At 45.8% G+C, this 72089-nt stretch overlaps 2 protein-coding genes across 2 annotated transcripts in view; both read right to left on the bottom strand.

Annotated features, from left to right (window-relative positions):
- The window catches only part of DDIT4 (DNA damage inducible transcript 4), a 3901-nt gene extending 934 nt beyond the window's left edge, over positions 1 to 2967 (bottom strand). The window contains exons 1-3 of the mRNA XM_086922275.1: positions 2781 to 2967; positions 1445 to 1706; positions 1 to 577 (exon numbers count right to left, since the gene is read on the bottom strand). The exon at positions 1 to 577 is cut by the window's left edge and continues 934 nt beyond it. Coding sequence (XP_086778401.1) covers positions 66 to 577; positions 1445 to 1685 — 753 coding nt within the window. The 5' untranslated portion in view covers positions 1686 to 1706; positions 2781 to 2967 and the 3' untranslated portion in view covers positions 1 to 65. The remainder of the gene's footprint in view (positions 578 to 1444; positions 1707 to 2780) is intronic.
- Positions 2968 to 27760: 24793 nt separating this feature from the next.
- On the bottom strand, positions 27761 to 66052 carry LOC147711608 (ubiA prenyltransferase domain-containing protein 1-like). Its single transcript, XM_086919513.1, has 3 exons — positions 65847 to 66052; positions 46696 to 47378; positions 27761 to 27801 (listed from the first exon to the last, which is right to left on the bottom strand). The coding sequence occupies exons 1-3, from the start codon at positions 66050 to 66052 to the stop codon at positions 27761 to 27763; spliced, it is 930 nt and encodes a 309-aa protein (XP_086775639.1).
- Between the last annotated feature and the right edge of the window lie 6037 nt (positions 66053 to 72089).

Below are 72089 nucleotides of genomic sequence, written 5' to 3'. Positions count from 1 at the left end.
CGCTCGCGGCAGGCAGGCTCAGCAGTATACTTGAAACAGTCCCCTGGGGGTGGCCCTGCCTTCTCTCAGCAGTCCTCTTCATCCAGAAGCTCGTCGGAGCTGTACAGTTTCTTTTTCAAGACCCGGAAACCAGAGCCGAGTTTGAGGGCTTGGCCAAAGCCTGGAGTGATGGCAGGGGAAGCAGTGAACAGGCTCTGTATGCGGGGCCAAAGTCCGGGTTCAAGGGTCAGGATCAGGGTCAGCTGGAAGGTGGGCACCACCGAGGGGTCTATTGTCAGTTGGCCAACACTGTAGACTGCCTTGCCATGTTCCACGTACAAGTCAATGAGGGCTCCCTTCAGGCCACAGGGCTCCGAATTGGACAAGTGCAGGAGCTCGCGGCCCACACGTGCCAGGAGCCGGTCTGAAGCCACCAGCTTAGAGCATCTCAGTGCGTTGATCTGGGTCTCGTTCAGGAAGAGCTCGATGAGGGCCAGCAGGTCGCAGCAGAGCAGTTCTTCGCCGCGGTCGTACAGCAGCTCCGGCTCGCCCATAAGTGCAGGATCGGGCAGTGAGAGATTGTCAAGGCTTTCAGCATCTGAAAGAAGCGAGAAAAACATCAGGTCCACTGAACGAGTTGGACTTAAACCACACACTGACTTACATTAAGCATACTTTATACAAGGCGGACTACTGACAACATTCGGCCTTAACCACTTCCATACCAATTCTCCACAGGCTCTATTCTATGCCCAAAAAGTCTAGCTCTGATGAGCCTTATAAGAAATGAAATTATTTCATTCACTCAAGGGCAAAATACGCTGAACTCGACTGTGTACAGCCATCGTCAACATATTATAAGTGTATATATACTGCAAATATTACTCAAAAGGGTTTGAAAGGTTTTAAAACAGTAGGTCAGGATTGCCAAGATCAGGCGCAACAAGGATGGATCTGTAAGGAATATGAAGGAAGATTGGGCACTTCGATAGATGTTGGTACATTCCGGATCTAGGTTAAGTACCAGAGGCCTGCCCGAATAAAAAAATCCTATTCCTGCAAGCAGGCTACTACTGTACTTAACAGAAGATGAATAAAGTAGCAAGTTGGCAGATGGAAATCAAATTAACTGGCAGTCCACAGAATTGGGATATTGGACGACCCTGAAATGGGGGTGGGGGCGATTAATGAAAAGGTAAGTTTACGTATTTGAAGGCAAGTGTTTCCCATAGTGTTCTAGAGGAACGAGCTTAAAGAGTGCCGTCTACCTTGACAAAAAGTTTCATACAGTGCAGATGAGAAGGACTGAAAGATGTTGGTAAACTCCACTGGCTAGCAGGTACATCTTAAAGGCATGATCGGCCTCGCCTCCAGTGCGTTTGATTGGGAGAGGCAAGTTTAGTGTAGGTGCGATTTGGCTATTAGGACAAACATTCGTCAAGTCAGAGACTTGGAGAACACTCACCATAATCTTTGGTATTTGTCAACTCGCAGTCAGTACTGTCCAAACTTCCGCAGTAGCCAGACGTCTCCAGGATGCTCTCTGGACCACTTTCCAAGCTGCTCTCCAAGCTCGCCATACTGCATCTGAGGCGAGAATCACATTGCTTCAGGCTTGGAGCCTTCGAGTGTGCTTGTGGTGACCCCCGCTTCGCCCGCGAGGACATCCAATACAGTCCAGTGAGGGTTCCCCAGTGCGCAGGCATTGCAGATCTTTAAGTCAGGCTCTGAAAGCAAAAAGAGGAGGTTATTGTAATAGACTACCAATGATTACGTTGCATTAACCAAATATATATGCCGTAAGTGAAACCGACAACTGCATCCAAGTACATGACAGATTATGTAATATAGGAAACATTTTGTTAAGGGCAAAGATGTCAATATGCTCACACACTTTACACTGCCAAAGCACAATAGATACCAAATGTACTGGTATAGAAATCATGCACCAGTAGAAAGGATGAGCTGTAAATGTGCTAGCAAAGCACAGAAGGACCCAAATCAACCCCTCAAAAACGTGCTACATACGCCCACTAATAGTGGAAACCTAATTAAAAGACTAGGCAGAGTCATTTACAACATAAAAGAGGCAAGATACGAAATGCGCAAAATACACCAAGTGCACAAAGACTCGGATTACATCATCAGCAGATCCTGCTGCAATAAAAAAAAACTGGAGGTAGCACCTTAAGAGGGCGCTACGACTGAACAGGAGCATAAAAAAAGCTTGATTGTTTACACGCCGAAGGGGAAAACAAATGTAAAGGAAAGAGGATTGACACCTGCAGAGCACATCAATATGACGTCACATTCAAAGACGGTCGGTGCCAAGCATTATTCCTGTAGCCAGATCACCCATTTTAAACAATTTTAAGTGGTTCTATTGTAACCGCAGCGCCACTGGTAAAGGAAAATGACGACTTCAGTATTTTTTAGAAGTGTCAATAAGCGCAGCAGAGTCCAAGCAACGAAGTACTTTTCAGAAGTTGCGTCTTAAATAATAGCTCCCACTGCAATGTAAATCATAGTTTATAACGTAACCGGACTCAAAAAAAGTGAGCGGATTATTTTACAGTCTAACGTTCAATTTTAAACATAGTTAACAGCTTTAGATATCGCAGAGAACTAAACCAAAGCTAGAATTCGGTTTATGTAATTAGCGTAGGATATTAAATCGAGACCCGTTAGAGAATTAAACATAAACTTCAGCAGAAATCACGCAACTTACAAAAACGAATACAAATGACAGAAATACGCAAGCTACAGAACAACCGGGTTTAATAAAAAAAGTTCACACTTACAGTGATGCCTGAGGTAGTCCGGTGACGGACGCGAGCCTGTTCCACTGGCCTGGAACTGTCAATGCGCTGCAGAGACACCCTGTCACCCCAGAAGTATACCACCTCCTCTCCTTTATAAGTGCTCACCACATCCCTCCCTAGAGCAGAGACAGGTCGAGAACTCTCGAGCAATGCTGCTTATAAAGACGAACAGGCCACGCCCACCAAACGTGTGGCGTCACTGACGCCGCCGTAGACACACCGCTAATCAGTTTATGGAAGTGGCCAATGAGAGAGCTGCTCACGCTCTGAACGTTCTGTCCTGCCTGGTTACAGGAGGCGCCCCGCCTCCTCCGCCTGGGGGCTGAGATGGACGTGATTGAAGAGCTTGTTTACCACAGAGGAGGATGGTCGGGCATCCTGGAACAAAGCCAGCCAGGACTCCGGTGTATCTGAACACACAATAGCTTTCTTTTTCTACATGCTTGTGCTTTAATTGTTTGTGTGTTAGGATCTTATTCCCGAAAGGTGAGGGGGGAGGGGCTCATCCCCGGAGCACAGGTCTGGTAGATTTACTCTCTGTTCGTAGTGTCCGGGCAGCTCAAGATTATGTACTTTCTCATTTCAGTAATACACAATTTATTTTTATTTATTTGAAGAGTTTTGTATAGCGCCTGGCTAGACCCGGAGGTATCAGAGCGCTTTACATGAGGATAAGCTGTTGTGATTACATTAGCATGTTACATAAATTACATCAGTTACTGAAGCATAGCATGACATCTTTAAATGTTCTGCATATACATTTTTCCATTCTAGATTTAACAACGCGACTCGCCAGAATCGCTGTTTGTTTTCTGTTTGGGTTTTACACAGAGAGATGTAAATGAAATACATTCTAGGTGCTTTCTAAGGGGATGTGATAAAACGATCCGGGGATGTATGTTCCAAAACGAGGAACATGTTTTTTTTTCTGTCCTGTGGATTTTTTTAGTTAAATGCATTACTGCCAGTTGTAATGCCGCATATGTGTGTGTCCGTCTCTGCTTCAGGTGTGCCAGGCAAGTAGTAAAAGTAATGTGACTAGGCTTGCCACCTAGACAGTTTTCTACCGGCATCACCCGTATTTCAATGACCCGGCCGTACAAAAACAAGCAAAATCCTTTAAAGCCGTTATTTTTCGACCCTAAGTGTACAGGCCTCTAACAGGAACTATAAATAGAAATCATTTTTTTTTCTAAATCATTTTTATTAACTTAAATCACTTTTAAATGTGTTCTAGAACTGCATTAATGGTCTATGACTAACAAAGGCAGAAAAGTCATGTTACAAATGTATACGATTTTTGCTTCGAGTGTGTTTAGTGTCATGTCTGGGGCTTTGCAGACTCTTAAATCAACAATGAATGGCAGGTCGTTTTTTAGGTCTCGCCTGTCGATGCGCATGCGCATCGAGCAAGCGAGACTATAGGGGCTCATCGACTCTTTATCTAACTTGCAAGGAATCGTGGCGATTCCTTGCAGTGCCCGTGACTTTTAAGGTCAATGCGCATGCGCATTGAGCTTATGCGCATGCGCATTGACCTTAAAAGCGCGTGCACGTCCGTCTTTGTTTACCCGCTCCGCCCCCTCCCCTTCCCGCCGTCTCGCATTTCGCAATGCCCTCCTAACAACACACACACCCTCTCCCCCGCTCCGCCCCCTCCCCGCCATGTCTGCCCCCTTCCCGCCGTCTCCATTTCGCAATGCCCTCCTAACAACACACACACACCCTCTCCCCCGCTCCGCCCCCTCCCCGCCATGTCTGCCCCCTTCCCGCCGTCTCCATTTCGCAATGCCCTCCTAACACACACACCCTCTCCCCCGCTCCGCCCCCTCCCCTGTGCGATGAGGCATTACAACCCTCAAGTTGTTTCTAGGCGTGACAACAACGTATGCTCCTATAACCCAATTTAATGGTAAAGGCTAATAAATGAGCCTTCCTTTCCTGAAGCTTCCTCGTTCAAGTCGGGCACAGCACATGGCTTCTCTTAAGGTCCAGTCGGGCCCGTCACACACCCTCCTCACACGTGGAGCTTCCACAACGTATGCTCCTATAACCCAATTTAATGGTAAAGGCTAATAAATGAGCCTTCCTTTCCTGAAGCTTCCTCGTTCAAGTCGGGCACAGCACATGGCTTCTCTTAAGGTCCAGTCGGGCCCGTCACACACCCTCCTCACACGTGGAGCTTCCGCGTGACTTGAAACCAGCGGCGGGCGGCATATTGCAAGTATCGCTGGCCGCAGGGCGTCGCTCTTGTGAGGCCCCGGCCGGAATGCAGAAGGCGGGTCCGGTGTCTCAGGCCATGCTGTTCCTTTCCACTGATCCCGCGCGTGCTCTCCCAGTGCGCCCGAGGTCTTCCCTCGTGCTTCAGATGACGCAACCTTCCGTCCTCCCCTCATACTGTCTCGCAGGAGAGTGGAAGAACGTACAGTTCCCAGGGAAGCCTGTCCCCTTGTCAGGGTGTTGTCTGCCACTCTGTAATAACCGGTAGATCAAGTATCCAGCTGTGAAAGGCCTTAGTGCAGCTGTCCGTGTTCACATTTTATGTCGTTTGTAGACTCCTGTCACATAGCAACTCTCTTTTCTTGTGGGCGTGTCTCCTCTCTCGGAATGCAAGCCGGTTGTGACACCTTAGAAGGTGACCTTGCGGGGTCCAGTCTGTCTTGTTTGCCAGTGAGTTATGGCTAGTATAGGGCTATGTAACTATCGCGAATAATCTTTACGTCAGCGGGTAAAAGCAAACAATACACGTAGTTCACCTCACCCGAGGCTTTAAATGTGGAACAAAGGAAAGGTCACCTTCAGCCCTGGGTGGGTGTCCTCTCGGTCAGACAAGAGCAGCATTTTGTGGACGGCCATATTACAATGGTGTACATGTAACCTGGTATATCCCTCTTTGATGCTCTGCTGACAAAGCAACAAAGTGCTGACCTTTAAGGGAACACGAATTCTGCGCTTGATTCGCTGTGTACTAGTCACTGTGACTATGCTGACCCATGAGTCATTCCAGTGAGCAAAGAGGGCTATTCAAACGTTAACGCTGCCCAAACATTTTTTTATTTGTCGAGTGCCCCTGCTGCTCGCCGCCAGAACCGCTTTGATGATTCACCAAACGACGAACGTTTGCTATTTTATAATAGCCATAGTAGCCATGAACCGGCCCACTATGGCATTGTTGAACACCTGATTGCGCTTGTACAAGAGAACATGGCATGCCGGTATCTCACTCACGTTTTCACAGGTCACAGGTCACACGTAATTTTAATATGAGACATCCCACACCGTAGCCACCCTCACTCACCCTCACCCACCCTCAACCCCTCACCCTCAACCCCTCACCCTCACTCACCCTCCCTCACCCTCACTCACCCTCACTCACCCTCCCTCACCCTCACTCACCCTCACTCACCCTCCCTCACCCTCACCCACCCTCACCCTCACTCACCCTCACTCACCCTCACCCTCACTCACCCTCACTCACTCACCCTCACCCTCACTCACCCTCACTCACCCTCACTCACTCACCCTCACTCACCCTCACTCACCCTCACTCACCCTCACTCACACTCACTCACCCTCAACCCCTCACCCTCACTCACCCTCAACCCCTCACCCTCACTCACCCTCAACCCCTCACCCTCACTCACCCTCAATCCTTCACCCTCACTCACTCACCCTCACTCACCCTCACTCACCCTCACTCACTCACCCTCACTCACCCTCAACCCCTCACCCTCACTCACCCTCAACCCCTCACCCTCAATCCCTCACCCTCACTCACCCTCAATCCCTCACCCTCACTCACCCTCAATCCCTCACCCTCACTCACCCTCAATCCCTCACCCTCACTCACCCTCAATCCCTCACTCACCCTCACCCTCAATCCCTCACCCTCACTCACCCTCAATCCCTCACCCTCACTCACCCTCACTCACCCTCACTCACCCTCAACCCCTCACCCTCAACCCCTCACCCTCACTCACCCTCAATCCCTCACCCTCACTCACCCTCACTCACCCTCGCTCACCCTCACTCACCCTCACTCACCCTCACTCACCCTCAATCCCTCACCCTCACTCACCCTCACCCTCAATCCCTCACCCTCACTCACCCTCACTCACCCTCAACCCCTCACTCACCCTCAACCCCTCACCCTCACTCACCCTCACTCACCCTCACTCACCCTCAACCCCTCACTCACCCTCAACCCCTCACTCACCCTCACTCACCCTCAATCCCTCACCCTCACTCACCCTCACTCACCCTCACTCACCCTCAACCCCTCAACCCCTCACCCTCACTCACCCTCACTCACCCTCACTCACCCTCAACCACTCACCCTCACTCACCCTCACTCACCCTCACTCACCCTCAACCACTCACCCTCAACCACTCACCCTCAACCACTCACCCTCAACCACTCACCCTCAACCCCTCACCCTCACTCACCCTCAACCCCTCACCCTCACTCACCCTCAATCCCTCACCCTCACTCACCCTCAATCCCTCACCCTCACTCACCCTCAATCCCTCACTCACCCTCACCCTCAATCCCTCACCCTCACTCACCCTCAATCCCTCACCCTCACTCACCCTCAACCCCTCACCCTCAACCCCTCACCCTCACTCACCCTCAATCCCTCACCCTCACTCACCCTCACTCACCCTCACTCACCCTCACTCACCCTCAATCCCTCACCCTCACTCACCCTCACCCTCAATCCCTCACCCTCACTCACCCTCACCCTCAATCCCTCACCCTCACTCACCCTCACTCACCCTCAACCCCTCACCCTCACTCACCCTCACTCACCCTCAACCCCTCACTCACCCTCAACCCCTCACTCACCCTCACTCACCCTCAATCCCTCACCCTCACTCACCCTCAACCCCTCAACCCCTCACCCTCACTCACCCTCACTCACCCTCACTCACCCTCACTCACCCTCAACCACTCACCCTCACTCACCCTCAACCACTCACCCTCAACCACTCACCCTCAACCACTCACCCTCAACCACTCACCCTCAACCCCTCACCCTCACTCACCCTCAACCCCTCACCCTCACTCACCCTCACTCACCCTCACTCACCCTCAATCCCTCACCCTCAATCCCTCACCCTCAATCCCTCACCCTCACTCACCCTCAATCCCTCACCCTCAACCCCTCACCCTCACTCACCCTCAACCCCTCACCCTCACTCACCCTCAACCCCTCACCCTCACTCGCCCTCAACCCCTCACCCTCACTCACCCTCAACCCCTCACCCTCACTCACCCTCAACCCCTCACCCTCACTCGCCCTCAACCCCTCACCCTCACTCACCCTCAACCCCTCACCCTCACTCACCCTCACTCACCCACCCTCACCCTCACTCACCCTCAACCCCTCACTCACCCTCACCCACCCTCACCCACCCTCACCCTCACTCACCCTCACTCACCCTCAACCCCTCACCCTCACACAGTGCAATAGGTCTCGGAGCATTTGAGTTAGAGCTTTTAGAAATGTTTATGGCTTTTTTTTTTTTATTCTTTAGCATTGGCTACAGGAAACAAAAATGCTAAAGATTTACAAAAAAACCCATAAACAATTCTAAAAGCACTAACTCTAATGCTGCGAGACCTATTGCATTTCCAATGCTTGTTTTTTCTCTAGGGAAGGTATAACCCAAATGTGACATAGATATCGAGGTGATGATTGCATTTATTATAACATAGGTAAACTCCTATTCAACGTAATATGGAATATTCTTGTAACGCCACATACAATGAAACGTGTCTAGTGTGCCAGAAAGGACTAGTTAACAAACGTATATCTTATTTGGTTAAAGCTCTATTTAGTCCCATCACTAATTTTCACTTTTTGGGAGATTTTGTAGGTCCCTCTGGTATAGCTGCTATATTGAAAGCCCACAATTGTATCAATGTGGTGTGATTAACAAATTAATTCCAGATATTCTGCTGAGAAGCTGTGTTTATTTTAAAAATGTCTAACGTAGACCTTGATTTCAAAATGGTTGTCATGGTTCTTTGCTACCTTTCCCTTGCATATAGTCAACTTTCTGTCCTTTCCACACTATGCATTTAGCATAAAATAGGTATTTTGTAAGCAATGTTTTGAACATGATGCCATTCTCTCATGTACATGGTGCTTCAGTCTCAACCTCTGTTTTTATGTTGTGTTAGCATATTAAATGTTTCCCGCAGGTTTTCCCCCAGGTCTCACCTCTGGAGACCACAATGTGATTCTCATGAGAGCAGTGTTGAAATAACCGCAGGCTGTCAGGAAAACCAGGGATGAGATCTAAATAATATGAATCTGTGGAATAGTGCTGACGTGATTTTACAGTGTATCGTTTGTTCCATCTTTAACATGATTAAGTTGGATTTACAGACCTTTGCACATTCACACCAAATGAAACAAGCAATGGCCTAGCCAATAGGTCTAGCTTTTGGGACCTTATAAGTATTTAGTTATGCAGCACAATATCCTTGGTGCAAAAACGGTTGCATTTTTCATAAAAAGATGGAAGGTGCACTCGTAGAAAGTAGACGCGCAAACAGTAAGTCCAGAAAAGTGCTTCTTTTTGTTTAGTCAATCTTAAAAACCGGCACACAGCCAACGCGTTTCGTTCCCAATTGTGCCAAAAGGGAACTTCGTCAGGCTCTTGGATAATTGACCAATGGGCGTTGAAAGATATTGACGGGACAACCAGGGGGAGTCCCGAGGGGCACAGTGCGCGAGGTCAACTAGTGATGAAAATCTCCTGAATAATTAAGTCATTCAATGCGAGAAATGTAGCGTAGTGAAACGAGTGACGTCCTATAAGATCAATATGAAAGGGGGCCTGATGAGGAGGAGGAGTAGGACGACCGGACATTACTAGTTGCATGAAGTTCATGAAAGCGAACAGGCTGTTGTCGTCCACAGTGACCCGAAAAAGCCCTCCACTTCCGCCGCGCATGTAGGTATGTCCGCTAAATTTCTGTTGGCTGATTTTTGCATTTTCTAAGCAAGCCCATATATGTATTGTATCATATTATTGTCACATAGCTGGTGTTACCAACTTTGTAGCTGTGGTGGAGTTTTTCGATTGAAAGGGCTTTTTTGCTTTCCTAATAGTAACTTCAATTTGTCAAGTTTTCGTATGTCAGCATTTGTGCAGATTCATCATGGATAGCATATAGTAAGCTTGGGGGGGGGGTGAGTAAAAAGAGAAGCAGCTACCTTTTTACCTAACGCAGGAATTTGTGTTCTCCGCTACAGTAAAGAACTACTGAAATTAATGATATCAGACTTGGTATGGAACTAGAACTTTATTCAAAATGGACCCTTTTTAGGTCAAGCCTAGAGCAGCGCATGAGCTGTGCTCTGGCGAGACTTTAATAGGGTGTTCAGAAAATGTTACCACTGTGGCCTAGAGCTTGCGTCCATGTGGGCGGGCGCCTGAACACCCTATTAAAGTCCTACACCCTGCACACTTCTGGAAAAGCCCGACGGATCCTCGGGACGGTCTCCTTATGATACTGCGAGTTCTTAGAAAACCAGAAAGAAAAGCGCTGAAAGACATGCGCGACCCACGACTGAGAAAGTGAAAGTACATCTACAGAGATACCTTACGGGAGCGGGTGCGATAATTGCTTACAGATGGCGCCGCTGCTCGCTCCCGCAAGGCAAACGCTGCACATGCATGAGTGCCCATTGGAAACAATGTAGAACATGCACGAGTTTCCACAAAATTCCAGATCGATTTCAAGAGGCCCCTCCTAAGCAGCACTTACGCGCTGCGTAGGCGGGCCCTGAAAATCTTATGTTTCACCATATAAATTAACCTTACTTAGATTTTGTACGGCTCACTCTTCCCTCTGATCATTAGAAGGTGACACAATGCTGGCTTGATCTCTGATTTCTGACTTATTTACTGAGCTGACCAGTTCTTGTATTTCGTTATTTGCATTTTATTTCTGAGCTTCATGCTGTTATATGACAAATGACTAACTGACTAACACTATGCCATTGATTGTGCTTTCTGTAATGCCCTTAAACATTCAATAAACCTTCATGGCTTTCAGTTTTCATCATAATACTGGTCTGTCTTTATTGCGAAGCCTACTGTGATTTACATTTAATTCTGAAATTTTTATTTAAATGTTGACCAAGTCAGGTTGTGGAGTAACAAAATCCATAGCCGATTAACACCACTCCTGATTTATCAGTAGCTCTTAAGATTGAAAAAAGAGTTACAGTGCTACGTCACATCCATAGTACTTGTGAGACGTTACTGAGTACCTCAGAGTAATCATTGGTTCTTCGAGAGAGGAGGAAAATGAAGGAAGGGATCATAATGGTATGGGAAGGGAAGCCCATAACGTCATAACATATTTTGTATTTTTAGTTGTGTATTTCTCTTGGGCGCTTTAAAGGAACTAACATTCTCTTCCAAGACTTTTAGGTGGCCTCGGTTTTACTAAAATACAATGGAAGATTCGAAACATATTGCTGGTGAATATTGTTGTTGAATATCTTTATTCGGTAAAAATTGTTCACCATAAAAGAGTACATATACACAATAAAAGTACATTTCCCCCTCTAGAACAATGATAAAATATAGCAGTATAATGGTGAATATATGGAGAGTAGATGAGTGGACAGATTGACGGGAATTGGAACGTGGAGGTGATCAGGAACACAACTTTGGGAACATCAGGATGAATGTTTAGATGTTGAAACTCACTGCTGACACAGGATCATATTCTGGACTGCAGATTAGTGTAAGTGCACCTGCAAACAAGCACAACCAAAATCCTATGAATCAGCATAGATGCCGTTCTTATTCTGGAACTACAAATAGATGCTGTAATGAAACCCTCAACAAATTTGTTCAGAATCTTAAAATTGTTTTCTTTTCCCTACCGAGGCCCTCCCCACATACCATAGACCTGCTTGCACTGTCCCCCCTGGATTGCATAAATAAACTATAACTAAGAATCCAAAAATCACTCCTTAATAAATTGTAATGGGATCGAAACTTAGCACCCAGTCTGCTCCTCCACGTGAACCCTAGAAACCGCATCATGCCTGCCCTTTTGACCTTGCATTGGCTTTTAGTGTCTCTCTGAATTGTGTTCATAGCCCTTTGTGAGACACATCGAGCACTGTAGAGATAAAGACCAATATTAGTGCGACTCAAATTGGCAACTTAACCACCCTAACTAAAAATACTTTTAAAGCTGAAAGTGCCACATTTCAACCAGACCTTCCTATGAGGCCATTCCTTCTCAGTTCAAGCTTGAAGGGTTTGGACCCCCTCACCTATGCCTGTGCATTAGTTTGGAGATAACACAGAGTTTGAATTAAACTACATTCCACCATCATACCCACCGCACTTGTGATTGGTAACTAATCGGCCCTGCCCTTAAATACGAGTTGGCCAAGATGGACGCACTCTTGCCAAGCTCACCATTCTTTGGTGACATGTAGCAGACCATCAGGAATGTGGGTGCATAGTTATGTAATTTTTTTTTTCTCTTAGCGGGACAGGGTACCTCGCTGCCCGCTTGGGTTAAATGCTGCCTTCCGCCTTTGTCAGGCTCACGTCCCATCGCTTGGAGCCATACTGAGAAAAGCTGTCACCACCTACTCCTCTTCATCAGCTCACGCTATACTGAGTGGAGCCATTGTTGTCACACATTTGAAGTATGAAGGCCGCAATGGGTATCATGGTAGCTTAAACAGAACCGGGGTCTTTAGCGGGACAGCATACTGTGCTGCTCGCTTCAAACACTCCCTTTCTGAATATATCGCTAGCCCTTAAAGATTCAACTAGAACTGCTCCAAATGCAGGAATAGTGACATGGGTAGGATAGTGCTACACTCAGACACCATTGAACATAATGCACTAAGACTTACATATAAGACCTGATAAAGTACACGATGTTATCATTTGACACTGTCACCCTTCTAATCAAATGTATATAAATCTTTTTTTTAAATGCAGCCCTATGTGATAGGCAGCCTTTGAGCCTTGAGAGTGTATAAATGTGATATAGATTTTGGGTAAGAAATACACTGATCCCTTGTTTAAACACTAGTGTGGATTGTTGTGGTGTAGGTTCACTGTTTTGCTCACCGAATAACCCTTTTTGACAGCCTGTTGTTTGAATGCTTATTATTAAAGAAATATGCTTTCAGTTTTATCACTCCTTAAAGCAGTGGACCCCGTGATCGAAATACTATAGGCCATTTTTCTCCATCCTCTGACTTATTATGATGAGGCCAATATATATTTCTTGCACAGAACCTTTTGCAGGGTGACTTATAGTTGTCTTTGCTCCTGAAGAATGCCCCTGATTCTCGTTTGTGGTCCCTGAAGGGCAGAAACATGTCGACCCTAATACTATAGGGAGTATTTTTTCAAACTCTTGGTAATTCTGCTTTTTGATCCTGTCCACTTGAGACACCAGAATAAAATTGAGTTTTGCCTACCAGGAGACCGTTTTATCCCAATCACTCCCTTCCTATCTTTGCTATGAACAAGATGGCTCTCAGCATCTCACTTGAACACCCCTTTTGAGTGTTGTAGCCCATACCAGATGTGGTGCAGAAGTGAGGAGGGAACTCTATGATGAAGCATGTTACCAACAGGTGAGCGAGGGTTCTCGTCCTAAGAAAAGCATTCTCCCACAGACTTTTGGTTTTTTTACAAATGATTTCTCTTTTTTCTTTAACATATGCCAGATGTACGTCCGTGTGTTTCTATTTTCTAAGGAAATTATAAAAAATCTCACTTTTTGCGGGGCTTGCCTCTTACTTTTGAGCTGTAAGTTATACCCAAGCAACCTCCATTTAAACACATTAACTATGAAACTAATGAACCACAGAGCAAAATAGGTATGAGCTCAATAACTGTCCAATAAAATAAAGCTGCATGGAGCATAATCTAGCTCTGTAACAAACTCTTTAAACACTAGCAGTGCCATGTTTGGTATGACATCTGTACCATGTGTCAGAACTTCATGCGCCTCACCCATATCCTCCCACCAAGGTCCTCCTAATGCTTTTCTTTCCAGGCCTGTCTATGAACAGTCTTGACAGTTACAGTGCCACAAAGCACAATAATGGCAATGAATCTAAAATACAAACGTATGCCGTGGTGGACATTTCAGATTCTACTGGGACCTATTAAAATATTTTATTTTTTTCCATTAGACTTTATGACTAATAGAAATAATGTTTAGGAAACTGTAATGGTTAAATAGATTTGAGAGCACTTTTAACTTAGCATAACACATTTGTAACTGGTCAACTGGAACGTTCACCATAGAGAATGAAAACGTGGACAAGTTGAATGGTAATGTTTAGAGGTGGGCGTAATTCTTGTAATTCAGTGTATGTAATGCCGAAGAATTACCTAAGGATTCTTCAAGATTACTCTTGAATTGTGTGAGAAGAGCATTTCTGTGCTTAGCGTTATTTCATAGTTCTAAAAATGCCCACTCCCATCCAAAATGGACACGTAGATGCATTTTGCGCTAAGAAATAGCGTTAAATACAACATAACATGAATAGTGGGAGCTGCTCTCTCACTAGATGTGCTCTCAAGTTAGGATTTTTTCCCAATTTATTGCTGGCAATTAGCGTTACTGTTTTAGCGCAAATGCACCCTTGCATCCAAAACTGAGACAAGGATGTATTTTGCGGTAAGAAACAGTGCTAGATGCAGCAGAACATGAATACAGAGCGTGAGCTGCCACTCTCGCTCGCTAAATGTACTCTCGTAGGATTTCCACCTCAAATGACTCTTAATTACTTGAGGAGAAATCTCATAATTAGCAGTACTTCTTGTCAAACAGTAATGCCCCGGTTACTTACCGGTAATCTCCATTACTCCGAGTCCTTGTCTTCCTCGCCACAGTATATACATATGAGCCTCCGACTCCACACAGAATTCCAAGCATAAAAAACAGCGCTCTAGTCTCCCTCTCCCAAGATGGCCCCCAGTGGCTCCAGCCAATCCCATAAAGGGATACAGAGAAACCAACTCGACCTGAAAAACCAAGCCGCAGACATGAAGACACCACCAGGGCCGGGAGGGAAGGGAAACTATACTGTTGCGAGGAAAACAAGGACTCGGAGTAATGAAGATTACCGGTAAGTAACCGGGGCATTACCTCCTCGTCCGTCTTCCTCGCCACAGTATATACATATGAGCCAATACCAAAGCAATCGGCTTCATGTAAGGAAAACAGACCACACCATCAGTGCATCGAAAAACATAATTTAATATTCAGAGGCCCAACAACCAAAAAGGACAACCTCTCAAGCAACCCCCGCAGACAGAACAGAAGAGGCACGTGAAACGGAACCCCCACCCCCAATCTGAAGGCGGTAATGGGACATGAATGTATGAGGGGATGACCAAGTAGCAGCCCTGCAAACATCCTCCATGGACACCCCTTTGAAAGCAGCCCACGACACAGCAACAGACCGGGTGGACCGACCCTGAACAGGAAGGGAGGGGACCTCAGAAACAGAAGCATAAGCTAATAGAATGGCCTCTTTGATCCAACGACTGACCGTGGACAGCGAGGGTTTAAGGCCCTGACGCAAAAGACCAAAATTAACAAATAAATTGTCCACCTTACAAAAGGAAGACATGCGTGACAAATAAATCAATAAGGCACGACGAACATCCAAGAGGTACAAAAGGCAATCCTCATCCGAGGAATTATCAGGGCAAAGAACCGGAAGAATCACCTCCGCAGACCTGTGAAAATAAGAGTCCACCTTAGGCACAAATGTAGGATGAGGGCGCAAGACCACACGATCCGACAGAATGACCAAAAACGGGGCAGACCGCAGGAATGCCCCTAACTCCCCAATACGCCTGGCAGAAGCAATAGCCACAAGAAACGCGACCTTGAGCGTCAAAAACTTCAAGTCCACCGACTCCAATGGTTGGAAAGGAGTCAACTGCGAGGAACGCAGCACCAACGGAAGGTCCCAAGGAGGAGGACACAGGATAGGACAGGGACGTTGGAAAGAAAGAGACTTAAAAAGCTGTGTAACCAAGGGTGAGATCGAAACCAAAGGAAGAACATGGAACGCCCGAATGGTTGCCCATTGAGCCCGAAGAATGGCCAAGCCTAACACAAATCCATCATTCAGAAAATCCAGAATGCGAGTCGGATCCAAAGAATCCAATGACAGCTCACGACCAACACACCAAGAAGCAAAATTATCCCAATGCTTGGCGTAGGATTTAAGCGTAGAAGGCCTCCGGGACCGTTGAATGACCCCAGCCACAGTCACAGAACAACCCTCATGTATCAGAGAATCCCTCTCAAGAGCCAGGCCCGCACACCCAGGGAACGGAACACAGGCAGAGGAAGAAGAGGACCCAACAGAGGATCAGGCACGAACGGCAAGGTTCGCCCCGGAGACACAGCCAACTCCAACAGCAGGGGATACCAAGGGCGACGTTTCCAACCCGGAGCAATCAGAAGCACAAAGGATCCCTCCCTCTTGATTTTTAGCAAGACCGCCGGAATCAGCGGAACAGGGGGAAAGGCATATAACAGACCCTCCGGCCAAAGGAATGGCAGAGCGTCCACCCTCCAGGCATCCCGGCAAGGCATAATCGTGCAAAATTAGGGGATCTTGGTATCGCTCGAAGAAGCAAAGAGGTCCACAATCGAGGAGCCAAACATCCTCCGCAACCTCCTGAACATCAAATTCGTGATGGACAAAGACCCCATGGAAGGAAACACCCGGCTCAGACAATCCGCCACAGTGTTCTCCGGACCCGGCAGGTAAATGGCAGACAGGGACGCCAGGTGCACCTCCGCCCAACAACAAATCCGACGGCCGAGGCAACTGAGGGAACGAACCCTGCAACCCCCTTGATGGTTCACATAAGACATCACCACCTGATTGTCCATCCAGACTTGCACATGGTGACCCTGAAGGAGATCCGAGAAATCCAAAAGACCCAGAAGGACGGCCTTCAGCTCCTTGTAGTTGGAAGAACAAGGCAAAACCGACTGAGGCCAAACACCCTGAGTCGTCGAATCCCCCAGAGTAGCACCCCACCCCAGCAGGCTGGCATCGGTAGTGACCACCCGGGTGGAAACAACCAGAAAGGGGCGGCCCCTGGACAGATGACCCGCATCCAACCGCCAACCCAGGACCACCTGAACATCCTCCGACATCGGAATCAAAACATTCATATAGAGGGAACAGGGGTCCCAATGCGACAAAATGTGGGACACCACTGGGTACATGTGGAGGCGAGCCCACGGCACCGTCAACAAGGATGCCGACATCAGACCCTAAACCCTCAACCATAGGCTCACAGGATGAGAAGGCCCCAACAACAGGGCACGAACTGCAGACATCAGGGACAGAATCCGGGGAGGGGGTAGGAACACCATCCCCAACTGAGTCTTGAAAAGAGCCCCAATGAAAGTCAATTCATGCGCAGGAACCAGGGAGGGCTTTGGCACATTCACGAGGAACCCGTGATGCTCCAGGACATGGCACACTCTCTGGACATGCAACTCCGCCTTAGAAAGAGAAGAAGCAGAAATTAAAATGTCGTCCAGATAAGGAAAAACACTAATGCCCTCCCCATGCAAATGTCCAATAAGAGGAGCCAGAGCCTTAGTAAAGATCCTGGGAGAAGAGCAGAGTCCAAAAGGCAATACCTGGAACTGGTAATCGCGACTCAGGACGCAAAACCGGAGAAACTGCTGAGAGTCGGGATGAACAGGCACATGCAGATAAGCATCTCTCAAGTCCAAGAACGCCAGGAAATCGCCCTGAGACACCAGAGGAAGGATCAACTGTAGTGAAACCATTTTGAATTTCTGGCGAGGGATGAAAGTATTGACCCGCTTCAGGTCCATCACAGGTCGAAGATCCCCGGTGCGTTTGGACACTAGAAATAGGATGGAATACATGCCTAACCCCAACTGATCGCTGGGCACAGGAATCACTGCATTTTTGGTCACTAGGGAATCAATGCCTTCCAAAAGTGCAAACCGCCTTAGAGGGTCTCTGGGACAAGGCGTGGATCTGAAACAGTCTGGGGGAGTCCGGGTAAACCCAAGAAGTACACCCTCTGAAACCACTTGAAGAACCCATTGGTCTGACAGTCTCTCGCCAAGAGTCCATGAAGCAAGTGAGGCGACCCCCAACCGGACCTACACCAGGAGCGATCCAGTCATGACTTGGAAGCGAGAGTGGAGGAGGTAGAACCACCAGAGAACCGGGACTTATAAAAGAAAGGAGCACCCCAGCCACGCCCCCTACCACGAAAGGGCTGACCAGCACGGCCCCTCCGAGAATGACCAAAAGCTCGCTGCGAACCAAAGGCACGGAAGCGACCAGTACGTTCAGGAGCAAGGAGCTTACGGTCCTCCGCCGTTTTCTTCACCATGTCATCCAAAGGAGGACCAAAACACTTAACACCCGAAAAAGGGATCTTCATCAGGAGATTTTTCTGTGCAGCATCCGCTTTCCACGATCAAAGCGACAACTGACGCCTCGCAGCCACAGACGACCCAGCCGCTGAAGCCGCCGCCCCCAACGAATCAAAGGAAACATCAGATAGCAGGCGCACCTGTTGTTCCATCATCGCCAGAGTAGAAGAAATATCTTCCCCTTGATCCAACAATTCAGCGACAGATTGAAAATCTTTCAGTAAAGATTGGATCGCGTAAGATGAATATGCGGCAGCCCGGATAGAAAAATTTGCAGCCGCAAAAGTGCGCCTCACCGCACTATCCACCTTACGGTCAACCGGGTCAGCAGGAGAAGAATCCTCCGAAAAAACAACCCCATGAGAAGACATGCTGGCCATCAAAGAATCCACCTTCACCGAGGAAGGGTACTTCACAGCAAAATCCTGCAGTGGGTACCTTTTACTCAAAAAACACGGAAAGGAACCCTTGTCCACTTCCTTCCATTCATTATCCAAGACTTTCAAAACAGAAGAATGTAAAGGCAATGTATCAGGCTCAGGACGCTGATATTGCGAAAACAAATCGTCTTCCAGAGGCACCACAGAGGCAGGAAACACCAAGTTCTCGCGAATGTGACCCAGCACCTCCTTCAGGTCGGCACCTTGCACAAAGCGGCCCCGGACATCAATGTCCTCTTCAGCGTCAGAATCAGCAGCATCAGCACCATCAACTTTCGCCCTTTTATCAGGAGGAACAGGCACCTGACCCTGTAAAGCAGGAGCCACAGCAGAATTAATCATCTGCTGCAAAAATTCCAAAGAAGGAATTCCACCCCAGAACCAGAAGCCCCTTCCAAGGAACCAGGAGCAGGAACATTCAGAGAATCGCGCTCCATCACAGCCACACACGAGGGATGAGTGGAACAAACACAGGCAATGAAAGAGACATCACGCCCGGTATAAAAAGGACCCAAGGTTGCTAGGCAACCAAAAAACCAGCCATTGGCATTTTCAAAATACCATAAATGCCGTATGTAGAGCCGCGTGCACGCGCAATGCAGCCACAGACCGTCGCGGGAGCAGAAGCAACGGAGACCCGAAGGCGCTCCCTCGACATCGAGTGAAAAAATGCACAGAGACGGCAGCGGTCAAGAACGCCATAGGGAGCCTCCGGTCCCCACAACAAGCACATCCGGCCCTGGAAACAGGTAGGCAAGAGACCGGGAGCCTCCGGCCCCCACAGCAAGGGCACCCGGCCGTGCTACGTCCGCTGAGCATGACGCGCGGCCAGGAAGGAAAACACACTTCCCAAACAACCGGCAAAGCAGGACTCCAGGCGTCCTGTACGTCATAAAACAATGACCAAAACCGAAAAGAACAAAACGCCACGAAAGTCCGCTAAGCAGGACTAGAGACGTGGAGGCAGAAGAAGGGGGAAAAGAAACATCAAAATATAACACCCCTTTAAACTACTTCCCCCAAACTTAATACCCAGGGCATAAGGGGACCCCAGCCCCACTCACCTGACCAGCAGGAAACACATCACTTGGAGAAGTGCAGAAAAAAAGAACAGGTCGAGTTGGTTTCTCGGTATCCCTTTATGGCAGTGGTTCCCAAACTTTTTTGACCCGTGGCTCCCTTGATCTAATTGGCAGTTGGCCGTGGCTCCCCCCCATTTTTTTACCGGTGGACGGGTGGGTGGGGATGTAAGCCCGACCTCGGGAGTACTTCCTGTTGTTTTGCCTGCTTCCGTTGTGCCCTCAGACTACCCTTCTGTCCGTGCCTGCCCCCATATCCCTGACTACCCCTTCTGTCCATACCTGCCCCCGTGCACTCTGACTGCCCCCTCTGTCCATGCCAGCCCCCGCGCCCTCAGACTGCCCCTTCTGTGCATGCCTCCTTTCTTCGTGCACTCAGTCTGCTCCTTGTATCCATGACTGCTCCATTTGTACCCCTGATTGACCCGTCTGGCAATGCCTGCTCCCACTGTGCTTTCAGACTTCCCCTTCTGTCCATCCCAGCCCCCTTCATGCTCTCAGACTACCTCGTATGTCCATGCCTTTCCTCCATGCCTTCTCCCTTTGTGCGTTGAGACTGCCCCTTTCCTCCATGCCTGCTCCCTTCGTGCCCTAAGACTGCCCCTTTCCTCCATGTCTACTCCCTTCGTGCCCTCAGACTGCCCCTTTCCTCCATGCCTGCTCCCTTTGTGCCCTTAGACTGCCCCTTTCCTCCATGCCTGCTCCCTTCGTGCCCTGAGACTGCCCCTTTCCTCCATGCCTGCTCCCTTTATGCCCTGAGACTGCCCCTTTCCTCCATGCCTGCTCCCTTTGTGCCCTGAGACTGCACCTTTCCTCCATGCCTGCTCCCTTTGTGCCCTGAGACTGCCCCTTTCCTCCATGCCTGCTCCCTTCGTGCCCTGAGACCGCCCCTTTCCTCCATGTCTGCTCCCTTCGTGTTTGTGCCCTCTATCCATTATTCCATGCCTGTTGTCTTTGTGCCCTCAGACTCAGGTGCGCAACACCCATTGGACTCACAGGGCTTCAGCCCCCGACATCGTCCCCCCCTTCCCCGGGTGTCAATCTGTGAAGCTGGCAGCTTAGAAACTGGATATGGACTGTGCCAAGTTTTTCATGGGGCTGGGATCCATTTGGGTGGGAAGAGGAGGGAGCTATGACAGAAGGCATTTAGTGTCGGGCTGTGTTTTACAGATTTGGCGTGTTTGAATGGGGTTGACATCATGTCTGCTATTCAGCAGGAAGGGATGCGATCGGTCAAACCCCAGGAGACGATGTCCTTTTCGAATTTGATCCCTGAAATAGGTGTGATTCAGTTCAGCGAGGGTGTACGGTGCCTCCTGCACCCCTGCAGTCCAGTCCGTCCACTCCAAGGATATTTCAATGTCACTGCTTTAACAGTGTTAGAGGGCACCCTGCTGTGGTCTGTGCTTCTGATATAGGAGCAGACAGGTGAGAGGCGCCAGTTAAGCTAATATAGAGGTTGTGGAGAACGGAGACCTACCAGCACAGGGGGGAAATGACCCTGGGATGAGAGGAGCAACTGCAGTATCAGATGGGGTGGGAAGGGTAACTGCGATGCCAAGGAAAGAGGCACCTGGCAGGTGTACCCAGAAGGGACTTCAACGTTGGCCACACAAAGGAGAGAGGGACGTGTTGGAGGTTAGAAAAGCTGAGTTACGTTAATACTGGTGTGGGATGAAAGCCCCAAACCCGGTGTGAAATATGCATTAAAAAAAATCAGATGAGGGGCTTTAAGATGACCTGTGAAAAGAAACAGGAAGGATACCTTGGACTAAAACCTGCATTTTGTCGCTGAGCTGGTGGGGTTGGCATGCTGGTTTGTGTGCTGTTGCACAAGAAAGGAACAATCACTGTGACATTGGCGAGGAGCAACAAGGCCCCTTGCTCCCCTCCCCCCCCCCTCCGCCTCCCATTCGTGTGTGGTAGCCCAGGATGAGACAGCATCCCGGGTGCACACAAAGCCGCACCCGAACGGTTCCCGGTCTTTAAAAGACCATTTGCGTGCTAATGAGGCCTTGCTGTTTTTTCACCCTGTCTAAGAGCCCCTGCAGCTCCACTCTGCATGTTGCCCACATCGTGCTGCGGCGCCCCTGGCAAGTCATAACGGCGCACCAGGGCGCCGCGGCGCACAGTTTGGGAACCACAGCTTTATGGGATTGGCTGGAGCCACTGGGGGCCATCTTGGAGGAGGGAGAGGGAGACTAGAGCGCTGTTTTTTATGCTTGGAGTTCTGTGTGGGGCCGGAGGCTCATATGTATATACTGTGGCGAGGAAGACGGATGAGGAGGTCATGTTGAATTACCGAAATTACTATTACTCCGGCGTAATCGAAATTCTGCTGAGGCCTAGTTATGTAGGGGTGTGGAAGAAAACATGGAGAGGGGAGTTGTGAACATGGAACACCGTGAATAGATAATTGGATGGGGTGAGTGGGACCATAGAGTTGATGATGACAGGGGATAAGGAAGAGAACAATGTATACCTGGGGGTTGAGTTTTGTGGAGCACCGAGTGAATAAATGGGAACATGGAAGAAGGCGAATGGGGTGGGTTACTGGGAGCACCAGGCAAATAAGAGCCCAAATACTAATTACTTTTATTGTATTCAGAGTTCTTGCTATAGCATCATACCATGCCCACAGGAGAGCTTCATCATGCTTTATGTAGTAATAGCAACTTTCAATATACATTAACCAGCAAACATGGAACAACATAATGCATGGCCATGTATGTTATCTTACATGCCCATCGATGGATTACATCCGGAATTGTTTAAGAGCCAGGGTGCATATATAAAAGGAAAGTTAAAGACAACTAGATCAGATTTTGCAGGAAATCCGAGTGGCAAGTCGACTAACTTGCCACTCAGACTAACTACGTGGGAATGAGAATAGTTTAATAACTATAAAGGAATGGGAGCACGTGGTTTTGGAAGCACAGGGTCTTGGGGGAAATTAATGTGAAATTACATGAACAAACGAACATGATATGGCCTGAAAGAACGGGACATTTTTGAGAACTGGGTTAATGGATCATGGAGAGATTTATATGGTCTACAGAGGTACGGGGTGAATTCGAACAGGGCCGGGGACAGGACACTGGGTTTGGGCACAGTCATCTCATTTCTTCCCAATGAGCTGAAATGTTTTGCCGCGGAGTCAGCCTGTAATGGCTTCTGTTTGCAGCAGCTTCATATAGTGGGAACTCGACCCGAAGGTATCAGAGAGCGTTACATGAGCACCATGTTTTGGGAGGCGCGGGGAACTCCAAGTGTTGATTTGCCCAGAATCACAGGATGCATGAGCCTCCAGGCAGACTCGAACCTGGTTCCCCAGCTCCAAAGTCGGCCGCTCTAACCGTTAAGCCACATCCTCTTTATCAAGTTAGCGACGTACATATAATCATTGGGGGTTGGGTCACCGGTGAAAGACCGTGCTAAACGCCCCAGTCAGATCAGATGTCCCTCTCACATTTGCGAAGTTATCTCCACGGGCGAAAAGAGTCAAGACATGGGCAGCTCGGGGAGCCAGCGGCAGCCAATACTCGATGTTTTGTTCACATTGCCGCAGAATGCGCAAGACAATCATTCTGGTGACCCCCCCTGCCTGCGGGTTGATACCAAGTCACGTCTGACGGCCTGGAGCTAAGGAAGGAGGCTCGCAGTCTCACACTTTTGTGTGCATCTGGAGGCTGCACAATCTATGTTCGTTTATTGTTTAAATTACCCATTCCGACACAGGAGAGGGATCAGTGCTTGACCCCGGGGAGGCAGACACATTGTTTTAGTCTATTTGTTTTTTTCCCCTCTTTGAGAGGGGGTGGTGAGAAGCTCCGGTTCAACAAATGTTTCTGATGCAGCGCCCCTGTTCTAACCGGTTTTAGGTTTAGTGCACCTCCCCCCTAACTTTTCTTGGGAGGTGGGGGGTGTCTATGGGAATGCAGTGCGACTGTAGCTTCGGCACGTAGCAGAAAGGAAGGAGACAAACAAGTCGGCTCTTGTGGGAGGCTCTGAGCACTTTAACCCGCCCCTGATCGACACCAACCCCGCCCACTCCCTTCCCCTCCCCTCCATGCAAAGCTCGCGCAGGCTTGCATCAGTCAGTGCTGCTGTGACAAATGCTACTGACCGCGGTCACCCCGCGTAAGGTGCTGCCTAATTTCATCAGACGGGAACGGATAGGTTTGGACTCGCGTCCGGGACACTGCCTGCGGCCGTATCACGAGTGGATTATGCGTTAAAACACGTAGCGCAACACAACACCGCATTATATGCGCGTGACATCTTTGCAAAGAATGGGCGTGCGGGTGATGTCGCTGGCTTATGTATAACAATCACATAAATTAAGTGGATGCGTGAACTTGTTTTCTACTGCTCTATGGGCCAAGTAGAAAGAAATGTAGTTACCTCAGATGGTACTGTATATAAACGTTGTGCTTAAGACCCCTTTGTGCATCGTTGTCTGTTTTCTATGTTTATGCGCACCACCAGTTACATTATTCTGTGCACCTTGGTTCTATTAAAAACTGCAGTGCTGCTTGTGTTTATGGAATGTTCCAGTTGTTAAACTCGTGTAGCCCTAAGCAATGTGCACAGACCAGTGGTTGTAAAAATTACACTCTGCAGCGAAACAAAATAATATGTATGGGGGCACAGAGTGACGTGCAAAGGTGAGGGTTTGCAGGGGTGGACGCAGAGGACACACATGGTGCTGTGTGCCAGGGCAGCACACGGTGATGCACACCTAACAAAAGCCTTGGGTGCTGTGACTCATTTGAGCGCTGTGTGTTGTGTATTGGTATATAGGATTGAGTGTTGGGCATCAGGGGAATAATGAGGCCAACCCAGCTTCGTTTTCGTTGGCTAAAGCAGGCATGTTGCAGGGCTTGGAAAGGCAGGTCTGACTTATCTCATGAAGGCAATTGCTAAATGCTTTTACTCATTTATTTTAATAGTTTTATATAGCACTAGCTTGACCGATAGGTATCAGAGCGCTTTACATACATACTGTAAAAACAGAAGGAAATTGCATTACATAGTAGGAAGGCGGTAAGGAAGCAAAACGGAGATAAAACATACAACTTGAAAAATAAGTAAACTGCAGGGGAGGGAGAGAAAACAAACGAAGGTGGCTAACACAGTCAAGTCACCAACTATCCTTGAATGTAAAGAGAGAGAGAGGCGTCAGCTCAGATTTTGAAGTCTAGGTTAGTTGACTTTGGTCAGGAAAGTATTTGTTAAGGAGATGGAGTTTCAGGTCCCTTTTGAAACAGGAGAGGGAGGGGTTGCATCTGAGGACTCTAGGGAGAGTGTTCCACATCCTGGGTGCGTTGCCAGAAAACGATCGGTACTGAGTGGTTTTCTTTTTCATTTTTGGAGGAATAAGAAGGAGTGAGTTGGAGCTTCTCAGAGTTCTGGTTTGTCCTGCTCTTACCAGTTTGTTGTTGTTCAGGTAGTTGGGGGCCGGAGAGTGAAGGGTTTTGTGTGTGATGCAGGCCAGCTTGTAAATACACCTCCCTTCCATGGGAAGCCAGTTGAGGGAGTTGAGAGCTGGAGTGATTTGTTCAAATCTTTTTACTCCAGATACAAGTCGAGCGGCCAAGTTCAACACTGCCCTTAGCGGGTCTAGTTGAGCTTTTGAAGTCCCTGTTAGGATGGCGTTCCCATAGTCTATTTTAGAGAGAACTAGGGATTGAACTACTGTCTTTAGGTCATCATGGGAAATAAATGGTTTGAATTCCTTAAGGTGTTTAAGTGAAAAAAGCGCACTTTTTGCAAAGTTTTTCATGTGGGCCTCCATTGATAAGTTGTTGTCAAGGGTGATGCCTAGAGACTTAACTGAGTCGGATAGGACGAGGGGGCAGTTTAGGGCATTCAGATTCTGAGCCACTCTTGGATTGGACGGTGGTTACTTTTTGGAGAGAATAGAATTAGTTCTGTTTTATCTGGTTTGAGCTTTAAGTGGTTAGTGTTGAACCAAGTTTGGATCTCGATTAGAGTGACATTAAAGTGCTGGATGTCGCTGGGTGTCTTGATTTTGAAATAGATTTGGGTGTCATCCGCGTAAAGGTGGTAATTCACTCCAGCTTTTTTCAAGATGATTGTGAGGGTCTCCATGAGAGATTGAAGAGGGACCGGGAGCTGATCGAGCCTTGCGGGACCCCAAGTGTGACTTTTGTTGGGTTCGAGAGACAGGAGTTGATTTTAATTTGTTGCAAGCGGTGTTGAAGGAAGGGGGTGAACCATTTTAGTACAGTGCCATTAATGCCGGAGCGCTTCATCAAGGTCTCCAGAAGAGCTGGATGATTTACTGTGTCGAATGCCGCAGCTAGGTCAATAAGGATGAGTAGGCAGGCATCCCCTTCATCTAAAGCCTTGTGAATATCGTCAGAGCTACAGCCTTTCCTGAATTCTGATTGAAAGGTTTCAAGGAGGTTGAACTCATCAATGTGTTTGTTGAGTTGGTGGAGAATACTAGAAGGTGGAGGTGATGCCTCGATCTCCATGTGCATGGCCCTGGTTCCTTAATGTTGGGCAACGTCGATGAAAAAATCGGTGCCTAAGGACGATACATCAAAAATCCAGACCCTCTGCGTCAATTCCACAGCGATGAAGTAGGTGCTGCGTTGGAGTTGGAGCGGTGCGTCATGCTCTTCGGTGATGCTATGCTCGAAACTCATGCTGCAGCGGTTTTTCTTCTGTTAGGGCACTGGTTGCGGCCACCCCTCCCAGTTCCCCTGACAGCAGGGGCAACTCGTTTCCCAGATTGCACTCTGTGTGCATCTGGGGACTAACTATTTCCCTCCTCTGGGCCACCTTCCCACCTCATTCTAGGAACACAAGGGCCATAGGGTAGAAGAAGCCCTGCCCATGGGCTGGCGTTACCCTACACATCTGGTCAGTGTACTGTTCTGGAGGAACTAGCTTTTGTAGCACCATGGTGTGGCTAGCTCCAATGTCTCAGAACACTGTCCCATTCACTATCACCTGCTGGAAGTGACGAATCGAAGCCTCAGGGATCACTAACTTTCCCCTGAGTTCACTTCCCAACAAAGGGACATCATGACATGGTCTACGACCTGCCCCTGTGGACTACCCTCCCCTAAGGCCACCTTGGCCACCCCTGTAGTGGTACCACAAATAGGTGGTTATTTTGGACAGACAGGTTCACCTGCTTGTGTCCTAACTGGAAACACTCAAAGCAGCTGGGTTGGAAATGGGGTGCCTGGAGCCACCGCCCACCAGAACCTCCTTCCTGTTTCTCAGAAGGGGCTTGGGACCCTTTTCCTTCCCCCTTACCCTGGGACCTTTCTGTGTCTCCCTTGACCTCCCCCTGACTCTGCCTGGGGGAGCCTGAACCACCCTTCTTGGCTGGTTCTCCCACATGTAATCTCTTGTGGACCCAGATACTCACCTAGTGGTACGCTTCCTGAGCAAGTTTCCTGGGGTCAGTAAGCTTGCTGTCCATCAAGTGCTGATGTAGCTCTGGAAAACACAGACTAGACAAGTGCACCCACACAATCAGATTGTACAGCCGCTTGTAATCTCTTACCTCACCGCCCTTCACACAACCATCCAATGCTCTGCAAAAATAATCTGCACATTCAAGTCATGTCTGGGGATCAGGTTTCTTGCTCTGCCTAAACTGATCCCTGTACTTATCTGGGGAAGACCATACCGGGTAAGAATGGTGTCCTTCATTTCAGTGTAGGTGAGTTCATTTGCCTTCTCTAAGGCCAACAATGTGTCCTCCATGCATGCTCTGTACCTCCAGCTCCACACCCTCATGCTCATCCTAAGTATGCACACCAGCCTTCTTTGCTGTCGATCAGGCCCTCATCGCCTTTTGCAGCTCCTCTTAGTGAGGCCTTAAACAAGACATTGGAGCTCCTTGCAGAACGTTTTGAGCTGAGGAACTATATAGGTTTCCCACCTCTAACTACAGCTTTAACTGCTGGCTCACCAGTCTGAGACATGATTGTGGATCAAAAACTCAAGAGCTGCAGAAAAGAGAAAAATCAAAACAGTATGGGCCCAATTGACAGAACTAATTTTATGACAAAATCCTAAACTTACTACTTTGGGTATTCACAGAATGCACTTGCTACTTTTGGTATTCACAGAATGGATTTACGACTACTAACTTTACGTCTGCACTCGGGCCGTAGATTCCGGCCCGGAGGCGGAGATTCTGGCCTGGAGGCGGAGCTTCTGGCCCAGAGGTTGGACTTCCAGCCCAGAGGCGGAGCTTTCAGCCATAGCTAAATCTCCGCCACCGGCCGAAATCCCCAACTCCGGACCAAAAGCACCGCCTCCGGGACGGAAGCTCCGGCCCGAGTGCGGACGTAAAGTTAGTAGTCGTTAATCCATTCTGGGAATACCAAAAGTAGTAAGTGCATTCTGTGAATACCAAATGTAGTAAGTTTAGGATTTTGTCTTAAGTTAATTCTGTGAATCGGGCCCACAGTGGTTGCAAAGTGGTCTGCGTTATGGAGTAGTGTACACCAATCACTGTATGTAAAGTATAAACACAGGTCCTATCCACACCGCTGACCACCAATGTTAGAAATGGGGTCTCTAGTTGGCAGTGGTTTGCACCCTTCCCGGTAGGGACTCTCACTCTAGTCAGGGAAAGGGAGTCACACAGCTAAGATAACCCTTGCTCACCCCTAGGTAGCTTGGCACGAGCAGTCAGTCTTATCTCAGAGGCAATGTGGAAAGCATTTGTGCATACCCACACAGTAACACAGTGAAAACACCACAAAATGAGTCGACACCACTTTAGAAAAATAGCCAATATTTATCTGAATAAAACAAGACCAAAATCAAAAAACTCCTTACTGCTATGCAGGGGAGGTGATTTGTCGGTTCCTTACTGTAAGGGGAGGTGATGTGTCGATCTCCGGACACAGCCTCAGTTCCTTACTGCTGGGCAACATTGATGAAGAAATCAGCACCCAGGGACGATGCGCAGAAAATCCAGACGCTCTGTGTCGATTCCACAGAGATGAAGCAGGCGTTGCGTCGAAGTTGGAGCGGTGTGTCACGGACTACAGTGATACGATGCTCGAACCTCTAGCTGCGGCGGTTCTTCATGCGCACTGCAACGGAAACCTGGGGCCTGATATTTGGGCTCTTGTTGTTGGAACAATCTGGTCTGCAGGCCCATCAGTACCATTTGATTTAAAGGCCCTTGGCACATCTGGTGCACTTTACTAGGGACTTACTAGTAAAGCACATATGCTGGTCATGGATAAACCAATCACCAATACCATTTACACAGGGAACACTTGCACTTTAGCACTGGTCAGCAGTGGTAAAGTGTCCATAACTAAATCCTGGAGAAAGAAAGTCAGAAAAATAAAATACAGAGGGAGGCAAGAGTTTTGGGAATAACCCTCCATAAGGGCCAGGGGCAACCGTAAATATATATACACACACCCACCCATATGTTGTGCATAAATATACATAGTAGGTTACCTATTTTTTGTTTTTTTATTAAATTCCATATATGTGTATAAACCTATAAATTGAAAAATATACCCATACAGACACACATGTATTTAGACAGCCTTGTCTACATGCCCAGACATACACATATTTGTCCTATTTGAATATATATGCAGTGATATTTTTAATATCTAAGACTATTGTTATCCCCTAAGAGAAAGCATAGAAAACCATATGCAAAGATAAAGATACTTAACCTATACTCATATTTACATACTCTGAAATAAGTTTCATCGTACAAAGAAGAAACCCCCCACTCATGTGTATATATGTATTATCTACATACTAAGACATATAGATTCATGTAATGACTATCCATTCAATTATTGTCATATAGATAACAGCTGTTTATTTAAGTTTTTATTTTTTTTCCAGAGTGTATAATTCATATATCTTTTTACAATGCATAATCTCAAGTACATACAAACATCTACATGCACATAGGCATATTTACATCTCTAGACATTTGTGTACATGCAATCCATGTATGAACATGCATGCATTCTCCAAATCATATATAGATAGATATCCACGTCCTTCATACAGCGTCTGTGTTGATCACCAGGAGTAAGAACCCGTTTAGTTATAAATCCAAACTGTGCCTTTGGGGATTGCCTCGAAAAACACTTGCTAGCACTCCAGGAAGTCTGCTGAAACTTTTAATGAATAGCAATATATAGACCTGCCCATACACATGTATGCAAGTACATCCCTATACAAAACCTAAACCTATATTGATGCACACATGCATATGCATTCAAGTTGATGTGAGGGCTAAGTATATGAATGTTCACATCTACATAACACATGTAATTTGTAATTTTTATTATCATTATTAAAAATATATTTTTTAGATATTTCTACACACCCACACATACATACAGATGCATGTGCATACACACACACTAATGGTGCCATCCTTATACAAAGTGCACACACACATATACCTACACATATGTACATATCGTTTACAATATCTCTGTTCATAGGCATATATAAATGAATAAAGTGTAATTTATGCATTATTATATACATTGCAGAGATATTTTATTAATTAATTGTTTTAATGTTATTCATACTATTGTTGTATATTAGTGTGTTGCCAGCTCTTCGCTAGTCTTCTGAAACGGAGATGGTTCTCATTGGATCTTATTTTAGGGACTGAAAATTTCAATAGTTCAGATACTTATACAAGAAATATGTTCCACTCTTGTTTTTTTCTTGTATGCTGGGTTTTTGAGAAGGGGTGCCAGGCTAGAGTGTATGTTTTGCTCATTTTGAGAAGTAGTCCCTTGCCCTTCATTTTCTTGTAAGTGATACAAAGCAGCTTTAAGAAGGATTTTCTGACAACTGGTAACTACTGGAGGGCCTTCAGTGCTGGGAGAAATGGGCTTTTGGTTTTACACGAAGGAGTAGTCTGGCAGCAGTATCTTGACTTAACTGTAATCTTCTCATGGTTTATAAAGGTGATCCCTTTATACACCCATTAGTATAATCCATTTTTGATAGAAGATTGTTGCCTGGACCTTGTGAGGAAGATCTAGGTATGGGAAGGTGCATCACAGCGTTTTCATGGTAGGAGAGGTTGACCTGTATAGCTTATTGACTTGGGCATTCATGGACAGCTTGGAGTCCATGGTAATTCCAAGGTTTGTTGTCTCCTTGGTTATTTTTGGTTGTAGCATAAGATCATCAGGCCAGGCACAGACAGGGTCATAGATTTTCCAATCACCCCAGGTGAGTATTTCAGTATTGGGGGCTTTTAATTTGAGGTGGCTCCATGTTTTCCACTGGTCGATGGCCCAGAGACAGCTGAAGATTTTGTAGTTTCAAATGTCCTCGGGGCATTCTAATTTAAGATCAATCTGTGTGTCCTCAACATATTTTTAGCAGGGGAACTCAAAAACATTGATTGGTTCTGGTAAGAATTTTTATATATGTGTTGAAAAGGAGAGGTGGGATGACAAAGCCTTGAGGGATACCTGCTTTTATGCTGTGGGGTTTTGATGAGAATGGAGGAGTATGGATCACATTTGTTCTAATATGTAGGTAAGATGAGATCTAAGTGAGAGCAGTACCATCTATGGCAGTTTCCTTAAGTCTTAGGATTAGTGTCATGATCGACTGCGTCGAAGGTCGTTGAAAGACCCAATGAAAGTAGTGTAGCAACCTCATTCCGGTCTACTGTTATTTTTAACGTTGTTCCAGATGGCGATTAAGTGCCTCTTCCTGGACAAAATCCTGTTTGGAAGTTGGAGAGTACAGTTTTGTTTTTCAATGAATTCTGACATCTGGGTGAAGGCTGCTCTTCCTATTCTATTTCATTCCTCTTTTCTTGTTTAGGAATGGTCAATTTCCTATATGTCTGTATTGTTGGAGTCTTGAGGGTCCCGGTTTGTTTTCTTTAATATGGGTGTATATATGCTGTGTTTAAATTTTCTGGAAAAAGTTCTGTAGATAAGGAGGTGTGCATCAATGTTCTGACTGGAATGGCCACCAACATTGGAAGCTGTATGTTTTTGAAGTTTTGTGGGGAACCAGGTACAGAGGTGCAGCTGGCTGGCCTACTAGCTTTATCAGGATCATGAAATTTAGTTGGAAGAGTTGTTGGAAATGAGTTAGTGCTGTTGTTATTTTTGTCTATTAAGCATGAATCCAACATGTCTGCTTTAGTTGTGTAATGAGTTGCCAGTTTGTGACAGAATTCTTAAGAAAGGGGATAGTCAAGTCAAATTCTTTATTTCCAAGAAATACATTCTTACAGAAATGTAGCATAATTTTCCAAATCATTGATACAGTACATTTAGAAAAGGGGTAGATTCCATTGGGTCATTTATCATTGTGAAATTTAGAGTATTTTAAAAATTCTTTAGTGGGGGCATTGTGCGTTTTGTGCGTTATGAATTCTGCTTGAGTAATAGCTTTTTACATCTTTTCTTACTGTAGACCTGTACAATGTATTATGTATAGGTGTATTTTGTCTTGAGGGTTGTTTGTTTGTTTGTTTAGAGCCAGTTCCATTGAAGCTTTGTGATTTCTTGTTTTAGCTTTATAGGTCTCGGCTAAGACTGCACGTGCTGTCGCTTGATATATCTTTTGTTTTCTTTAGAGCGGGCTTGGAGCCCACCCATTACTTACCATTGGTTGGCTTCATTGTCACTCTTATTTCCTTGTTTCCTTTTGGTCAGCTGCTGTAGTCTTCTTTCCTCTTCGTGTGTTTGTCTCTCTCTTGCAGCATGGACATATTACCAGTGTGTTTATTTTCAAGTGGCTCGTTCAAGTACTTCTGCCTCCTTGTGTTCCTTCCCTATCTGTGTTGGCTTGCCCCTGCCCGCCCTCCTACCTCCTGCTGTCTGTGAAGTTGCAGTTTTGCTATGTGACAGCCTGTAAGCTCTCTCCACACTAATTGGACCTGTGTTTGTTGCAACAGGCACTGCACCAGAGGCAATCAGGTGTCTGTATGTTGATTCAAAATGCTAGGAGAGAGTAGGGTAGCACAAGTTGTGCATGTTCAAATCTAAACAATTAAATAAGGAAAGAATGAGAGGCCCGATAGAAGGCATAAGGGGTTTTCCTCTATCAACCCTTATTAAGAGTCAGATGGCTCATGTTGGCGATTTAGTGCCTTACTCATATAATTAACATAACAGAAGATGGCCCCTTGCAAAACAGAATATCACCAGGTATCAAAACTTGTAGTACATAATATCACAGCATGGTATAAAATTACGTATTGCATAAGATTTGATAGAATAATATATACCATGCCACACAGTAAAGTACCATTGCTTGACATAGCAGAACAAACCAGAGAATACCATATTATAACATACCATGGTATAGCAAGGCCTGTGGTATCCTAATATATGGTGATGTTTTAATTTCATATATTAAAATGTTTGCATTAGTACAACTTTAACACACAAAAAGCTTAACACTGTCTAAAAAAGGATATGCTCATTTACGTTCTGATTGACCATAGCTAATGTAGGCTTGCATTTTGAAATGGCTAATGTTGGTTGCCATCTTGCTTTGAGGCACGGAAAAAAACATTTCTATGCAAAGCTGAAGTCCTAATTATCAAATGCAATGTTCTTTTGCCTTTCTTCACATGAGAAGAAATGTTTTCTTTTCTTTGTGATAATCACGTAATGTTTTAATGAGTAGCGCATTAACAAAGACACCTGCAGAGTGGACCCTGTATACAGGGCCGGCTTTAGCGCTGGTGGCGCCCTGTGCTACAATGTTTGCTGGTGCCCCCCCACAGACTCCCTCACTACTACCCTTTAACAGTGCCACCTCAAGTCTCCATAACCACTCTCTCCCAGGTGTATTTAATTAGTTATTTACTACCTCCTGTACCAGTGTAGGGTTACCCAGAATTTAAAACATAACCTCATGGTTGAGGGTTAAAATTAATAATAGGATTTTTTTCTTTCACCGAAATGAACCCTTTTTGAAACATTAGAATATGAAAGATGGAGGAAAACATCACAATGCTCCAATCTTTACCTTGCAGTTTGTATGCAGCTCCTTGATGACAGTTTTTAACTCACTGATCTGTTAGGATTCTAACATCTACACTGCTAGTAAATAAAGGATCTCTCTGACAAAAGCACTGGCCTATTTAAACTATATGTACTTTGTGATCTGCATGGTACACATTTTTTGTAGCAGGCACATTAACCGGCTGTGCTACCATAAAATGAGTTAAAACTTCCTCTTGACAAAACTCCTTCTCTCCAAGAAAAACATTATTCACTGTGTTATTTTTGTATGAAAATTGCGGAGGCCAGCAATGCAGCAGCAGGTGCTTTTAAAACTATAAAATACTTCCACACATGATGCCCCCTGGAAGAGTCAGCACCCGGTGCAGTGGCACCAGTAGCACCGCCCTAGAGCTGGCCCTGCCTGTATCTCATTCTGCTGAAGATGGTGTACGTATGAAGGATGCTGTGAGCTGTATTATGAAGTCCCTGAGAATCGAACAAGCACATAATTGTATCATCTTGCTTTTACCTGGCTGGACCATCTCAAGAGAACTGTGTGTAGGCCTATCAAATGTTAGAATTGTGTGATTTAACGAATGCAATGTAGATTAGAGGTTGAGTGAGTTGTATATGGTCTAGATGAAGTGCAGAGCAGAGTTGGAGCATTAGGGCCTCGATGTACGACCATTTTTAGGTCGAGGACTATCGGTTCTGCCGAAGGCAGAAACCGGAAGTCGGAGATTTAATGATTCTTAGAGTGCTGCATTTATCCCTCCCTCTTTTTGCTCTTTCTCCATTGGCTGGCTTCCTAAATGGAGGCCAGCCATTGGAGGAGAGAGCCGTCCCTCCAAAGAAGCCCCGTCTTTTTCGGATTTGGGGGCGTCATTTTTGCTGTTCTTTAGACAGTGACGTCGTCCGTCACTCAGAACAGCAAAATACGCCCCCAATTCCGAAAAAATTTCAAAAGCTTGTGGCCGCCATTTTAAGTCTTCTTGTGATGAGGTAGGCTGCTGTCCTCGTTTCCCGCCCCCCCTCCCGCTGTCCGTCTCTGTTTCCGCCCTCCTCCCGCTGAATCGGTCGGCCGTTGTATTCTTTCCCTGCCGTGGTCTTTTTCCCGCCCCCCTCCCACTGTCCGTGTTTGTTCCCGCCCTCCTCCCGCTGATTAGGTCGGCCGCTGTGCTGTTGTATTCTTTTTCCCACCCCCCCTCCCGCTGTCTGTCTTTCTTCCCGCCCCCCTCCCGCTAAATAAATCTTTCAGTGGTAGCCGTCTTTTTTGCCGCCCCCTCCGCTGACTGGTTCCCGCCGTCTTTTTTCCCGCCCCCTCCCGCTGGTCCTGTCCCGCCCGCACAGGATCTCATCGCAACTGATATCTTGAACGCCGACCATAATTGCAGGACGCTGAGGTGTGCGTGTTCAGGACTCGGGAGACGGAGGGAACAGACCGGAGCACTCCCGAGGACGAGCCAAATGAGGAACAAGGACGTGAAGCAGATGAGCTCATCGAGGAGCGAGGACGAGAAGCAGACGAGGCACCCCAATGACGTGCGGAGAGAGCCGGTGTTGAGCAGGAGGAGTGGACGGAAGAGTGGTGGTCACTCCCGGAGGACGTTGTAACGCCGCCGTAGCTCAGGAGAATTGCGGCCCCCGTGGTATGTGAAACGGGGCAAGGGTCACAGTAATCCGGGAAGATGGGGGGGGGGGGGGCGAGTCCTAGGGACTCAAGGGGCATGGGCAGCTGGAGTGCTAATCTCTCGTACCTATTCCCTCACTTACCCTCATTTCCCGCTCACAGCCTTCGTTATTCACTTTTGTACCACACCCTAAGTTTTGTAACCGCGGTTACATAATCACTGTTTTTGGAACCAGCCGGGGTTGTCTACTAGAGTCGGGATTTGCCGAATTAAGTCAATTATAGCGTGAAAAGTCTAGAATGTAATTACATACTTTGCTTTACTAGTTAATTACATTTGAATTATGGCCTTCGAGCAGTTCTTTGTAACCAAAAAACATGGGACCGGCGACTGGCTACTTTACATGAATCGCAAAAAAGTGCCGTGCGTTAAACCTTGCTTAGTAAATGTAGAAACTTTATGGAGGTGGTAGCAAGAAAGATGATGGTAATAGAGTATCATGCTAATCTGGCCAATCCCTGGCCATATGTCGTTGATCTTGTTGGGTTCTGTGACTATCATTGTTGTTAGATTATGTGAAAAAGGACCGTGCGTGTACATAAAGGCCCTTGTGGTGTAGAGATAGTCATGATGTACCATTGTGGTCTATCCTACCACACCACAGACATGGCGACCACCTCCTCCTTTCTCCGCAGTACTTACATAGACGTATCCTACACCTATTCTGGGATAGCAGCCAATCGGCAGTGAGTTTCACCCCTCCCGAGCTGCCTTGGGGGCTGAATGTGGGGTATGGTTTTAACTCCCCGCACAGAAGTCACGGGACCGGTGATCCACTGGGTCCTCTGTGTTCAGGACCTGATGATGACAGGCTGAGACCTGGATGGACTTAGGGAAATTATCTGCAGGTGGCTGAAACCTCACAGTCGTGCCAGATTGCCAGACCTTGCTTTTAAGGGCCTGGCCATCCTCCCGCAGGGCACTCCACTATTTCCAGTGTCTTATCAAAGAGAGGTCTTCTTTCGTACTCTACTACCTCTATACCAAAGCGGTAGGATCTATACCACTATCCTCTGGGCAGTCACCTGCAAGACCCTCCCTCAGTCAGACCACAAACAGCCTGAGACCCCCTGAACCCGTGGAAACTTCCAGAGCATGCGTACTCCCTTTCTTCAATCACTTGCCTCAAGAACACACACGTCAGTTCTATGCTAGTTAATTTAAAAATGCATGTCCTCTTCTTAGTTGCTAGTTTGCACTAGAGCATTCCTCCCGCTTGCAGCTCCTAAAATATATTCTTGTGATTGTGGCAAAACCACTTCATCCTTCTCCTAGTGGTATGTGTTGCTAAAGATATGGATGAAGATGTGGGCTAATGGGCAGAGCTGCCGAGTTTGGAGGTGGGAAACCAGGTTCGAGTCTCGGCGACCTCTCGGGATCCTGTTATTCTGGGCAAAGCACGTCTCCTTGTTCCTACCAAAAAATGAATGTGTAATGTAGCTGGTGCTCATGTGAAGCTCTCCAGTTCCTTTCTTTTGTTTTTAAAAAGGATGCTAGCGGTCCAGTCACGAGCAGCCTATGATATGCCCTGTGACACCGATTAAAGGCTAATTAATGTCGTATAAGTGCCGCTTTGTGATATTATTCGTGGTATGAACAGTTGCCTATATTTGAATATACATTTCAGATCACGTGAATTATTTGATGGAATGAGAAGATTTCAGTCCACGATAAAAACGTACAACAATGAAAATTAAGAATGGAAAATATAGGATATAAGAACGTGCAAAACTCCCGAGTAGACCTTGGCTTGGAGGGGCGACCATAATATCCTGAGACCCGGGGAGCTGACCCAGCCCTTGAATGCTTTATGAGGCAAACTTACAAATTAATGGATACGTTCATAGACATTTTCTGACATTATCGTTTGTTATTGGTATTTCTATTACACACACGTTCATCCACTCACATTTTTTGCACCTACATCCATCCACCCATTCTTCACCCATCAACCCTATCATCCATCCACCCTTACATCCCTACTTTAATCCATCCATCCACTCATTCTTCATTCATCCACCCACCTTTTGGAACCTACATCAATCCACCCATTCATCATTCATCCACCCCCCCTATTCAACGTTTTTATTCCATCAAGGTACAAGTGTGAGTGACATCACGGTGATTACATTGCAATTTCAAGATAGAAACGGGCTTGACATGTATGACTTTCCACATGATTATATTGCGCTCATCAAGCTTCAAGCTTTTCACTTTTTATGATTCCCACGTTTTTATCTCACCTAGCTGCATGTTTGACTGGCATCGTGCGTATGACTTTGAAAATGTAAAATGTAAACTTCCACGTTTTTATTTATTACATCGCGCTGAACAAGCTTCCAGTTTGAGTGGCATCGCGGCCGACGCCTTGACATTTTAAGACTTTCCAAATGTAAACGTTCCTAGTTTGAGTGACATTCAACATGCGATTGCAAAATTGAAACAGGCTTCGACATTAACATGGGCTTGACATTGACATTTTCTATCTCACTACATCACAACATCACTCTATGCTTATATCTCACTACCTCACAACATCCCTCTCCCTCACTACCTCACTCTTTCACTACCTCACTCTCTATCTCACTACCTCACTCTATCTACTTCACTCTCTCCCACTACCTCACTCTCTCTCTATTTCAATACCTCACTCTCTCTCTCACTACCTCACTCTCTCTCTGCTAATGCAATAGGTATCACATATGCAAAAAAAAGCTAATACCAATTGAAATGACAATGCCATTTATTTAGGGATACAAAAAAGATTTAAAAAAATAATGAGCAATACCAATAGCTCTACCTATAATATTGCCGAGACCATTGCATTGTAAATGCTTGTTAGCTGCTGCAAACCGGAAATCAGCCTCTTTGCGACTACTAAAATGGGTTGTAACATGTACCAAATCTAGTTTTCGAATCAATAACCTGTTGCCGACTCTCAAACTAGGTTTTGCGAGTTGCTATTAAGGAGCGGCATGCCAAGGGCGTTCTTTCCTAATAGAGTCAAGGGGGGAGGTAAGATTGGTTTGCGACCGCAAATGCGGTAGCAAAACAATCGCATTTACTATCAACTTAAAATGAGTGGTAAGCCAGTCGTAAACAGGAAGGAGTCCGACGGACCACTGCCTGCTCTTAACCCCTTCCATTCTCATGACGAGCTCAGCTCGTCATGAGGCACAGTTGAGCTGTGCTGATGACGAGCTGAGCTCGTCATGAATAGAGGAGTTCTCCATAAATCAGCACAGGAGGGGAAAATGCACAGCAGCCAAGGTGTTAAAAAATGAAACTAACCCATTTCATTTCTATTTTTTAAATGCTTCCCATTTTATTTTAAGGAAAACTGGCTGCATTAAAAAAATCTGCTTTATTGAAAAAGCAGTCACAGACATGGTGGTCTACTAGGCCCAGCAGGCCACCATCCCTGTGAGTTTGTGAATGCCGGCCATTCCTAATGGGCCACAAAATGCAACCTGCCTCATGAATATAAATGAGGCAGGTCCTTTGCTACCCATTTGGGAATCACAAACAGTGTCTCAGACACTTTGAACATAAGTGTTTGCGGATCACAATTTGTGAGTCGCAAAAAAATGCTAATTGCGATTCACAAAACACTGAGGGTCGTACATCTGGTCCTTAGAATACCCTCTTAATGAGAGAACTGACTTTCGTTTTTCTTTCCCTTTGAGGCAACTCCATGTTAATTCATCGTCTTAGTTGTATGACTTTGATTTGATTTGAACTTCATATTTTTTTATGCATTCATATTTTCATTAATCAACTAATCTGAATTTTGCCTACTGTAAACCTTTAACCTTTAATACATCTTCATGGTTTGAAAATGTAATCAATCGCTGTCTTTCTTGCACATCCAAATGTGCTTTACTTTTATGAAATGTAACGATTTGGTGACCAGTCTCAGCTGTCAACTTCGATTCATCCAGTAGTTTTTTATGGGCCCCGAAATGTGTCCAAAGAAAAGGGCTAACAAAATCTTATTGCAAAGGATAATCTCCATGTCAGGCTTGGACGATTTAAATTCACCACTGAACGTAAAAAATTGCCTTAATTTAATCTGCGATCTGATCTTTCATATTCCTATGTGGGTTTTTGATGTTCCAGAGTTCCTGAAAGCAGTTGCAGTATCCTATGAGTGTGAGCGTAAGTATGATTATGCTGTTTTGATTTTGAATTATCAAGAGGCAAAGTGTTTGTGACTTGGATAATTTGTCTCAGTTTTGGGTTGCTTTGTCCAATTGGGTCAAAGAAGGACTTTATGTTGAGTTTGAAAATGTGAGTGTTCTTTAATTTATGCCGCATGGGCTTGTTGAGGTTAATTCTCTCATTGTTCAGAGTTTAGGTTTATGTCATCGGATTCAAAAAAATCTATGATCCCAGGAGGGATATATTTAACTGGTATTTGACTTGTCTGTTAAGGTTGAGGTGTTGGACTGTGAGGCACCACAGCCACCCCAAGATAGGGACTTATTAAACTTCTATTGTGAGATTTTACTAACTGGGATTAGTGTTCGGTTGATCATTTGTTCACAGGAGTAGACCAGACTAGTCAGATTGGGTTTCACTGGTCGAGAACTTACTTATATGTTTAGTAATATCAATAGGATACTATTCTTTATTTCCCCTAGAGCGATTGCTGATTCTATTTGTCTTTAAGTAATCAGACAAGTATTTTTATGTTATTTTGTTTATGCGAAGCAGATCAGAGTGAAGTGAGAAAGTCTATGTGCCATGCTATGAGCTATGTCATTAGGTGTGACGTTAGAATTGGTTGTTCCGCTTGTGTGGCCATGTTGGGATTGGTCTTTAAGTTGTTTGATGCAACGCTCCATTTTGGTTGGTTTAGTGGTGCCCCTCTAGGATTGGGTGTTTGTGTTACTGAATACCACATTGTGATTTACTGGAAATTGCCAGTCATTTTACTTCTGTGTGTATTTTGCAAGAGTAGTGAAAATGAAATTTTTTAAGAAAATAAGAGCCGTGTTGAAAAATGATGATGCACTTGTTGGTGAGGAGGCTTCTCCAGAGGGCACACCTGCATACAATGGGGCCACAATGTCAAACCTTGCATATATGTTTAGGTTAAATAATAGATTAAGATCACAGCAAAAGATTAGTCTGCAATTTCCCCCCGCATTTCACGTTCAATGTGAGAAAAATTGGAAAGAGTGATGCATGAGACGAACACCCAACCAAGGCTTGCACAGTTTGAAGTGCTGAATGCATGGTAACATTTTGCAAATAAAAATTAACTCCATAAACCCCACAGGATACTGTATGTATTGACCCAGTGCAGGAAAGCCTATCGGAAGGCACTGAAGGTTAGGTAAAGTACTGTAAAGATGAAAGCCTGGGAGGATCTTGAGGAAGCTAGCAGTAGGAAAGATCTTAGGGCATTCTGGGGCATTGTGAATTGGCCCCCCTAAGTGAAGCAGTTGAGCCCACCCTAGAAATTGCGTTATGAGGACAGAGTGGTTATTTTCAGAGGAATCTATTCCCCCGGGATCTGGGGAGACAGAGATGAGTGAATCCAAGTATATCCCTGGGCAGGCCCACATATTAACTCCCAGGCTAAATACCTCCTGTGTTATGATGAAGTGGTGGAGGCCAGTATAACAAGCCCCAGCAGTGAAGCCCCTGACACTGATGGGGTGCCCATTGACTCGTTCAGGAGCCAGCTGAATCTTTGGGTGGTAAAGGTCATTAAAGTTCTCCTGGCAGCAATCCGTACCAGCAAACTACCTATCATGTCGCAGCCGACCTTAATCCGCATTTTTAAAAAGGGGAACCGAGGGGATGCAAGCTGCTTCCGCCCGATCCCTCTCCTGGATTCCACGGTGAAGATCCAGGGTTGTAGGCTCTTATCTCACTGTCAGGCCTTGGCAGAGGACTCCAGAACCCTTTCTAAAATTCAGTATGGATTCAGGAGGGGGCTCGAGACGGAGGATAATGCCTCCATCTCTCCCCCCTGCTTGGCAAGTACACCATCGCCAAACAGGGCTCTTTGTTCTTGGGGTTTATGGACTAGTCCAGCATCTTTGATTGTGTTTCTCATGGTAAACTTTGGAATATTATGGAAGATCTTGGCATAGACAGGTCAATAATTAACCCCATCAGAGAGATTTATCGGGATGCTAGTGCATCAGTGAAGTTTTGCCCTGGGCTAATGCTAGGAGTCCTTTCATGTTCACAGGGGGGTAGGGTATGGTTGCTTCCTTGCTCCTTTCCTCTTCACCCTTTACATGAATCATTCAGAGAGAAACCTTGTTCATACGTGCCCAAGATTGGTCAGTGCCCTATTCCAGCTCCGCTGTATGCTGATAACGCTTTCCTTATGGGGTGTACCCCCTAGTGATGATGGCTGAAAGCCTAAAAACGGTCCTAGGATGCTTGTTTACAGTCCAGGGAGGACCAGGCCTGGCAGTTCGGGCTGGATTGTTCCCATTAGGTGCAGGGTCAAGACTGATTTGCATATGGCAGGGTCCAAACTGGAATGGCATGGTGAGCAAACAAACGATGGATTTAGGCCCAGATCCTTGTACAGGGGTGAATGTATAACATTGTTCTGCATTCTGTCCAACAATTGTTTTTTTTGCATTTGTCTCCTCCCTAGTGTTGCAGCATCTTTGCGACCAATTCTCCATCCTAATGGAAGTGTTGGATCTCAAAGTTAATAGTAGCAAAACTGTCATGTTATGTAGCCTTAAACATGCGGTTAAAGCAAACCTTTTTCTATACTCAAGCTATTCAACCCACAAATATTTTTAGTAGCCTGGACCTAGTTTTTAACAACTCTGGGTCTTGGCACCAGCCGCTGGAGCCAAAAATAGTGAGTCTGTGCAGAGTACCAACACCGTCTTCCGAATTGCTGCTAAACTGGAAAGAAGAAATGTATATCATATGTTAGCAAGTGTGGCTACTCTCTGGGCTGGAGTCTGGTGCCTGAATAAAGCAACTGAAAACAGCCCGTCGCCTGCTTTCTCTCCCCCAAAGCACTGCTGCTTTCATCTGGCTGAATGAGTTGGGGTTAATTCCTGTGGAGGACAAAATATAGACCCGCACCCTGATGCTGTGGTGACGAGTCTGGACCAATGAGGCATTGGCATTAAATAGAACAATCATAAAAGATTGATTGTCTTTGGACTGGGGCCTTGAAATCCCGTGGCTGAAGGAGATTATGAATATGACCCTGGCTCTGTCTAGACCAGATCTGTTTGACAATCCGTCATCTCTCTCCTCCGGCAACAAAAGGACTCTTTGAGGGATATGTGCTACATAAAGTATGAGGTATCAAGGTAGGAAACAATTAGAACCATGTCTTTGGTGATATTTATATCTCTCTGGCCCCGTCTGATGGCCTGCAGCCCCTTTTATTACTCAATAGGCACTAACAGAAAGTTGTCCTGTTGAAGTTCCGACTCAATTTATTCCACCGGTTGGTGGATTTCCCTTATTGTAATAACTGGGAGTGTAATTTGAATCACTGTCCCTGTGATTCAATTTACTCACAAAGTACTTTACAAGTAGTGTTTTTGTAGTTTTTATGCTCTACCAAGATCACGCACTATTAAAGCTCTTTTGAATAAACTCTCTCCAAGACATTGCATGCAGGCACTACATCTTCTTCAACGTCTAGCATCTGCTGATATTATAACAACTGTTTATATATACTTTAGAGCAGTAATTAAGATTAGGAAGAATTTGGGGACTACAAGAGAAGTCACCTCCTGACTCTTCACCAACCAAGGACTTTGGACAATATGAAGATGTAGCTCTGTGCTGGGCCAGTCTGTGGTCCTTTCCCCCTTTGCCTTGCTCACATCATCGTAATAGTGGACAAATCTACTCACCCAGGGAGGTTTGGTTTTGTTTTTTTGCACTTTTATATTCTTATTAAGGTTCCCAGATCTGCAGTCCGCCATTTTCATGTACTGTATTTTTAGCACTGTAGTTTGCCGCCTCAAAAGTTGCATTTTTAATTAATTTCCTTTCAAAAGGTGAGCTTACCGACAAAACAAAAACCACTGTACAAATATACATCAGACTTGGACCAGGAGTTAGTATTTAGTCCAACTTTATTTTGAGATTGATTTGTTGTAAATCCGTTCAGCATTGAGAAAATAAACAAGCATTTACAATGCAACGGTTTCGCCTTTGTAAAAGTTAGAGCTATTGTCATTGTAAATGACAGATTTTTTATTTATGTGTTGCTTTTGAAAACAGATAAATAAATGGCATTGTCATTTACAATGCCAATAGCTTAATCTCTCGCAAATTCGAGACCTATTGCATTTGCACCCACACGCACACACCCACACTGAGAGCCACCCACACACACACAGAGACACCCACACAGGAGTGAGGGTGCAGGGATGGAGGGAGAGAGCAGCGTGAATCTCTCCGAATCTAATGAAAGCCCTTCCTAAGCCTGATGTATTGCACCTGGCAGTCACTTGGTCTGCTCTAGCTATTGAATAATTGAAAGGGTCTGATCGGGGGGGGGCCTTCCCGGGGAAGCACGCTCCGCCTACAAAATAGCTATCACAGAACGCCACCAACTCATCAACTCAGATATTGACCACTCTGAGACCCTTTTAAAATTACAGGATTCTTCCCCAGTTTTAATTTCTCCTATTGGGTACTTCAAAGAAAGTTCCCTTCGTATCGGATACTTGTTGTGCAGACAACTGTGTTGTAAGTGAGATTCTTTTAGCAATGTCTTGATGAAGGTGGAGTTGCCACTGAAACGCGCGTAGACCAACCAAGCTTGTCCCTGTGGAGTGGCTCTGAAGAAACAATTGTGGCATCTAGGATTGTCCGTAACATCTACCACTACAGTTTTCTGTATAATAATGAGAGACCTCACAGAAGGCTGAATCTCTATTGATATGTACTTACAGTTTGTGAGCAGTGAGAATGAGTGTGTATGTTGAGTATGAAAGAATGTCTTTCAGGTGTCTGCTAGAATAATGTTCCAAGTAATTATTTGTGAGGAATCATAACTCATGTCATAAATAATGTACATTGATTTGTATTTAGGTGTGTTTTGAGATTTTGTATATTTATTATGTGTATCTATTTAAAAAAGAACATAATTGTTTTTGATACTAACAAAGAAAAACTGATATAAAGACAAAAATAAAACTTAAAAATATTACTAATTGTCCTTCTTTGATATTGGGAGAGGTTACAATTCACGGATGGGCTATAAGTATATAGAACCATTTGTAGGTCTAAATCAAGCAATATAAGTCAGACAAGAGGTTTCCGTTGATACTCTTTGCCAGAATCAACAAAAAAACTCCTCAGCAAACTCCAGATCGCCCAGAACGCTGCAGCCAGACTAATCCCCAATATCCTATGGTACATCAATATCACTCGACATCTCCGCGACCTCTGCTGGCTCCCTGTCGAAAGAAGAATAACCTTCAAGCTGCTTACGCTCGCCTACAAGGCCCTCCACAACACCAGACTCCAGTACCTCCATGAGAGAATCTCTTTCCACGCCCCCAAGACTCCGCTCAGCTGACCTCTCCCTAGTCACCATCGCTCATATCTACAGGACCAGAGCAGGAGGAAGATCCTTCTCCTACCTCGCAGCCAAGACCTGGAAAGTACTCCCTCTTCACCTCCGACGGAGCCAGAGACTGCACCAATTCAGGAAGACCTCAAACCCTGGCTCTTCGAATGACCCTAACGGAGCTGCCCACACCCACACCCAGCGCCTTGAGAACCTCATGGCTTAGTAGTGTGCTTTACAAATCCCTGTTTGATTGATTGAATATTTTCATATTACCTCCTTGCTGTTTTTTAGGTACTTTACATTGCCATAAAATAATCACCATTAGCCTACAATATTTTTTTTTTACCTTCTACTAACAGATTTTTGATCCTTTTAGCTTCACATTACAGATTCTACTGTTAACCATGTCGACAAATATACTATTGCTTTCATATGAAAGAGCAAAACACCAAGAATTTAAGCAGTGTGTGGGAAAGTGGGTGTATGAGCATTTATTAGGAGGCACAAAATACTCTCTTCCATAGGATAAAAACGATATTAAAAGTAAACTCGGAGTTATGTGACCTTATAAGAGAACTCCTCTGTGACTTGCAATATCCTTATAACGATTGGTAGGGGTATCTTATCCAATACATTCTATAGAGTGGAGGCTTTGAATAGGGAGTTCCATTCCATTGCAACGAAAATGTTTAAGTACACTCAGATTTATATAGCAAATGGGTAGGAATGCAATTAAATCTAAAGAAGGTGAAATGCAACTTACACTCTTGCCGGTTTCTAAATAAAGGTGTAATTAATTCTGTCAGTGAATGCTTTGGTCCTTACCAGAGATTTTAATTTCAATCTGATGGATGCTAAGGTGAATGATAATATGGCCAATGTCCTATTCAGTGGACGGTTGTAAAAGGAACAGCACTACTTTAAATGCACAGCACAGCACTATTTTAAGTATCTACTTGCAATCCGATACTTCAGCCTCACCTACCCATTATTCATGACCGTTTTAGCTAACCGTGTTATTACTGTCGATCGTTTCTTGACATATTAAATAAATTAATATATAATCTTGCATCAATCCGTAGCCCACCTCTTAACTTTGGTTTATAAGGCAAGTGATTGCAGTCTTAGTCTGATGGCATGGAAGTGTGTCCTATTAGAAAAAGCGAATTGGAAGTTTTTAAAATCCTCCTCCTTTATATACTGTTTGTATAGTTTTTTACATTGCCTTTTGTATTTTATTTTGTTATGTTTATTATGTTATGTAGAGATTGAAAATGTATGAATTTTAACAATTTTTAATTAAAGCTCTGCTTTATTTTTTCAAACTCCTGTGGTGTTGCATTTGATTGAGTGCTTTTGTAATGTGTGATGTAACGTGTGAGTGTATGAGATCTTAGAGCTATTTATTATGGGCAACAGGGGTGTTTTCGGTTTACAGAACCCTGCCCCCTTGATTTGAGGGTTATCTCTAAATATTTTAGTTACTATCAAACCTTAATGGTGTCCTTTAACACGACTCCCAGCCCACATCCACCTACTCACACTGCTCAATTTTCCAGAAACAGAAATGTACATATAGTTCAAAAATCTACCAGTCCCAGCCTAATGAAATGGAAGGCTGGTATTGTTACTTTCCGTCGGAATATCACCCCACCCATCACTTACCTCCAGTGTACAAGAAAGAACTAGAGAGGCCCCCAAAATAGATGAGAGCCAAGTGCTCGCGCTTCAGTGTTGACAAGCCATAGATGCAGGCTGCACAGACACAGCCCAGGGTGTACAGACAGGCCCCAAAGCGCACTACGTCCAGGGGCTCCAGGATGTGGTCCACAAGTGTCCGGTCGTCGCTCTTCTTGTGGTCAATGCCTTTGGAGAAATCGTAGTAGGTGTTCACCAGGTACCCAGCACCATGCACAGCATGAACAGCCACGGCGCTGACCAGCAACAGCAGAACATTTAAACTGCCCTGAGATCGATAGGCCAAAACACTGCCTAGTACTACAGGGATCAGTGAGGCACTGAAACTCCAAGGCCGAAGTGCCAGCACGTACGACGCACACTTCTGCCTCCAGGCAGAATGACAGTGGCATGTCTTTTCAGTCTCAGGCGGCTGCGGGTGATCCGAGACGCTTGCCAGCTGTGCTGCCTCTCCGTTGCAGTGCAGGTCCAGAATATGCTCGTGGTCAGCGAGGACGCCAGTTTTATCCACACATTTCCCTGGTTTCACCATGGAAGCGTCAGTTACAGAAAAGACGAGCGGCTCGGAAGAACCTACAGTAAGAAGACGAAGAGCAGAGCAATTGTTATTCCTCGTGCATTTAGCTGACTTTAAAGTGTTAAGGCTGCTGCTTCAACCAGAATAGTACTATGACCACCTAACTGATAGCTGCAAAGGGAAGGAACCGCGAACAGCATGACAGGCTACATTATGAAAATACTACAAACCTGTTGCTTCTGCCTTCAGAGGGATGGTCGGGAATGATGTAAGTGCATGCAACACCGAAAAGTAACTCCAACTGCGTAGGGGACTTGTCATACGAGCCCAAGGAAGAGCAGATGGCGGAGTTACCCTCTAGCTATAGTTTTAGTTTCGGTATCAGTTTTTAAACAAGCATTTACGGACGGACAGCGGGGGGGCGGGAACAGGCAAATGGACAGCGGGAGGGGGGGCGGGAAGGGGCACACGGACAGCGGGAGGGAGGGGGCGGAATCAAAAGCACTCACCTGGAACTGGACTTCCTCCAGCGGCGGCGGTCGGCCGCAGAATGAGCTGGATGCCGAGACAAAAAAAAAACCAACTCCGCCCACCGCCGCATGACTACACAGAGGGAACGCCCAGGGAAAAAATCTCGTGAACGCCCACGAATCTGGTCCGTGAATGACGGACAGATCTCTGTTCCAATGGCTAGCCTCCATTTATGGAGCTAGCCAATGGAACAGAGGGCGGATTCAAGTCCCCCATATTGCAAAACTAAAGATTTCTCCTGGGGGCGGAGCTAGGAGCTCCGTGCCCCAGGCGAAACCTAAAAAGGGCGCTACCCACAATACACACAGGAACCACAGGTAGATGTAGTTCTTTCCATAAAACTCACTTTAAAGTTCAAGAACTGATATGCACATGTTTCCTTCTCAATCAGACTTTGGGTGAGACGACATTAACATCTGTTTGCCCTAAGCCAAGTAGTATCAGTATGTGGTGAGCTCCGAGTGTGGCCAAGGGCAAAGCTATATATTCAGCACCATTTAGTACTGGTATGTATTGGTACTGCATGCAGCCAAGTAAAAACATTGTTTGGGTTAATTGTAACTTTTGACTCTTGTGACGAAATTGCACCAAATTTACAGAGAGAAAATATCCCCACATGTTTTTGACCATTGAAATTTGGGTACATGATGGAAAAGGGGGAAAGTACAGCATTGGTCTTAATTGCTGCATTCTCTGCTTACATTGCCACAATGATAATGAATCTTTGGAAATCAACAATGCAAAGTCCATGTCCATTAAGTACTGCAGGGAGAGCCACTTTGCACAAAGCGCAGTCCTCAGCCATGCCGTTCTTCATAATGGGAACAGCACAACCACAGGCCACATCTATTATCCAGCTAGTTCTGGGGCCAAAATACATTGCCTTGGTGCACAGTCGAAGGCAATATTCTGTGCCTACAGTTCACAGGGTAAGCCCTACACTAGGTCTTGTGCCAGAAGTGTCTAGGGGTGTATGCAGTGTATGCACGGCATGGACAAATGTAACACCTATGTCCAAACCCCACATGGCACAGCACACACTCCCACGCCCAGTGGGCTTTTGTGTCAGTGAAGGCAGTCAAAGTTTTGATTCCACCACATGCCTCTGTGTTCTACCATCCTACACTTCCTGTCTCTTTTTATGTGTGGTGTTAGCCAAGATCTTTTGATTTTACTAAAATGACTTTAATAATGTACTTATAGTTGCTTTTTCCAGCCTTCTTCATCCGTTGGTCAGTTGTTGTGTCATTCACATTTTCCTTAAGCCCACTACAGCATGCTGCCTGGGCAGTGGATCATCCCACTTCAGTCACTGGCTAACTTCACTGTGAGTGACGGTATTCTGCCCTTTCACAAGAGGCAGATCCGCACATAAAGTAGTTTCCTTCAATGACAGGGACTACTATGGCAAGCGTGTTGTCAGAAAATGAGGTTTCTGCCTTTCTGGTTGGCAGAGGTATGCACCTTGTCCAAGTAGGAACCACAATCCTAGTCAGGGTAGGTCACAACACAACCCAAATTATCCTGTGCTCAAGCACTGGTAGCTTGGCACAGAGCAGTCAGACTTAAGAGGCAATGTGTAAAGCATTTGTGCAACAGTTCATACCACAGCACAGTGAAAACAACAAAAAAAATCCCCACCATGTTAGAACAATAGATTATGATTTTATAAATAAAACAAGACCAAAATGACAAAAATCCAACGTGTAGAAGTTGCGATATGAATTTTAAAGAATAAATGTCAAAATAGGGCTTAGAAGCAAGTTGTGTCTAAAGAGTTAATTGGCCACGCTGGACCGGGACAAAGTCAAGCATTCAGACCGACCGTGATGGAGCTCTGGCTGGATGCCTCTGTGATCCCACGTAACTGTGGCGATGCATCAGTTCCAAAGTGTGACGGTTCCGAATGCAATGTGCTGGGTTTCTCCACGCTGTAGAACCTATGTGTTGATCCTCTCCATGCTGTGGCAGTGATGCTTCAGTTCTGAAGCGCTGGTTCTAAGTGCGATGTGATGCTTCCAAGTGTGATGTACTGGTCAGGTTCCCACAACAGCGGCAACTCTGTACTCTCAGCAGATAATGCGTTAGTTCCCCTAGAGCAAACCCCTAGGTCTACTTCCAAGAGTCCAGTACTGAGGTGACCCCACTTGACAGGATAGACTCACAAGCAGATGAGCCCAAGCTTTAGAACAGGAGGGTTTTAAGTCTTTTGCGTCCCTGAGACTTAGGCAAGCAAGCATGTCCTTGAATTCACTCTGGGTTCAAGTGATGCAGGTCCAGTCCTTCTTAGCTAGGCAGAGAGTGAGCCGCAGGCAGCAGGGCAATACAGCAAGGCAAGAGTTCAGCAAACAGCAGTTCAAGCAGAATGGCAGTCCATGAGCGGCACAGCAGATCATCTTCTTCCTGGCAGAGTGGTCACAGCTCCAGAAGAGTACTAATTTGGTAGTGCCAGAGGTCCAGTACTTATACCTAGTGGTGCCTTTGAAGTGGGGGAGACTTCAAAGAAAACTTTGAGGTGCACAAAGGTTCTTCCTTCCTGTCCTGGCTCTAGACACACTAAAGGAGGTAATCAATCCTTTTTGTGGGGACAGGACACAGCTCATTCAGATTTAAGTGTCAGCTTCTCCCTCCCATTATGCACAGGATGTCCCATCTGCATGTAGATGACCACTCAGGCACACCTACCCTTCGTGTGTGACTGTCTAGAGGAAATGCAGGAAGCCAGCTTTCACCCACTCCAGATGTGTATTCCAAAGACAGGCAGAAGGCACCAAATGGCTAAACTAAGTAGATGCCGAGGGGCCAGATATAGGTAAATGGCATTTACCTATTCGTAAATACCGAATTTTACCGATTCGGTATTTACAAATCGGTAAATGCCATGTAGGTAAATATTCTGTAACAATTACCGAATCATTAAGATTCGGTAATTACCAAATCAGTATTTACCGATTCGGTAATTGCCATTGATTCCTATGGGCCTTGTGGCCCATAGGAATCAATGGCAATTACCGAATCGATAAATACCGATTTGGTAAAATTACCGAATAGTCAAGGGTGGCAGGGTGTCACTTTGACACCCTGTTGCACCCCTGATCCAGGCTTGTGTGCCATCTGACACACATACATGCCCTTAGGGCATGTATGTGTGCCACATGGCACAGGTGTACATGCACAGATTTGCATAAACACAGGTATTCGTTATTTACCACCAACTAATAGTTAGTGGTAAATAACGAATCCTTAAGGCCCTGTGGCACTGTTTTCAGTGCCACCTACATTTTACCGATTCGGTAAATTTACCGAATCGGTCATTTACAGAATTGGTAAATTTACTGATTCAGTAAATTTACCGAATCGGTAATTTTTAAGGCCCCCTACATCTAAAACTCCAAATACCGGTCGGTAACGGCAGAAATCGGCCGTTACCGACCGGTATTTGGCCACCTACATCTGGCCCCTAGTTCCTAAAAGTGGCATTTGCTAATCTGGGATTTAAAATCCAACTTTACCATAAATTGTGTTCAGTAACACTAAACCTGAATAGTCTCTCTTCACAATTTGGAGTTAGACTTAAAATATGTAATAAGGTAATCCCAGAGTTATCCAATGGGAGAGATAGGCCTTGCAGTAGTGTCCTTCCTTTTAAATCAGCTGTACCCTGCCCTGTGGGGTATACAGGACGACCTACTGTAGGAGTGATTTATATGTATGAAAAGGGATGGTTTAGGCCTGACAAGAAGGTTTACTTGCCAGGTTGACATGGCAGTGTGAAACTGCATACATAGGCTCTGTAGTGGCAGGCCTGAGACATAGTTTAGGGCTACTTACGTCGGTGACACAATCAGTGCTGCAGGCCAACTAGTAGCATTTGATTTATAGGCCCTGGGCATATATAGTGCACTTTACTAGGGACATAAAAGTAAATTAAATATGTCAATTGAGGATGAACCAATAGTACCATGTTTAGGGAATGTAACACAGATTAGTAGTGGTAAAGTGCGCTGAGTCCTAAAGCTAGCAAAAACAGGTCCCAAAAACGGAGTAAGGCAGGCAAAAGGTAAGGCTGTCAGGTGTAACACAATATGTTATGTGTATTTGTAAAGCACTCTATCAACCATGAAGGTATCCAGGCATTGAGCAGTTCTTAGTGCCTAGCACTGCCTATGGTAGGTTGGTTAATTGGAAAGCCAGGTCTTCAGCTTCTTGCGGAATTCTAGAAGAGGCTGTGATGTGTTGTGGGAGGCCATTCCTCATCTTAGAGTAATGCAGGAGAATGCTTGTCCTCCTAATCTGGTTCTGTGTATGCTTGGATGTATGCGAGTATGAGTCATGCAGAGCGTAGGTGTCTGTGGAAGAAGATGCAACTGTTCAGGTAAATGGAGCCTAAGTTTTGTAGTACCTTGAATGTATGTGTGAGGAGTTTGAAATGAGCGCATTTGTGTATCTGTATCCAGTGGAGCTCTCTGTGGTTAGGTGCGATGTGAGTTCTGAGAATAAGTCTGACTGCCGAGTTCTGGATGGTTTGTAGTCTTCTAGTGGGTTGCTTGGTGATCCTGGCATAGGACGTATTCCCGTAGTCCAACTTGCTGGTGACTAGGGCGTAAGTGACAGTATTTCCAGAGTTACTTGGGAGCCATTTGAAGATCTTTCTGAGTATCTTACACTGGTGTACAACATGGCTAAGAAACAATGACAAAGCTAATAGATCTTGCATAGGTGATTCCTATTAGCTTTACCAATGTGTGTTAGGTTTGCCAGATAGACAGCACATGTGCTGTCTGTGGTGAGACTTATTGTCTGCTAACAGTGGGCTTAGAGTCTGCCACTTACCATTGGTAGTCATTATTGTCACTTTCATTTGCTTGCTTTTATTCAATAGCTTGCATGGACTTTACTTCCTACTTCCTAGAGCCTAGAAGCATTACTTGTGTCCTTCTACTGCTCCTTTTTCATGTGCTACTTTTTTATTTTTTGTTTAAGAACTCCAGTGGAGTGCATATGTTTTCCAGCTGTCTCCCTTTGGTACTTCTCCCACTTGGCTATGCACACATTGCTCTTCCTCTGCCCATGTGCTTCTCCCTGCCACCTCAGTGATGCGTTTGTCCTTGCATACTTTTCCCCGCTATTTTCCGGCCCATGTGCTTTTCCCCCAATTCATTTTTACTCCTTTTCTGTTTGATTACCCCTTTCATGCTCTACATTGCCATTCACATTGCTCTCTTTCCATTTGCTTCAGCTCACTTGCGGCTATGTTGCCAACCCCCACCCATGCCATCCTTGTTGTTTACCACCACCAGCACCTCTCGTGTTGCTTGGCCCCGCCTTCCATGTTGTTTACCCCTCTACCCACATTGCTTCCCTCCCCACCCGCTTTTGCTACTTTTATTTCCTTTTGCTTACTGATCCCACTCGATTGGTAAACAAAAAGAAAAAAGTGCTTGTGTCATGTTGAAGACGTGTGTATTTCTTGGTGCCTAAAAAATGAAGCCGCCAACCTTGTCATAGGATTTTTATCCCTTTTGTTAGCCATGCTGCACAGCATTGTTGAATCTGTACCGCATGACTAAAACTACCAGTAAAGCCAATAGGGGCGAATGGTGAGGTCTGTTGGCTTTGCCAATGCTTGTTTGTATAACCTGGCTGTGTTTGATTTGAAAGAAATGACACTTTCTGTGCTCTTGACCCCTTCGAACATGTACCGTGTTTTTGTGTATCCGCCTTCTTGACATTGAGGTCTCTCTCCTAAATGCAGTGGACTATTTAAAATTGCCTGGTACTAGGATGAAGAGCAAAGGGTAGTTTGTGAGTTCTTCAAACTCACTTTGTTCCACATCGCCAAGTTTGCAATTCTTATTGGTTGGTGTATCCAGTCTACAAGGTTTGTGTAACCGTGAGTTGCATGATTGTCGCTTCTTCAGTGGTTGATGCTACTGAAAGAAGAAGCAGACATGAGCTGCATGTTAATACTTAGGTTGTGTATTCGCAGTGCTCCCTGTCCTGGGTGTAGAGCAGTTTGTCGATTGCATCATATATAGTTATTGGTTCTGCACTGTAGCTCTTTGATGAACGTGTTTCACCGAAAATGGTTTGATTTATAATAAATATGATATCGTTTTCGCCAGTGTTAATCACATTGTTCAAGGTAGGGCATTTTACCAGAAAATTGTGTTTAAATTTTTTCCAAATATATGTACCTAGATGATATATATGTATTTTAACATAATACATAGATATGAACGTTAAGAAATCTACATCTATATTTACCTATATATACTTACCTTCACAATATAGTGGTAGTCACTATTCTGGCATTGATGTTTTGGTAGGGTGATATTGTTTACACCATATTCTGACACAACTCAAGAGAGCGATTTAGCTTGCTAGAGCAGCAGTTCTTTCTTGATAGAGGCTGCAGAAGATGGCCTAGTTGTGGATTTTGTTGACTGAGCAATTGCTATTAATTATTGTCCAACTCAACGGTAGTCATCCTAATCTTGAAACCAGACACTCCATCATAACTCGTAAGCTCCTTTTTCAAATTTCAGGATCTACAAGATACATTCAAATGTCACCTGCAGACATCGATAGTTTAAATGTATCTTGCCAGGTGTGGAAGTTTTATGCCTATGGAAGTATTGTAACGCTCTCTTTGAGTGAATGGTTTCATAGTGAGATCAAACACCAAAGATGATAGTGGCCATCCCTGTCTGGTTCCTACATGAGCTTCAGATCTTTTAGTAATTCACAAACAAACACTGGATGCCTGCTTTCCCAAAACCCATCAAGCTGAACAAAATGTCTCTACACCCTCCAGGGACAGTAAAACATTATCAAAATGAATGGGCAGAAACTAATCACTTAATGCGCTTGAGTCATCCCAGCCAACCAGGTAAAAAAGAAAATGAGACAGAGAAGGCAGTTGACAAAGAAAGTAGGAAACACAAGAATCATCAGAATCTAAGTTCTCCTGACTTCACTCCAACGAAGGCATCTGTCCAACGGATTCAGATCTGAAAACGATCAACCCCAGATGGTGCTTGTTAGACCTGGTACCATTGGTGTGAGTCTCCCTTCCATTTTTTTTTGCTGTTGTCTCCTCTGTTTTTAATATGTTTTGCTGTTTTTAGATGCTTTGGGAACTGTGCCACTGCTATTCAATTCCACAGTGCACGTGTTCCCTATTGTAAATGATTGTAATGGATTAGTGACTCCATGATTGGCTTATTTGATTTACTTGTCAGATACTAGTACAGTGCACCATGTGTGCCCAGGGCCTGTAGATCAAATGCTGCTAGTGGGCTTGCAGCACTGATTGTGCCACCCACATAAGCAGCTTGTAAAGTGTGTCTCAGGCCTGCCATTGCAGAGCCTGTGTGCAGTCTAGTACTGCCATGTCGACATGGTAAGTTCACCCACTGAATCAAAGCCTGAATAGGGCTGTGCCTGCTTTTCACAATGCTGGCTCGACCTACTGTGGTGCCTCTGATGACCCTGGCCCACACTGAGAAAGGATGACGTTGTGCACTGGCAGAATGCACCCAGAGCTGGTTTGGACTAGGTACAGACACTCTCTGCCTTCAGAGACAAAGGGTTTGTGTGTATAAAAAGGGGGACCCAGACCCCAGAACTTTAGATCACTTCTGGACATCAAGACGGACCTTTTGCGAAGGAGAAGAACCAGAGAATCTGCAGAAGTTTTTGACTTCCCCTGTGCCAGTGTGTAATTGCTGGGGTTGGCCTGCAGTGGTTTCTATATTGCCAAGGAAAGGATAAAGACTTTTATTTGCAACTTTCATCATCTTGAAGAAGAATCTCTAATGGGTTGAACTGTGCTTGCCTCCTGCCGAAGTCTCAGGGATACAAGCCTTCATCACCAGCTCCCCCCCTGAATTTCCTTGCTGGGAATTCTGTCTGCAGAAGCCTGTGTGTTATTGGGAGCTACTACTCAATGAGAAGAAGCATGTTGCATCCGCAGCTGTCGCCATCGCATCATCGGAGAAGCTTGTCGCCACCGCAAGGGTCGCGTCGCATCACCGGAGAAGTGTGTCTCCGTCGCAGCTGTGTGTCGTTGCATCACCGGAGAAACGTGTCTCTACTGCAAGGGTCGCCGTCTCATCACCAGAGAAGCGTGTCGTAGGGCCTGTTGCGGCTCCAAAGTTGCAGAGTCGCCGTCGGGCGTCCACGCATCATCTTCACGTCGTCGCATCGCATCAAGGTCGCCATCTTCTCGCATTGCACTGGATCGTTGCATCGTATCAAGGCGCTATCTTGTCGCATCGCAACCGGGACGCACAACGAGATCGTCGAATCCCCTCCTCTCCGGTAAGGAATAGATGCATCGCCTACTTTGCGCAAGCACTGAGGATCAGACGCATCGCCTCCCCCGAAGCAAGGAACCAACACATTGTTCTCCCTGCAAACCTTTTGCTTATTTTCAGTGACGCATGCAAAGGTACTTTGTGGGAACCGTGTCGCATTTACCATCTACAGTGAACTGAGTTATTTCTACCATTTTGATGTCATTTTCTTTTTACTGTATTGTGGATTTTTGTCATTTGGGTCTTGTGTTAAGTCTATATAAAGAATAATTATTTTTTTATAAAACATCTGTTGTGTCCATCTGTAGTGTTTTCACTGTATTACTGTATGTGTTCACAAATGCTTTACACACTACCTCTGAGATAAGCCTTTCTTCTCGTACCAAGCTACCACAAGGTCGAGCAGGGGTTATTTTAGAAGTGTAGCCCCCTTACTCTGAATAGAAGCAAGGGTCCCTATTTGGACAAAGGTGCAAGCCATTGCTAATTAGAGACCTCCAGTTCTAACAGTGCTTCACATCATTTCCAGGTACCATTGCAGAAAGAAAGACCTGACAAGTCCCTGAGGAACAAACATACGTCTACCCCTGATGAACCACATTATATTTTCAAGGTGACTGGCGTCCTCTGGATCTCCAGGTTATGCAGCTCTATTGACTTCCAGCCAAATTCTCCTCCCCTGTAGTGTCTCTGGATTCGAATGAGGAAACAAGTAGATACAACACTGAGTACTAGAGCATTTTCAGTTGCACTGCTGCTGCGAGTATTCTGCACACATCAGACATGTACTAGACTGCATAAAGCCCCTGTCCATCACTGCCAGGTCTGAGCCATCCTGTACATCAAGCAACTCACTTGGGCACCATAACTGGACGCCTTCATTCCTCAACTCAGCCCCAGAATCTGAATGTGTGTCAGTCTTTGGGCATTTTGAAACCCTTCATACTGTGGTGCACATCATGTCACCTTGAAAGTCTGTGGACGCCACCAAATATTTCCTCAGATTCACTGCTGAAGCATACAAAGAAGCTAACAAATGACTCTGTTTTAAGAATGCACTGCTCTCCGTTTGTCACCCTACCAGGCATTTATTGTATGTATCGAGCTGTACAAATATTATGGTTTTTACTTAACTGAAATAAATAATGTTGACTTTGACCCTACCAGGCAGCACTTCCAACCTAACCGCCAGTGCCTTAATAGGTTGTCCTGGACTGACCATTCAGAATTTGGTATCAGATCACTGTGTAGGAAGATTATGGATTACCTCAGAATTCCCTCCATCTAGCCAGCTCGTCCCTCGAGTCACCAGATGTTGGCCACTGAGGGCTTCTGCTTTGCAAATGCTTTGCAGGTCTTAACCACTTCAAAGCTGGCGCATATTCCCGTCCTGTGTTGCAATTTTGAAAATCCCATTGTTTGTGACAAGGTCAACTCATCATAAGCACAGGGCAGGTAAAACCCATGACGAGTTGACCTTGTCACAAGCATGGAAGTGGTTAAAGGTCAACCCTCGTCCCCCTCTTTTAATTCTTCTGCAACTTCACCGTCTGAGAGTATATTGCATCAGTACTGGGCGCAAGCTCGACGACTGCTTGAGACCACCTCACTGCTTTCAGGAAGTTCTCCCCAGTCACCTGCGCTGGTACATGTGCACAGGGTTTACCACGTGAGGTTCACTGTCACTCTGGGTGTGCTACAGGTGCTTCCCTAGGCCAAGTCCGATAACTGATGATGCAGACATGTTCTTCCTCATATTCGAAGCAGCTGCTCTCCCCTCCACTGCTGGAAGCCTCATTCACAATTCCACACAGCATTGGTTGTGATGCAGTCACTGCGGGAGGAACTGCATGCCTCTTACAGCCTCCGACTGTAACCTTAGCCCAAGACCCTTGACTGACGCACATGATGTGCGAAGAATGGAACCTTCCCATGACAGTATTGCAATATTGTGACCTTTTGTGATTGTTGGTGGGAGGGATGGTTGGTCTCAACCTGGAGGCAGCATAGTTCTTACAGTGTAGCCTCCCCTCCAGCCATCAACCCAAAGATTCTGCCAAGTGCCGAACATGGCTCTCTGCCTTACGGAGCCCCAGAGGAGGTGGGCGCAGAGTCTTTTGAAGCCAAGGGTAAAGTATACTTTTCTCAGGACACCAAACTTCCAGGGAGGTGCTGGTAAAGTAGTTGGGACAATCAGGAGTCCCACTTTCAACTTGTATGGAAACAGTTTTTTTATTTTTTATTTGATAGCTTGGTATGCTCTTCATAGAAGCTTAGTGCGCATGTCCACCCTGCCCAGCCTCAACTTGTGTGTTCTCACGCAGTTAGTGACAAAATATTAAAACATCTTTCTTTCTCCTCTCTTCTTACTACACATTAAAGGACCTGAGCTACCTCACTCTATTCTTTTTATCCTGTTCTCTGATTATCTCTATGTGTCCATGTGCTAAGTATATACCATCTTGTTCTACCTCAACTCTACTTTACCTATGTCTACCTCACCTCTCAGTACACATCTCTGTATCCCACTTGCTCAATAGTTCTCTCATGACCTCATCCCCCTCTCTGCCACTGTCTTTGCCTACCTTTACATTTCTATCTCTCTGCCCCTCTCCTTGACTCCAACCTTTGTCTAGCTCATTCCTCATTTCACTGCTATTTGTATCTCCTCCATCTACTTTTCCTCTCTTTCAATCTCATCTCTCTAGTTATCTTGCCTCTCTACCTCTTCCTCCTTCTTGCTTTACCTCTTGCTGCGTCTTTCAGGCCTCTCTTTCTCACTGCCATCTGCCTCACCTCCTGAATACCTTAATCTGTCTCTAACTCACATCTCCCACTACCTCACCTTTGCCTAGCTCACCTATCCCACCACCTAACCGCTCAGTTTGCCTCAATATTTCATTTCTCCACCTCCCACCTTCATTCTACCTCTGTTCACTCTACCTGACATCTCTCACTGCCTTGCTCTTTTCTCCCAACCACTTTCTCTCTTCTTTATCATTACCCCCCTCTTGCTGTCTCATTTCTCTCTGCGCCCATTCTGGATTTTAAATCAGCATGTCTACCTTATGTATCGCTGCCTGTCTCTTTAGGTCAAAGCCTACCAGAGAGCACAGCTGTCTAGTTTGCTAAAGACATCTTGGGATATTCAAAAAGCTTCCGCCCGTTGCTTACCTTTGGCTTTGTGGTTTGTAACTCACATTTTCTGGCTTTCAATTTCCTGGCTTTCTTTATGTTAGGCCGCCCAGCGTGAGTATGTCCCTCCCAAGGAGCAAAGCCTTTTCACAACAACTCCCCTTCCAGGAGTGCTCCTTTCTGTAAACCGGCCTGTACATTTTATTCTAATCTTGTCACATTTGAGGTGCATTCATAGACAGAGGTCAAATGTCAGGCTCTGTTTTCTGAGGGTGCATGGTGTGTACTTTTCATTTTCTGACTTCAACGTGAGAGGATTTAGGTGACAATCTTGCTGGGTACTGGAGGTAGGATAGATTTTTTTTCTAGCACATGACAACATTTAAATGAACTGTGCAAGTCTTTCAGAATTAAGAACACCAATGAAGCACTTTTGTTGTTAATTATGAAGTGTGTTGGAAACGAATACTCTAAAATGTTCACAATAAGTCATTACACTAGATCAGTGGTCTTCAAACTTTGTTACACTGGGCCTCCCTGAGCAAAGTGTTTTGGAGTCAGGCCCCACTCAGACCTTCAAAGAGGTATATATGCCGAGACACGGGTAAGCATGCTACTAATCAGGGGTGGGTTTATAGTTTGCGTTGAGATGAGGAGCCGTGGCTCTCTGGACTATGCTGCGCTTCCCTCAGTTGTGTTGAAGTAAGGAGCTGTCGCCATGCAGACACAGCTGAGCATCCAATGGCAGCACTGAGCCAAGGATCACCAAACCCTTGAGTTTAGGGTGGTTTTCTGAGGCTGAGTATGAGAGCAGCATAATTCCAGTCCATCCAAGGGAAGTGTTGTAATGTAACTTGTCTTGTGCATCCTCTCTATGCTTACCCCTGCTCTACTGCTTGGCCTTTGATGATGTCATTGGAATGTTGGGAGGGTTGAACAGTAAGGAGATGTCACCATTTCTTATGGGGGAGTAACGGTTCTCTTTGGTTCCAATTTAATGTGTGGTGATGACTGTGTGCATACTCTGGTTTAAGGGTACCCTTTGTATTGTTGTATGTTGCAAGAGTGTTATTTAATCATCTTAAACTGTTTTAAGTGATGTCTGATGTTAACAGCAGTGTATTTTATGTCAACGTTATATGTGTTTTGTCAATATGCTGTTATTGTTTTTGTATGGAAAAAGGAGAGTGTGTGTGTGTGTGTTATTAGTGGTGTATGCAGAAGTGGTTGTACACTGTGTTCCTTGTCTAGTTATTGTATGCAGTATGCAGTTGTGTTGTATGTGTTGGACTGTGCGTGACGGGTACGCACAAGAGAAGTCTGTCTTTTGAGTAGTTTCTCTGATTCGTTTTTTTTTGGTCTTACTCTTTGGAATTGGTTTTTACCTCCTATGAGGTGTTGTATTTCAAGGTTTTGATGAGAGTCCGGGTGTTGTGTGCTCTCATTTGGGTTGTGGGTAACTTAGTTGGTTATCCCATAGGCTATGTGCTGTTTTCTTGGTTGTGGGTGACATAAGTTTGTCACCCCATTAGTATTTCAAGGTTTTTGGGAGGTGTGTTCCCCAATAGGGAGGTAATTTGCCCTATACAATATGTTTCTGTGTTTTTGGGAGGTGTTTTCCCAAAAGGGAGGTGATTTGCCCTATACAATATGTTTCAAGGTTTTGGGGAGGTGTTTCCTCTAAATTTTTGTATTTTCCTATGGGAAGGAGATGGGGTGAGGATGGTATGCCTCCGTTGTTGGGTGAGAAAAATCTAGTCCCTGACATTTTCTGGAGTTGCCTTAAGACTTTTGTGTGGGTCTTAGCTTATGGAATTATTTTTAAATGTATTTTGAGTGTTAGAGGGTTTAGAATTTGGTGGTTGAATTGCTGTGTTATTTGACCTCTGTTTCTGAATCTCTCTGACATTCCCTTTGTGCTTTTTCGTCTTTGCACATTTACTTCTTTGTGAATTATATTGCTTGTGTGCTTATGATTCATTTGTTGATTTTGATAAAAGGGGGATGTGTTGTAATGTAACTTGTCTTGTGCATCCTCTCTATGCTTACCCCTGCTCTACTGCTTGGCCTTTGATGATGTCATTGGAATGTTGGGAGGGTTGAACAGTAAGGAGATGTCAGTTGGCATGAGGGGCTGAGCAGTGGAACTGCTCCTGGTGGGGTCTCTACTCTATCTCTTGAATACATCTTAATACTATGGATCTGAAGTACAAAATAAAGCTATGATCCTGAGCTACACCTACAGACTACGGATCTTTTCCTTATTGTAACAGGAAGCATATTAAGTTCTTCATGGATGTTAGTGTATTTTGGGACCTTAAGCTCCTTCCATGCCCACTACCACCACTACCACCTTACACCTTACAGAAGTCGTAGACAGTAAAACCGTCATTTACAGGGAATGAAACAGAAACAAGCAGGTCTGTAAGTCAGCAGGAGAGCTTGGGAGCATGGGTACCCACCGCAGAGTTGATTGAAAAGATGGGGGTGGGCCTTGGGTATTCTGTGGAAGGGGATAACAGAAAGATGGATGTGTTATTGCTTTTTTGCTTCTTTGCCTCACAGTGCCCTGCTCTGCACATGTATTTGGGGTACTGGAATACCCCCGCCCAGTTTTGAGAGGACAAAGGAGAAAACATTGTAAGGCCTGTGGGTGAGGATTAGAAGAAGGGAGGAAAGGCCACGGTGCAGTGGTGTCTGGTAAAGGCAGCATGTCGTAATGAGAGGAAGAGGCATGTGAATGAGAGCAAAATATTTTAAACCTGATATTTGCTTTACTTGCAATTAAGTGAACCACTTTTTTGTCTGATAGATATTGTCCTATTGTACAATTTGTTCTAGACAGCATTCTCAGCAAATAGTTTTTCAAAAATTAGAGGAACTCTAGACAGAATATCCGGAAAATGCACTTAACAAAATTCTGGTAATTGTTTAGGTTGACTGGTGCATGTTCTATTTCTAAATATCAAAAAAACAAAACTATTAACGTGTGAAAAAGACACTGTTTAGCACATACTTAGAGGCTGAGTTCTCTTGACTTTCACCATCTACCTGTTTGCCCTATGCTTCCCTTGAGATCTTCTCCTCAGTACAGGACTCATGCAACAGGCCCATGGGCAGGGCCTGATTAGCCCTTTAGTCCATCGGGCTTTTCCTTGCCCCAGGGGAGTTCCGTGGGTTTGTGAAGGAGAACGGCCTATTTCTTCAGCAGCCAGATTTAATTCAATAGACACAGTGGGTACAAAACGAGTGAGATAGATATTGGAAAGAGACAGAAAGGTAGCATGGGCTTTTTTCAACATTTTGCTCAGGCTGCTTTCAGATTCCAGTCTGGTCCTGCTTACCTCGTTTCCAGGGCTCCTGCAAAGGTCTTATGCCAAAAAAAGCTTTTGCAGTAGAAGGCAAACTGCCTTTAAAAATAAGGCTGCAAAATAAGGGAAACATATAACAAAATATTTTGATGAAAACTGCAAGTGACTTTCTTTTGGGACTCATGCACTACTGGGGGTGTGTGGAGCTGCGCCCCGGTCAGAAGACTTCACGCCTCCCAGGGGGGAGCGCCCCACAGTTTGAAGATCACTGGACTAGGTGATGCCATTCCCATACATCATTGTTTGTGCGCTGTACAGTTTTATTAGTAAAACTGCATGTCTGTGTAAATGTAATGATCATTTCAACTGAAATGTGTTGTCTGTAATGGCAGTGTGATACCACACCATACATACATGCTCCGCACCAGTCCACGCCTTTGCACTCTACTCTGCACTACTCCACGCCACTGCGCTCTACTCTGACCCACTCCACTCAGGTAATTCAGGTACACACTGCAGTCAGACCCATCGCCACCACTGGATTGAAGGGCTCCACGCAAGCCCAGCGTAGTTCTATGTGGGACTGGCACTTGTTTACCTTATCAGATATGTTGGACTGCCATGCCTCGGTCACAAAGCGCAATGGCCTTGATACTAGGCTTTACTCGCCTAATTTTTTGGACACGGGGATTTATCCCTCCCAGATTTTTAAGTGAGGGGAAAACTTGGGACAGTTGTGGGGGGACGAGATGACAGAAGAATTTTCCCACTCATCTCCTCCATTCGAACAGCCATTAGCAAGTTAAAGCTCTATAAAGGCAGTGCTCTTGACCTGTGGACTTGCCACCACCCCAGAGTAACTTCAAAGCATCCTTTTACAGCTGCCTGCAGCCTGCATGGGTGAGAACAAAGAGAGAGGAGGAGAAATGAATTTGTTGACTGCATTCTGATTAGGTTATTAATGAGGACTGGGATCTTCATGCACCACCTACTGGCTGGCTGGCTGTCAAGGATCCTCTAGTCCCCAGCCCCTTCTCAGCACTATCCTATCTGACACTTGACTTTGAGCCTGCAGGGCAATGAGGAAGCTGCAGTCCTGGTGAAGATTATCTCCAGGAGAAGGCAAGAGCTGGAACAACTGGTGAGGTGATAACCAGAGCTTTATGAATAACTCAAGCCTTACTTTCTTAAAAAGGAGCCCTGTAAAATGGGGCGAAGGACATCAGGCCGATTGTTTTTGGGAATCTGGCATCAACCTTCCACAGTGCAATAACCACTGACAAGATTGGACAGCAAGATAAGCGCCTGCTGATAACATCTGTTGTGGACCCGAAGGAAAGTGTTAGTTACCAAGCCAGCACGGCAAACTCTGCTGTTCTTTTCTCTGTTTTTTTCTTCATTTTTAGGTCTCGTACTATTCCATTCCGTAAGCAATGAATAGGACGAGACTATGGGGCTAAAATAAGAGCTAAACTAAGCTCTGAAAAAAGCGGATTTCCAGAAGTGCATGTGGTCTCGTGAACGCGTTTCTATCCGCCTGCCTCGCATCACCACATGAAAGCCACACACACTTCAAAGGCTCTGCTCCCCGCCCCCGCCTACACTTCGCACTCTCCGACTTCCCCTCCCACCTCCCACGGCCGCTCTTCCCATTCACGCGCTCGTTACCGTTTACTCCCGAGCCGCATTTCTCCTCCCCCCCTAATCATAGCAATGCCAGGAGCTTGTTGTTTACAGGAATCCTCTCTACAAAGCAGCACATTTATTGCAGCCATAGCAAGTATCTTTAATTTCCAGGAGGTTCGTAATGTTCATGTTTGCAATCGTACTCCTTGCTCTACTGAAAATACTTGACGGCAGAGAGCAAAACAAACTGGACTCCAGGAATTTTACAATTTCTAAAGCAGACTTCATTTACTTATTTATTTAATGCGCCTTTATATAGCGGAAACATTACCCGAAGGTGTCCTTCCCCTCCCTTGTTCCTCCCCTCCTTCCCGCGTGCACCATGCAGTCCTTCCGCGGCTCACTTCTTTCCCCACATTTCTACCTGGGCCGCTTCTAATCCTGTGACCACCCTCTCCACTTTGCTGTCTCTTACTCCACATGGCTTGTCTCTTTTCACTCGTTCTCTGACTGCCTTTGTCCCAGTGCCTCCTGATGCACACCACCACACGTCACACTCTTGACCTCTCTGCGCAGTCTCTCGTGCTCCTTCTCTCTTTCCGCTATGCCACTCCCCCTCACTATACCATTCCATTGCACCTACTCCTCTACCCCCCGCCCCCAATCTCTGGCTAAGCCTCACTTCTTCCACATCATTACTTCCCCAGTCCTCCCTTTGCTCCCTCTCACCACCTGTAAGCATCTTCAGGTGCTCTCTTTTCATGCCCTGTCCTCCCTCTCCTCGTGTCCCGTCTAGAGCAGCACTCTCTTTTATAATGTTCTCTCATCCACTTTCTTCACATCACTTCTCTTTGCCTCCCATTTCTTACAATATTCCACCCTACAGTCCTCACCCGTCACTCTTTCTTTCGTACCCTTCTTACGCATCCACATTTCATTCTTGTCTCTCTTCCCTCTGCTTCTCCATTCTCTTTTCCCCTCCACTATTCCCTCAGAAGCTTTTTCCCCTCCTCCTTCCTATGCTCGCTCCCTCACCCTTCTCCCGTCCTCCATGCCCTTCACTTCTCCAGCCTCCGTCCCATCCTCTCATCCTTATCTCATTGTTTTCGTCCCCTCCACCATCGTCTCTTCTGTATCTCGTTATCTTCTCCACTCTCGCCTTATTTTCTTTATTTTCTCTCCCTATGCTTATCCGTCCTCATCTCCTTCTGTTCTCCCCACCCCCCTTTCTCATCTTCCGATGTTCTTTCTCGCCTTGCAGCGTCCTACTTCCCCTCTTCCTGCGTAAACCCCTCCTCTTCTCCACATCTGTTTTATTCTATCCCTGCTCGTCATTTCTAGCATGTTTCCGTCCCCACCGCCATATGTTCACCTCCTCTCTCCCCTCTCCATCCGCCCTTCTCATCTCTTTCTGGCCTCACCTCAACCTTGCACCTTATTTTCTTCAGGACAGTCTGGATGCTTCACAGCTCCTCTCGCCTCCCTGCTCCCTCCCCCCTGATCTCTTTCTTGCTCTTTTCCTCTCCAGCCTCCTTTTCCTCTATAGTCTCTTTCCACTCCCATCTCTTTTGAGTCTCTCTCTTCCACCTATATCCTCGCCCTTATCTCATCCAACCTTTTCTCACCACCTTCCATCCTTTTCTCCTGGTCCTTCTATCCAACTCTTTATCCTCTCACCCCCATCTCTTTCCTGCCCGCTCCCCATGCTTCTCCATTTCTTCTATTTTCTTTTCTCTCTCCTTCCCAGGCTTCTGCTCTTTCTGTACTCTCCCCTCGTGATCCTGCCTCATTTTATCACCTTTTAGTTTTCCTCCCTCCATCTTCCACTTTTTCCATCGATGTTCACTCATCTCCCGCACCCTTCTCTCATCTTTAGATCCCATGCCATCTCCCACTCTCCTTCCCCCTATCTAGTCTTGTGTTTCCTAGAACTCGCAGGTATTCAGAGGGTAGGAGGCTTCTGAGTTTCTAAAAGCACTTTGCACTTCAGGAGGTCTAGCCCACACAAGAACAGTCATCCCCTTTGAAAATCATCCTTCATATGCTGAATCGCGAATCTCCAGTTCAGGTGTGCGTGCTCTCCAGGGCCCAAGCATGATTAGTTGTTGGCAAACTGGCCTGACCCCTACCTAGGCTAGTGACCTCTCTGTGACAAAGAGCCAATCCTTGTGGACTACCAGATCCTGTACACCTGTGCTTGCATACATTCAGTTCATAGTGGGCACTTCACACACACACACACTGCACCCTCACACACTCTGTACACACTGCACCCTTACACACACTGCACACACTGCACCCTCACACACACTGCACACACTGCACCCTCACACACACTGCACCCTCACACACACTGCCCACACTGCACCCTCACACACACTGCACCCTCACACACACTGCACACACTGCACCCTCACACACACTGCACCCTCTCACACACTGCACCCTCACACACTGCACCCTCACACACACAGCACTCACACACACACTGCACCCTCACACACTCTGCACCCTCACACACTCTGCACACACTGCATCCTCACACACTCTGCACACACTGCACCCTCACACACTGTGCACACACTGCACCCTCACACACACTGCACACACTGCACCCACACACACTGCACCCTCACACACACTGCACCCTCACACACACTGCCCACATTGCACCCGCACACACACTGCACACACTGCACCCTCACACACACTGCACACACTGCACCCTCACACACACTGCACACCGCACCCTCTCACACACTGCACACACTGCACCCTCACACACACTGCACCCTCACACACTGCACACACCGCACCCTCACACACTCTGCACCCTCACACACACTGCACCCTCACACACTGCACACACTGCACCCTCACACACTACACACCCTCACACTCTGCGCACCCTCACACTCTGCGCACCCTCACACTCTGCGTACCCTCACACTCTGAGCACTTTCACACTCTGCACACCCTCACACTCTGCACACCCTCACACTCTGCACACCCTCACACTCTGCACACCCTCACACTCTGCACTGGAACATACACATGTTTCCTAGAACTCGCAGGTATTCAGAGGGTAGGAGGCTTCTGAGTTTCTAAAAGCACTTTGCACTTAAGGAGGTCTAGCCCACACAAGAACAGCCATCCCCCTTGAAAATCATCCTTCATGTGCTGAATCGCGACTCTCCAGTTCAGGCGTGTGTGCTCTCTAGGGCCCAAGCATGATTAATTGTTGGCAAACTGGCCTGACCCCTACCTAGGCTAGTGACCTCTCTGTGACAAAGAGCCATGCCTTGTGGACTACCAGATCCTGTACACCTGTGCTTGCATACATTCAGTTCATAGTGGGCACTTCACACACACACACGCACACTGCACCCTCACACCACTGTACACACTGCACCCTCACACACACTGCACACACTGCACCCTCACACACACTGCACCCTCACACACACTGCACCCTCACACACACTGCCCACACTGCACCCTCACACACACTGCACACTGCACCCTCACACACACTGCACCCTCACACACACTGCTCCCCTCAAACATACTGCCCACTCACACACTGCCCACACTGCACCCTCACACACTGCACCCTCGCACACTTCACCCTCACACACACTGCACCCTCACACACACTGCACCCTCACACACACTGCACCCTCTCACACACTGCACCCTCTCACACACTGCACCCTCACATACTGCACCCTCACACACACTGCACTCACACACTCTGCACCCTCACACACACTGCACCCTCACACACTGCACACACTGCACCCTCACACACACTGCACACACTGCACCCACACACACTGCACCCTCACACACACTGCACCCTCACACATACTGCCCACACTGCACCCTCACACACACTGCACACTGCACCCTCACACACACTGCACCCTCACACACACTGCTCCCCTCAAACATACTGCCCACTCACACACTGCCCACACTGCACCCTCACACACTGCACCCTCGCACACTTCACCCTCACACACACTGCACCCTCTCACACACTGCACCCTCTCACACACTGCACCCTCACACACTGCACCCTCACACACACTGCACTCACACACTCTGCACCCTCACTCTCTGCACCCCCACACACACTGCACACACTGCACCCTCACACACTGCACACACTGCACCCTCACACACACTGCACACACTGCACCCACACACACTGCACCCTCACACACACTGCACCCTCACACATACTGCCCACGCTGCACCCTCACACATACTGCACCCTCACACACACTGCACACACCACACCCTCACACACTCTGCACCCTCACACACACTGCACACACTGCACCCTCACACACACTTGACACACTGCACCCTCACTCACACTGCACACACTGCACCCTCACACACTGCGCACTCTCACACTCTGCGCACTCTCACACTCTGCGCACCCTCACACTCTGCGCACCCTCACGCTCTGCACACCCTCACACACTGCACACCCTCACACTCTGCACACCCTCACACTCTGCACCCTCACACTCTGCACACCCTCACACTCTGCACCCTCACACTCTGCACTGGAACATACACTCCAAATACCACTCAGTGCCACATATTTAAACTGCACTCTATGCAACATACACTCCAAATACCACTCAGTGCCACATAATTACACTCCACATAATTACACTGCAATCAATGCAACATACACTCCAAATACCACTCAGTGCCGCATAATTACATGCCACATAATTACACTGCACTCAATGCAACATACAGTCCAAATATCACTCAGTGCCACATAATTACACTCCACATAATTACACTGCACTCAATGCAACATACACTCCAAACACCACTCAGTGCCAGATAATTACACGCCACATAATTACACAGCACTCAATGCAACATACACTTCAAATACCACTCAGTGCCACATAATTACACTGCACTCAATGCAACATACACTCCAAATACCACTCAGTGCCACATAATTACACACCACATAATTACACTGCACTCAATGCAACATACACTCCAAGTACCACTCAGTGCCACATAATTACACGCCACATAATTACACTGCACTCAATGCAACATACACTCCAAATACCACTCAGTGCCACATAATTACACGCCAAATAATTACACTGCACTCAATGCAACATACACTCCAAGTACCACTCAGTGCCACATAATTACACGCCACATAATTACACTGCACTCATTGCAAGATGCTCTCCAAATCCCACTCAGTGCCACATAATTACACGCCACATAATTACACAGCACTCAATGCAACATACACTCAGTGCCACATACTTATATGCTACATAATTACACTGCACTCAATGCAACATACACTCCAAACAATACCACTCAGTGCCATATAATTATATGCTACATAATTACACTGCACTCAATGCAGCATACACTCCAAATACCAGTCAGTACCACATAATTACATGCCACAAAATTACACTCTACTGAATACAACATACACTCCCCATATTACCACTCAGTGCCATATAATTACACACCTCATACTTACAGAAGTGTGGCTCAATGATTAGAGCGGCAGACCCTGATGCAGAGGTCTAGCCCGGGACCAGGGTTCAATTCCCCGCCTCGGCGGGTCTTGGGCTCAAAATTCCATGGACCTGATAATTCTCGCCTCGGTGCCTATTCCAATCATGGAGTCCCACTCTGCAACTCTGGGCAATATCTTGCTTAATCTCCACAACGGCCCCCACAACGCTAAGGATGCCTGGCCTCCACCTTGGGGGTGCCCAGGAGTGGACGCCTCACAGGGAAAGCCAGGATGGGTTCCACAGCGGTATTCGTACAAGCGCCTTGAGACCCTTGCGGGTGAGTAGTGCACTATACAGGTATCAATTTTGCACTACTCAATGCAACATAGATACACTTTATCTATCTGTCTATCTATCTATGGCCCTCACTCTATCTGTCTATCTATCGCACTCACTCTATCTATCGCCATCACTCTATCTATCTATCGATCGCCCTCACTCTATCTATCTATCTATCGCCCTCACTCTATCTATCTATCTATCTATCTATCTATCTATCTATCTATCTATCTATCTATCTATCGCACTCACTCTATCGCATCACCATAACATCACTCAGCACCACCACAGCATCACTCAGGGGCACCACAACATCACTATGCGCTACCACAGCATCACTGTATGCCACAGCATCACTCGTCGCCACCACAACATCACTCAGCGATACCACAGCATCAATCTGTGCAACCATTCAACTACTGGTTCAAATATGTTTTCTCAATGTTTCAACCTTTATTACAAATGTCACAAAAAGATGTAAATATTTCACTTCTGTTCTTGGTTTTTCGTCTCAATAAAATACAATGAACATAATCTTCACAAAAGTTATTTACAAAAGCTATTGCCATTATAAATTACAGTAACTTTTATTTAAGTATTAATTATTTAAAAAAATAAAAGTCATTTTTATTTGTAATATCAATACATCTAAGTCACATAAATACAACACATATTGCATTACAAATACTATAGGTGTCATATTTGCGAAAGTTAAAACTATTGGCATTGTAAATGACAAAGCTATTAATTTCGTTATTTTCAAAACTAACACATAAATACAAAATTTGTCATTTACAATACCAATAGCTCAAACGTTCCTAATGCGAGACCTATTGCATTGCAAATGCTTGTTTTGTTTTAGGGGGTGTTTAACACCCCCAAAGCAAACCTTTTTTTTATTTAAATACCTTACCCCCTTTACCACTTTCCTCCCCTGAACCCTAAATACCCCTTACCTTCTTTTACTTCTAACCATTCTTGAACCCTTTCTTGAACCCTAAAACCCTTACCCCCTTACTTCTACCCACACCTAAACCCTAAAAACACTTTACCTCTACTCACCTCTGAACCATGAAACCCCTTACCTCTACCAACCCTGGAAGCCTAGAATCCTCTTACCTCCCTTTATCTCTACCCACCCATGAACCATCGAAACCCCCTACCTCCTTTACCTCTACCCACCCAAACCATAAAATCTCCTTACCTTCCTCTACCTCAACCCACCGTTAAAGACTAAAACAATTTTACCGTCCTTTATCCCTTCCCACCCTTGAACCCTAAAAACCTCTTACCTCTGTTTACCTCTACAAGCCCTAAACCATAAAAACATGTATCTCCCTTTACCTCTCCCCGCCCCTGAATCCTAAAAATACGTGTATCTCTCTTTACCTCTTCCTGCCCCTGAATCCTAAAAAAAACTTACCTCTCTTTACCACTACCAGCCTGTAATCCCTGAAACCTCCTGTCAAAAAGGGGATTATTATCTGAGGGGGTAAGTACCCACCTCACATATTAATCGTAGTTCTTGTTAGGGTAACTATTTATGTCACTAATTAATCCTGAGGCCAACTTCTGGTAGCTAGTGCACAGAGCAGATGCACTTAACTTAGATGAATTAGCAAAATAGAGTAGTTCAGTTCAGTTCAGTTCAACTTTATTCGGATACAATAGTACCTATAAAAGCACAAAGACATAAATACTTCACAACAGTTAATACAAAGATCAAAAATCATGTTCATATATCCAAAGTGCCTAGTGCAGAAATAAGCCATAATTTTAACATAAAATGGTTAAAACAATTCTCAAGTTATATCACATATAATCAGGGATCCATCATAGACCTACGTGCCCTGATCGCAGTCTTAAGAAAAGTGCCATTGCGGAAAATCAATTCAACATCATCTAAATTTAATATGCACCGATACGCTTCATCCCGGCTAATTGGTCTTCTCTTTTTAAAATATGGATAAAAAATCTGCTTAGAGTATTTAAAATAATATTTACAAAAGAATATAAAGTGCATAATAGATTGCTTACTCCTCCCATC

The sequence above is a fragment of the Lissotriton vulgaris genome, chromosome 5, assembly GCF_964263255.1.
Source record: "Lissotriton vulgaris chromosome 5, aLisVul1.2, whole genome shotgun sequence".
NCBI lineage: Eukaryota > Metazoa > Chordata > Amphibia > Caudata > Salamandridae > Lissotriton > Lissotriton vulgaris.
Note: the sequence above shows the minus strand (reverse complement) of the source record. Positions and strands in the feature narration are given on the sequence as shown.

Coding starts and splice junctions, on each gene's coding strand:
- LOC147711608 (XM_086919513.1), bottom strand. CDS start 66,052: ATGGGATCTAAAGATGAGAGAAGGGTGCGGGAGATGAGTGAACATCGA. Junction 47,379..65,846: donor CGGGCAGGAAAGAGATGGGG/GTGAGAGGATAA, acceptor TTCTGGTTGAAG/CAGCAGCCTTAACACTTTAA. Junction 27,802..46,695: donor TTCTTTCTTGTACACTGGAG/GTAAGTGATGGG, acceptor TCTTTTCTGCAG/CTCTTGAGTTTTTGATCCAC.